The sequence below is a fragment of the Dromaius novaehollandiae genome, chromosome 1 (genome assembly GCF_036370855.1).
Source record: "Dromaius novaehollandiae isolate bDroNov1 chromosome 1, bDroNov1.hap1, whole genome shotgun sequence".
Classification (NCBI taxonomy): domain Eukaryota; kingdom Metazoa; phylum Chordata; class Aves; order Casuariiformes; family Dromaiidae; genus Dromaius; species Dromaius novaehollandiae.
In genome coordinates this window covers 90,821,514-90,882,461 of record NC_088098.1, presented here as the reverse complement: position 1 = coordinate 90,882,461, position 60,948 = coordinate 90,821,514, and the positions used below count along the sequence as shown (strand labels likewise).

At 44.1% G+C, this 60,948-nt stretch overlaps 3 protein-coding genes across 5 annotated transcripts; 2 read left to right on the top strand and 1 right to left on the bottom strand.

The window, feature by feature from the left end:
• The first annotated feature begins 1,863 nt into the window (after positions 1-1,863).
• Positions 1,864-12,341, top strand: TMEM39A (transmembrane protein 39A). The gene is made up of 8 exons (XM_026110571.2): positions 1,864-1,994; positions 3,239-3,461; positions 4,924-5,007; positions 6,474-6,616; positions 7,134-7,482; positions 8,337-8,524; positions 9,061-9,181; positions 10,783-12,341. Exons 1-8 carry the CDS (start codon positions 1,882-1,884, stop codon positions 11,014-11,016), a joined length of 1,455 nt encoding a protein of 484 aa, XP_025966356.1. The 5' UTR covers positions 1,864-1,881; the 3' UTR covers positions 11,017-12,341.
• On the bottom strand, positions 4,190-29,991 carry LOC112989417 (uncharacterized). 2 transcript variants are annotated; one of them, XM_064520018.1, is made up of 20 exons: positions 29,777-29,991; positions 29,641-29,697; positions 27,717-27,754; positions 26,307-26,447; positions 24,331-24,393; positions 23,105-23,225; positions 22,611-22,703; positions 21,336-21,496; positions 20,733-20,818; positions 20,445-20,528; positions 19,159-19,221; positions 18,939-19,016; positions 18,758-18,846; positions 17,977-18,013; positions 16,334-16,482; positions 15,797-15,859; positions 15,396-15,471; positions 14,843-14,927; positions 14,580-14,667; positions 4,190-5,231 (listed from the first exon to the last, which is right to left on the bottom strand). In XM_064520018.1, exons 1-20 carry the CDS (start codon positions 29,936-29,938, stop codon positions 5,178-5,180), a joined length of 1,788 nt encoding a protein of 595 aa, XP_064376088.1. In that variant the 5' UTR covers positions 29,939-29,991; the 3' UTR covers positions 4,190-5,177. The 2 variants fall into 2 exon arrangements, with proteins under 2 accessions (XP_064376088.1, XP_025966355.1); XM_026110570.2 differs by lacking the exon at positions 4,190-5,231 and adding an exon at positions 11,640-14,077 and having other exon boundaries at positions 29,777-29,990.
• A 31-nt stretch (positions 29,992-30,022) lies between these two features.
• Positions 30,023-56,401, top strand: CHD1L (chromodomain helicase DNA binding protein 1 like). Of its 2 annotated transcripts, XM_026110565.2 has the most exons (23): positions 30,024-30,352; positions 32,438-32,550; positions 33,994-34,100; positions 35,402-35,516; positions 37,259-37,290; positions 39,724-39,805; positions 40,645-40,807; positions 41,145-41,300; positions 42,442-42,534; positions 43,010-43,106; positions 44,590-44,663; positions 45,997-46,107; positions 47,734-47,848; positions 48,281-48,434; positions 49,511-49,676; positions 51,045-51,190; positions 51,545-51,708; positions 52,412-52,620; positions 53,709-53,807; positions 54,579-54,649; positions 54,888-55,002; positions 55,256-55,364; positions 56,046-56,401. In XM_026110565.2, the coding sequence occupies exons 1-23, from the start codon at positions 30,256-30,258 to the stop codon at positions 56,122-56,124; spliced, it is 2,667 nt and encodes an 888-aa protein (XP_025966350.2). In that variant the 5' UTR covers positions 30,024-30,255; the 3' UTR covers positions 56,125-56,401. The 2 variants fall into 2 exon arrangements, with proteins under 2 accessions (XP_025966351.2, XP_025966350.2); XM_026110566.2 differs by lacking the exon at positions 45,997-46,107 and having other exon boundaries at positions 30,023-30,352.
• Positions 56,402-60,948: the final 4,547 nt, after the last annotated feature.

Here is a 60,948-nt window from a genome sequence, read left to right as displayed (position 1 = left end):
GATGCCGTAGGTGAATTCTGCATTGTCTTTTGCCCTCTCTGCTTCTCCCATGCATGCAGAGTTGGGAAGAGAATCTTCCTCTGTTTATATTTAATTCCTGAAATATGAGTCTTCGAAGTGTTCGCAAATAAAACTCCAGAACATTCCAGAGAAGGTTTTTGTGTAAGCTTTAAAGTATTGATCAGAAAGATAAGAAAGGATTCAATTCTGTTTTGTCACTGGAGTCATAATGAGAGTTTTAAGAAGTCTGAAAAAATATATTTTTTTCCTCCAAACACAAACTATCCAATGTGTTCTCTCCCTTCATGCAATTTCACAATTCCATTTGTTCTCCAGGATCTCTTTTATACTTTTTTGCAAGTGACCTTCACATGGGTATGTACACAGCATTCATCTTTAGAAATACTGTTTTGATTTTTGTTGAAACTTTGAGAAATGTTTTTTGGAGCAGAGATGCAGCACGAGAAATTTTAATACAAAAGAAAGTTTTCAGAGGGAGTGTTTTAGAATAGTTCTCTTGCAAGCTGTGTTCATGGTGACAGTGATGTGACTCATTCAGCAAACTTCTTGGCACTTCTGCCAGCTATGATTTCTCGGGATTTTAAAGGAGATGATAACTGAATTATAAATAGAAGATGGGCTCTATCTGTAAATTTCAAAGCTAGATCCAGAGTTTCCAAAAAAGCACTCCCACCTTCTGAGACCCTGGGTTGGTTCTGGCTGTGATATTTTGCCAAAAGGGCACCTGATTAGCCTCTCTGGAAATGCACACAGAGATGTCCTTGTAGTGAGATGTTCACCCTCAATGTGTTGTTTCTGTACTGCATGCTCACTTGGAATGACTTCAGGATTAGCACTCCAATTTAAGTTGTCATTCTTTTATGTCTGTTAGCCATCAAAAACTTAACTTGACTATCAAAATCCTTGCGGTGTCATGTGTGAGATTCATGAAATAAAAGAAAAATTATATGGGAAGTGATGAAGTCTGTGCCAGAGAATCCAGCTTTGTTACTGATCTTCTGGGTTGCCCGACCTCCTTCATACTAGTTCACTTTAAGGAACTGATTGAATTAAATGTAACATTTAAAATAATCAAATACTTGCATTTTTTTTTAAGCATAGGCTTTTAAGGCTGGGATACGTGATTGCCTATCCGTATGTTCGAATTACATGCATATATTTTCTGTTGCACTATTCTGTTAGCTAGGACCATTTTAAATGGATCTCCTACCAGTATGTCAGTCAGGTTTTCTTAGCACTAAGGGAGCTGAACCATGCAATTAACTGCTGTGCCAAATCTTCATGCAGACCAATTAGGGCTGTCCATTTTGAGCTCCAACAGAGAGGGTCCATATTATCTATCAGCATCAGACGCTATCAAATGGTGTGCTGGATGGTTAAAAAGACCTGAAAAGCTCTAGCAGTTTCTCACACTGGAACAGGGAGGGGATTCTTCCATATTTGCTCTTAAACTAAGCCACACCGTTGTGCTGTCTTTGGCCCTAGAGATGCTCAGTAGAGCTTTCCAGCCAACAGGAAGTGCCACCAGTCATTGATGGCTAATTTAAGCTGTCACTTCTTAAGGATATAGTGTCAGTGGAGTCCCTCCTGTGTAAGCAGACAGGCACTGATCTGGTGCCATCATGTGGGATGGTGTTTAGGGTGCTGATGGGTTTCCCAGCTTTACTGCAAGGCTCTGCATGTATGAGAATGGCTTCCTGTAGCATGAATTCATTTGGCTTGGGTGTGGACCAGCTCACCAGAGTTTGCAGCTTAACTGATGTTTCTGCCTCTTTGCAGACCTGGGAAGGCTTCAGGATTGTTGTCTGGGTCTCAGGGCACAGCCTGCTGGAGGCACTGGAAGTGGATTGGTTCCTGGTCATGCCCGGTGGAAGGAGGGGACCCAGTCGGCAGCAGCTAAGCCGTTCAGCTTTGCCTTCTCTCCAGACTCTGGTTGGTGGGAGCTGTGGCAACGGTACTGGTTTGAGAAACAGGTGAGGGCAAAGTTATTGCTGTCAAGACGCCTGTGGCTGGGATGATACTAGAAGCTTAGGAGTCTTGATCTGCTCTAAACTGTGGAAGTGGGGCTTAATAGTTAAAGCAAAGAACTGGGAGATGGGAACCTTGAGTCCACTGCTATGGCGTTCGGACAGAACAAACCCTGAAGGGTTCTTTATAATAGAAGTCTTTTCCAGCTTCTCTTCCTGGCTCTGCTGGTGACTCATGCTTCCTTCTGCGGCTCCTCTCTCAACTCATGTTAAAATCTGCCTCAATGGGAAGCTTGTGGAAGTGGTCTCAGACACCATTCAGTGCTCTCTGTGGTCACAATAGCTGTGGGTAGAAATAGCTCAGTGCTCATTTTGTCTTTCCCTGCAGCAATTCCCAGGGTAGTGAATTGTAGCTGATTATGAGTCCCCATCTCTTTTACTGCATTGCCTGCAATGCCCTGGGAAATTACTGTGATGTGTCGGAGCCCAGTTGTGAGTCCCCCTCCTACATGGTAGAAAGGCAGGGCAGGAGGATGTCTATATTCTGTTTTAACCCTGCCAGCTCCACTGAAACAGATTCTCACAATTGGTAAAGTTCATCTCCATTTTTTGGGGAAGTTGGGGGTTGAAAAAGGAACACAGTGACATTTACATCTCCTCATTTGTCACAAAGATTAAGAGAGAGCCCAGTGTTATTTCATTCTATGCAGAAGTGAGTAAACTGGAGAAACTATTTGCTGCATGTTGAGGTCCTGACTTAGTTGGTATAGGTTCATTCTCATAGAGTAGAGAGGGCCAAGTCATTTAGTTTTGGCCTTTAAAAACTTCTCGGGCTGAGACAGGTGGATGGATGGCACAGTCTTAGATTCTTGAGGAAAAAGTGACTGTGTTGGAAACATGGAATCAGCACCCCAAGTTCCTGGGGGAATGTTGTTCATCCTGGTTTGAGTCAAATACAGCAGGGTTTACACCTGTTGAACTTTCTCTCTCAGTATAGTCTGCTGGAGCTTTTGGTTGTTACAGGCTCCTGTGAGGGCTGGGGAAGAAGGAAATTTGAGTACACTGACAGGTCAGCCTCTGGGAAGTAGCTGAACTCGTCTAGGTACCTCCTTATTTAAGAGAGGACTGGTACCATCTCTACTCAGGCAATGCACAGTCCCAAACTTAAAAGCGGAAGTATTACCTTTCCAGGAAAATTGTGCAGTCAATGTAGGATGTTTCCCAAAGTGAGTGATACCTGTCTGTTTCAGGAATGGTAGTGCCATCAGCCTCTCTGCACCTCCGATCACAGCCCTGATTACTCCAGAGCCTGTACGTCACTGCCGGATACCTGACCTGCCTCTGGACGGGAGCCTTCTCTTTGAATTCCTGTTCTTCATCTACCTACTGGTAGCCCTGTTTATTCAGTACATCAACATCTACAAGACCGTCTGGTGGTACCCATACAATCATCCTGCTTCCTGCACCTCACTGGTGAGTTTCCCAGCTTATGCAGTCACCTGCGTTTTGTGATTACACAGCTTCTGTTCATGCTGCCTCAGTGCAGGACTTGCCAAGCATTTGACGTAAGTGGGTTAAGGGGACTTCATATGCCCCCCCATCACTCAGGGCCATGCCACCCCCTATTTTAAAGGGGAGAAAATACATGGAAAATGAAAGAGAGAAAGAGATAAAGAGGTGTTAGTAGGGCTACTTCAGTGCAAATCTCTTCCATGATACTTGTGAGGCCTAGTTAGCCCCAAGGTTTTGAAATGGAGTTGAGACTCTAGAAGCCTGCTGTCTCATGGTGCTGATGCCTCTTCCCAGTGGAAACACCAGAGACTGAGAGAATGGAGATGACAGAAGTTTTCATTAGGATCTCACAGCAGGTCAGCAGCAGAGGAGTTGGGGAGGAGGTCAGATCCTCAGTGCATGTAAACCTTGCAGTCTCCTCAGGTTCAGTCTTAATCTTTCCTGGCCCAGAAAGCTGGGCTTCCTGGCAGTGACCTGTACCTGTGACTTCTAATGCCATCAGACCTCATCTGGATGCAGCTAGCATCTGAGGTGGTCCCCCAAATTAGATGGTTGCCTTCTTGCTTTGAAGCACGAGGTGGCTCCTTAGTTTCTATACTGACAGGTGGTGCTGGTATTCCAGTTATCCAGCAATATGTTTCAAATTCAGCTACATGATGCTGGACACAGCTTTCGTTGAAGAAAAAACATTTTGTATTAGGTTCCCTGCATGAAAAGATTTAATGGTCTTACACTTGTTCCCATCAGAAGTCAAGCATTCTCATTTACTCAGAAAAAATCCTTCAAGTCCCAGACAGCAATATTCAGAGTCTGCTAACCATTATAACCAGAACCCATATAATAGCTTCACTCACAAATTATAAGGAGCCCAAGAGTTCAGTCTAACTTGATGCAGCCAGAGCCAACATTAACTTGTAATATAGAGTTATGACCCTTGAAGATGACAGTTCTCAGATCAACTTGATGATGACATCTTGGAGCACTGGTGGTCACTACAGCCTGTTTCTGAGATAAAGGGGTGAAGTGAGCAGATGTGCAGGACTCTGGATTGCATGTCAGCTCCCCTTACTCTGGTTGGTTAGTGGCTTTTCCCAAAAGAACTTGTGAGCAGTTGTCCACAGTAGGATCCTGGTCCTAGATCTCCCTTCGACCCCCAAAATATTTGCCTGAAAGTTTTTTTGTTGTTGTTGTTTTTGGTTTTGGTTTTTTTTCAGTAGAAATTTCTCTGTGGGAAGGAACCTCCATATGGGGAAGATCTTACTTTTGTAGACATTCCTGTGTTACTGACTTTTCTCCCTTCTCCCTTATTCTTAATAGACAGATTTGGGGCATGTTTATGATGTGAGGTCCCAATGCACTCTCAACAGCCAGCTTTTCCAGTCCCACTGCTCTTGGTAAATACCTTTTCTTTTTCCTCTTTCAGAATTTTCACCTCATCGACTACCACCTAGCGGCATTCATTACAGTGATGCTGGCACGGAGACTGGTGTGGGCCCTCATCTCCGAGGTAATGTTCCCACTGTTCTCTCTTCTGCACCTAATACTGGTCATAGAGCATAATCATTCATGGCTTGAGAGAGTTCTGTGAGTTGGATTGCTAGAGGGTTCCTTCCCCCGGGAAGAGTCTGGATGTGAAGGACTAAGATTTTGGAAGTGCCCTTCTGCCTTGGAGGTCTTCTACTTCAGCCCACTCATGTCCTGTAGTATTTGGGTGCTCTGTTGTCTTTGCACCTAGAAGGAGATGGAATGGTTCCACTTGCTTCTGCAGGCATGATATTGTAGCTCACTATCTCTTGCCAGAAAAGTGGTTGAGATAATTGCTAGTCAGGTAGCAGAGTGGAGAATGGGGAGGTTTGGTATTTTGGAAGAGTGAACAGGACATTACAGAGGACATGGCAGAAGAAGGAGAATGTCTGACCAAAGTGAAAGAGGAATAGCTGGGTAGAACTGTTCTTCCTATACTAGTGCTTCTTCCTAAGCTTACTCAGATTACTTTGAGGCTTTGGTATTGTGACTTTGGATTTTGAGAGCATGTGCATTGTGTATCTGAGAGCAGAACGAGGCCAAATATAAGTCTGAGAAAGGTCATTCTGGGTAAAGTGGAAGTTCTGCCCACTGAAATAGTTAATATGACTCTGGACTAAGCAATAGGTTTAAAACATGCATGTGCGCATGCGTACACACATACCCCTAACAGTTATGTCCTGTTGAATAGGTGAATGGACTAAATGGGATCCCAGAAGTTCTCTTCCACCTCTAATTCCTGCCATTTTCTCTTACTTTCCCATCCTCAGTAAAACCTCCCATAGACTGAAATTTCTGCTTTGAAACCTTTCATGCAGATTTTTCAGCATCCCATCTATTGGCTCTAATCCCTAGGAATGTTTTTATAGTTCAGTTTGGCTTACCCCCTCTGGAAACTGGAACAAGCTTCCTTGCTGTTCTTTTGAAGGTGGCTCCTCCTTGCTAGACTGCAGCCTGTACATCCAATAGAGATGGGTGGTGGAAATCTAGTTTTGGAACTGTCCAAGGTGCACCATCTTTTCTTCCTTCAGCTGAGAGCTGGGACATTCCAGTTCTTTGGGAAAATGAATGCTGAGACCTGATCCCTCCAAATGAAATATCAAGAGGAAGTGTGTTTCAGGCTATCTTGGAGTATCATCAGAACAATAAAGGACTTGAGCAAAAATGTTTCCTACTTTGCAGCTTGGATTTGAAACAGCCCTATTTCAGTCATGCCCTAGAACTTGAGGTTATTCATGAATCTTTTGGATTTTCCCTAACAGTGAATGAAATCAAAGGACTTCACCTTTGTGAGAGTCAGCCCTCTACTTCTTGGAGGAAGAGGGCAGCCACGCCTCTTACTGTGCCTTCTGGCACCCTCCCCCTGCTTCTCTTCCACAGGCACACCCTGTGCTGTGTGTTTTAGCACTAGCCTGAGGGAGTGGCTGAATGTTTCTTCTGGATTTGCAGGCCTCTCAGGTGGGCGCAACATCAGTGATTCACTACATGGTGCGCCTGGTGCTGCTCACCCTCTGTGGATGGGTGCTCTGCTGGACTTTGGTCAATCTCTTCCGCAGCCATTCTGTTCTCAACCTTCTCTTCTTGGGCTACCCGTGAGTAACACAACACCTTGTGCCTTAGCGTAGGGGAAGCATAGCCACCTGGGGTGGCATGAGCCACATAGGGAACACTGGGAGAAGCAGGGCTGTTGGCTGTAATCTGCCCCCAGAAGATACGCAAAGAAATGACCTTTCCTGACATAATAAGTAGCGGGGAATTAGGAATGAGAGAAGTAGGGGGTGGAGCCTTTATCTTAAGAGCACTGAGCTTATGAAGCAAATTGCATGCAGTATGCAAGTTGCATGGGGGATCATTACTGTGACTGAAATCTGAGCCATTAAGATCACTGGTTCCCGTAAACAGGAGATTTAAAGAAGCATTTCTGCACAGTTGTCAAGGTTGTAGGCCCTAGTCTCTCAGGGAGAATAAGAGTTGGCCACTAGCTTCTCAAATGAGGGTTCTCCGTTTTACCCCTCTGCTATGGGCCAGCATCTGGTCAGAAGATGCACTCTTTATGTTGGGATAGCTGTCATTTCAGCCCACGTTCCTTTCTTCCTTCTCTCCCTGTAGGTTTGGTGTGTACGTTCCTCTGTGCTGCTTCCACCAGGACAGCAGAGCACAGCCCCTACCTGCGGACTGTGGTTACTTGGTACAAGATCAGATGGTGGATGATGGGGCGTCAGGTGTCAGCAGCCTGGTCAAACCCAAAGATTTTCTCTCGCTTCTGTGGGAATCCCTGAGAGAACAGTTCAATAATCCTACGTCTATCCCCACCCACAGCTGTCCCCTCTCCCCAGATCTCATCCGTAATGAGGTGGAGTGCCTAAAAGCAGACTTCAACCGCAGGATCAAGGAAGTTCTCTTCAACTCTCTCTTCAGTGCCTACTATGTGGCATTCCTGCCACTGTGTTTTGTGAAGGTAGCTCTCGTCTGGCGCTCTCTGTGCCCCTGCCCGCCGTCTCCTTCTGAATGTTGTGTGAATTGTTGCTGGGGCAGATTCCTGGTTAATTCCCCTTTTCTCTGTCTCCCCTTTGGCAGCCTGGATAGCGGAGCATGGCTGCATCCGGAGTGCACTAGTACTGCTCCTGGTTGGCGGATAGGTATTGCCATAAACGTGATGCACCTCTAGTCCCATCACCCCACTTACTAACTCCCCTTCTCCCACCCCCTGTCCTAGGCAGATGGATAGCTGTGTTGTTGGACCAAGGCACTTGTTACTATCTCAGATCCAATGTCCTGGTTTTCGAGTGCTTGGATCAGAGGCTTTGGTGTTCAGCTTGTTAGAAAACAGAGCCAACTAGGATGTCTGGGAACCTAAATATGAGAACCACTTGTCAGTGTGGGGGTTGTATTTTTTAATCTATGTTTCTCTAACTTGAACCAGCTCAGCATTCATTAACAAGGCTATATGAGACTTACACAGCCAATCCAGTTGGTGTAATGAAATGGGCAGGGCTCTACAATCCATGTAGCCGTCCTGGTGCAATTGGTACTCCTGGGGCAGTTCTGTGCCAAGTGAACCCTCCTGAAATCTGCTGCTGGGGAGGAGATGCACCAGCTGCAGCATCATCCCCCTTCCTTTTCTCCTTCAGGTCAAGGAGAAAGGAGTCTTGGGTGTTTCCTAAGCTGTAACCCTCTGAAATCACTGGCCCAAAAGCGCATGCCTGTAATGTGTGGTGTGGGTCTGCTGGATGCACACACAGTATGTCCTCTTGTCATCCCCTTCTCTGTTCTGTGACAGTGGTGCTAAATTCTTGTCTGGTCTCTTTGCAGAGCACCCAGTACTACGACATGCGCTGGTCCTGTGAGCACCTCATCATGGTGTGGATCAATGCCTTTGTCATGCTCACCACTCAGCTGCTGCCCCCCAAGTACTGCGACCTGCTTCACAGATCAGCTGCCCACCTGGGCAAGTGGCAGAAATTAGAACATGGTTCCTACAGCAATGCTCCACAGCACATGTGAGTGTGGGGATGGCGAGGGGCTGGCATGCCCAGCAAGGGGCTGGTAAAACGATACAGTAGATATGCAAGTATCAGCAATGCTATCTACCAGGGAAGCTTTTCCATTCCCCACGGTGCTGGGGTCACAGGTACAACTCTGCTGATCTTTCTCTTCCCTAGAAACAAATGTTTGCTCTAGAACTGTCTAAGCTCCTCTAGTCAGTGCTTGTTCCCTCCCAGCAATAAATGCTTAGATTCCTCTTGGCTGCTGGAGCAGTAGCTTGTGTAGGTGGAAGTGGTGGCCTGCTCCAGTGCAGTGGGCTAGCTTGTACTGGGAGCCATTTGTTCTCATTGCTGAGTGTCAGAGACCTTCTGATGAGTTCATGATCTCATCTCACTGTGGTTTTCCAATGGGAGCTGGAATGTTTCCTTGTGGCAGAGGCCTTGTTATTTTTCAAGATGCAGTCTGTTCCTGCGAGTCCTTCAGTGAGTTGGGAACATCCTCTCACTTGCTTTCCCTCAGATGCTAACACTACAGTGTTCTTTCCCCACAGCTGGTCAGAAAACACAATATGGCCGCAAGGAGTACTGGTGCGACGTAGCCGATGCCTGTATAAAGCAGTTGGGCCTTACAATGTAGCAGTGCCTTCAGACGTCTCTCATGCCCGCTTTTACGCAAGTATCTCTTCTGTTGACGTGTCATGATTGTGGGACGGAGGAGAGACTGAAACCTAGCTGCAGCAGAACAGATTGTGCTTCAACTGAAGAATTAGACATTTTCTTCAGTAAAAGACCTGTTAGCAGAATAGTTGTACCTTCCTGCTCTTTTCTTCTCACCACCTTTTAGGATCTTACTTTAGGGTCACTCTTGGGGACCCTGTCTTTATACAGTAGAGGTATCCAGATTACTTCCAAATGAACTGAGTAGCAGATTAAACAACAAAAAAAAAACAAAAAAAAACCCCACTAGTGCCATAACTACAATGGTCTTAAAATCTTGTCCTGCAGAGATCACCCCAGCATCCTTTATTGTGGGTTGTGCCTCTTGGTAGTAGACTTGCTGCTCCATCTTGGTTACCTTCCTGCGTTTGTAATGGTATACTTTCTCAGTATACTACTGCAGGTCAGCAAAGAGTAAAAATTAAACAGTCAATAGCTTACAGCTTCTGTCCAAAAGATCACACGTTTCTCCCTGCTACCTATGCAGTCTCCCCTGATCATGTAGTTATTTTTCAGAAAGTATGTATTCTATGCCATCTGGGTTTGCAATGTTTTCATTCCAGCTGTGGTGTGGGGCCTGCAGCTGTGGCACTGGTGGTCAGGTGGGGTTGGTCAAGTAATTGGTACTCAGTTACATGGTTCTTGAGGACTGAGGTGGTTTGGGAGCCTGGAGCTGACCACACAGTTCCAGAGGAGGGGAGGAGCTGATTTAAATCATTGCTGTCAAATATGACACATGAGCTCTATCATTCATCAGGGTCAATTCAGCTCACTTACCTGGCAGAAGACTAATTCAAAAAGAGAACTGGTTAGTTTTTGGCTGGGTTAGTGAGCTGAATCAGCTCTTGGGGTAGTAGAGCCTGTGCAAGAGGGGAAGAGTATAAAACAACTGAGGCTTTCACCTTTCCAGTAGCAGTGGCTTGTTAAGAGTTGTTTTTAGGTCAAGAAGTTGGGGTGTCCCTTTCCCATCATGAATTGGCCACATCACAGCTGCTTATGCTCTCAGCTGAACATTGTTTCCCATGTGCCCATCTCCCACACATGCTTTGGCTGGGCTGGATGGAACAGAGTTCAGTGCTCACAACGTCCTTTTTTACTGCTAAAAAAAAGATTTGTTCTTGGCAGAGGGACTTCCTCCTTGCAGCATTACAGTGACGTCTGGGCAAAACAAAAGTCATTGCTGCCTTGTCAGTGCTTTCTCACCATGGTGATGCCACTCTCCCATCAGATAGTGTATTCTTAAGGGGATCCTAGTTCATAGAACCTCTTCCAGGGGAGCTGGAAAATATGTGAGATGGCCATTATTTCACCAGTCCTCCCCTTCTCAAGGAAAATTACAATTCTGCATGCCTTGTTTCTTAAACTTCAGTCCTCTAAGTAGCAGCTAGTGGTGGGTAAGATACAAGAGCCTTTCTTCTACCCAGCACAGTGATCGCTAGCTCAGTGGAGTCAGAGAGCATTACATACACTCCCGTTCGTACTTTAATGCTGCAGCAAACCGTGGAAATGCTGTTGATGTTCTTCTTTCTCTGTCCTTTTTAACTGTTCCCCTGCAGTTCCTTTTTCACCGTCCATTACGGCTGCTCAACCTGCTGATCCTCATTGAAGGCAGTGTGGTCTGCTACCAGCTCTACTCACTGCTGCGGTCAGAGAAGTGGAACCATACCCTCTCCATGGCCCTCATCCTTTTCTGCAATTATTATGTCTTATTTAAGCTCCTCCGGGACCGGATAGTATTAGGCAGGGCATATTCCTACCCACTTAACAACTATGGACTCAAGGCCCACTAGGCCTGCCAAATGTGTACCCCTTACCTTTCCCTTCCCACAGGCCAGGGAAAGAACCTCAGAAAAAATATTTTCGTACAGTTCTATTTTTTTCTTGCGGCGTTTATAAATATTTAAAATATTTTATATTTTGTATACTATTGTTTTTGTGGGGTGGGAAGGGAACCAGTGGCAATTAAATGTCGCTTTATAAACAAGGTGTTATTTTATATATATATATATATATATAAAAATCAGTGTGTATATACCTTATATCTATACCCATACATATATCTATGTGAAGCAACAGGATTGTGTGTGTGGTCACTGTGTCTGCTTTGCTCACACAACTGCCCTGCCATCGCATGTGGTGGGGGTGGGACTGCTGCTAATAGGAACTGGTCTCTTGGAGAGCTGTAGATGAGTACAGCAAGGGGAAGTAAGGAAACACAGGGGGATTTCAGCAGTGCAAGCAGCTCATCTTAGAAACCTCAGTACCAGGGCAGTTTTGCCCTGAAACTGTGCACTGATGTGATATCAGCTTAGAGAAAGGGAGGAAGCAGTGTGCTGAAAGACAGGCTAACTTACTGTCAGTCAGCAGAAGCTCCCTGTTCCCTTTTCTTCCCAGAGTTAGCAAGATGCAAATATTCTTTTTAAAAAGCAAACCCTTTATTTTAGGTCCTAGCCATCCTTCTAGAAACCTGAGCTCCTTAACTCCACCCAGAGAATGAACTTAGTCTTGAAATTGTAGTTTTACAGTAGTATATCATTTAGGAAAGAGGGGATTTGAAATAGTTTCGTCTTGCAGATGGTGATTGATTGGTTTATACTGCCATTTCTAACCCCTACAAGAGTAGCATTAAATCAGTGAATATTCAGCCATTATTTCCTGCAAGCAGCAGTGTTCCTTGGAGAAATTTATTCTTGTCAAACACTGATCAACTCCTTCTATTTCCATACGGTGTACTTCCCCAGTGTTTCATCTTGCAGGCATACAGCTCCAGGGTGTTTTAGAAATGTTTAATAAGTTATCATTAATATTAGAGGTAATACTTTGCTCTTAAAATCTGCTCTTCATAGAATTTAACTATACTAGAATCTAGTGAAGTAATATTTCTGGTAGTATCACACAGGGGAGTTGAAGATGAAAGACAGTATCAACTGTTTCATTATTTTAACTGTGGATGCTGCTAACAGCCTCTGGTAGCAGTTGATGCTTTGACTCAAGTAATTGTGGGGAAGGTAATGCAATGTGTTTATCATTCAAATGCTGTCTGACTGCTAACTTTACTAAAGTGCTAGCTCTGTTTAAAGAGTGGATTTAAATTAAAAAAAAAAAAAAAAAAAAAGCTATACTGAACTTTGGGAGAAACTGCAACCACTCTCTCTGTTCCTCCTTTCCTTCCAAGCTAAGTAGGAATACAGTGCTCTTTGCTGCTGCTGACTATAGGACAGCTTCTCCAGCAGCCTGATTACAAGGCCAGAAGTTTCCCTTCTCAGATATCTGTGATAAGGTGGGCAACAGGAGGTATCTCTGAGCATTAACCATGAGCTAGTCCAAAATGAAGCAGATGCTTAGCCTTGGTTAATCCTAGGCCTTTTCTTGTCTTTGATGTGGCCACAGTGGTGCAGGCAGGACACAGGCACTTAAGTTTATAGCCAGGGGGCTTTCAATGGAACCTGTAGCACATAGTACTGTGATTTTAGGGCCTACTCCTGTAGGAATGTAATCTCTAGCTTTTCCTGCTGTGGTATTATGATTTAAGTATTACAGCCTGCTCTTTTACTCCATGCCTTAATTCTACCTGATGACTTTAGGAAGTGCACTTGGGATAGAGGAATGGCTGTCTGCTTGTCTAGAGCAGGCTGTGTGCTGCGCACAGCTTCATGCAACACCTCTCCTGCACCCAGGTTCTGCTCATGCAGTACTCTATCACTTCCTGCTTTTTAGTGAGGCACCAGTTTCACCTCCTTATAGTAACTGGATCAGCAACCATCTCCTTAAGAGCTATTTCACAGCATACCGGGTAGCTTATTCCACTCCACTCCACTCCACTCTGGAGATGGAATTACTAAATGCTGGTAGGCTTATGTCTAAGAAACTACTGGGAGAACATAGGCTCTCAGGGTCTTGCCTTAGGAAGTATGCCACCAACAGTGGCACAAAACTCCAGAGCCCCTGTGAACTCCAGTGAACCAGTTTTGGCTCACTGAGTTAATGAGGGTTCCTGCTCTGCTTTTTCCTTCCCTTGCACATAAGGCTGAAGGAGCAGGACTGCTCATGCAGTGAGCATGCCCATATTTTGTGCAACAGTTAGACTGAGCCCTACACTGTTCCCAGCACAAGGGACCAAAAAAAGCATAGAGACACTTCCATAGCTACTGCCCTTCTGTTTTGGTCTGAGGGAATATTCGCGGTAAGGGGCCATGACAGACACTACCTTCTTGCAGGAGTGTTAAGATCCTCTTCATTCCAAGGAAACAAGGCACTAATATCTAAGGGAATCTATCTATATGGGAAGCTGCCTTTCACCCTCAAGAGTACCTTGGTTACATCCTGGGGCAGAAGACATTCTGTGAGAAGGTTTAAGGACTTAGAATTGTGGTTCTCCATGCATAGCCATCTAAACTGCTTGTATGCAGTCCAGCTGTCTTCCACCTTTACATAGGAGCCATACAGGGAAAGGGGTGGCAGAAGATGGTTGCAAAAACTGGCAAAAACAGTGAGGAATGAGCTAACACAGGTGGTTTCCCCAGTACAAACTGGAACATCCCCTACCCAACAGGGAGCAGAACTGATCCCTGCTCACATCAATGCTTGCTTAGATCAGTCTTCCTCCCCATTCCTCAAATGGGCCTGCTAATAAACCTTATTCAGGTAAACACTGAAAACAAGTCCACTCTTACCCTTGGTCAGGTCAGATTAGAGAAGAAAAAGAAATGTTTTGGAGCATTCCCCATCTTGACCACCCCATCATGCAAGTATGTCATAATAAATGGATGGTTTTTTGGTCTGGTGACGAAACTGCTCCAGCTTCAGGCCAATCCTGAGAAGCATAGCTTCATCCCACCATTTTGTCATGACCTGGGAGGAGGAGAGGGAAAAGAGACGGCAGGGGGGAAAGAAAAGTATCATCATCACAGACACTACTGAAAGCCCTGCAGAATGTGGCTAAAATTACTTCCAACAGCACCAGAAGAGCACATGCTTTTCCCTTTTACCCCAGTAAGTGTTGCATTGCTGCATTTGGGATAAAGGCAGCTGTCTGACATAATACAGAGAGCTTTCATTTCAAGAGGGAGAAGAACACGGAAGGGCTTAGAGAAATTACATAACTGAGAAATAAGGAAAAAAGAGGGAAGAGTAGTGACAGATGATAGGGACAGCCAGGTGGTTAATGATGCAGGTAGACAGGAAGATAGAGAAATCCATCTCCCAGATGCCAGAAGAGTCCTTCTGCTCTTCTAGGCAAGTCTTCACTCAGAAGTTAAAACTATATTACCAGTCCCTGTATATTCCTCAACAGTGCTGCATGGAATGGCGGGAACCTGGTTATAGTGGCTTCAGTTCAGAGGGATTGTCTCACCTGGAGGCTGATAGGAAGCCCAGCAGCAGAATATCCAACAGGGACCACCAGTCCTGGAATGCCAGTGAAGTTGCCAAGCTGCATGAACCTGGGGGAGAGGCTGTCATCAGCATTCCTGCCTTGGGACAGCAACAAAATCAGCCTTTCTGGGAGAGGCAGCTAAGATGGCTCTCTCCTCTGCAGCCTGAGCTCCTTTAGTTAGTGCAGCTAGTTCCCAGCTACTCCCGACCTTGGTTCTGTAGTGCAAGTAGCACTGTTCTTACCTCATGGCCCGGACTGTGAGCAAGATATCGCTGCACCCAGCCAGAAGGTCAGAGTCATGGATTCTTGGGGCAGTGGAAGCAGCAGCTGTGGAGGGGAAGAGTCAGGCAGTGGGCAATCTCCAAGATACAGCTCAGTTCCTTAAAGCTACGTTTGATCTACGTTGGTGATGCAAACAACCCCCTTGGAGTACAAAGAAGTCATTGGGATTTATGGTTTGAACAGTTTCTAATTGGAATAAGACCATCTTCATGTCTAAGAAGCAGATGTCCAGTCTCTCCTGTGTAACTGCACCAGCTCTGCACGTCCTATTTCAAAAAGGAATCCTACCAAAAAGGAATTATCTGACTGCCATGGATACAGGCAGCAGGTCTAGAAACGCGCAGCACTCATCCTAACCAGAACCCATTTTCTTCTACAGGCCTGAGGCACTACTAAGTCTCTGCACAAAAGTCATGCTCTTAAAATTAGGTGGGAGGAGTTAATGAAGTAACTGTTCTTAAAATGCACCACGCAACTCTCTGGGAGCAGCTCTGTGGCTAAAACTGCTAATACCTGGTGTAAGGATACAGTTCACAGTGGTGAAAATTTCTCGCAAGAAGCCCATGCTCCGGGTCCTCTGCCGATTTGCCTGCAAACAGAGAGACTACCATCTGACAAGGCCTCTTGGTTCATAAGGCTCACATTTGACAGTGACAGTCTCTGCCCATCAAAGCCTCCACCTCCAGCTTCATTCCTGCAGTTTGGACTCAACGAGCAATACACCAACCAGTCTGAGTGGTATACCCTCTGTGGTGACCCATCATTTAGCATGTCCCCCCAGCAGAGGTCAGTAGTATTGCTGGCTGATGTCTTTCCACAGCCCCTGTCCCATGTATGAGGAGATTAAGGGAACCCTCCACCCCACCTTTGTAATTTCACTGGATGTCTCCCCTTCACCACAGTATGTTCCTCACCGTAATATAGTCCAGAGCTGTGAACTGGCAAGCCAAGGCCAGGCTGATCCGAGTCTCCAAATTCTGTAACAGAAAACCTTGATCATGGTTCTGCTTGCAACAAGCTAGTTAACCACATCTTCTTGCTTTAGACAAGCACTGGGTAAGAAAGAAGCTTCTAAACTCCCTCTTTTCTCCCGTACCTTTCTTATCCTCATTAACTTTCCATCAAGCATAAGCACCTTCCTAGGAACCATAGTTCACATCTTTGTACACTTAAACAATCTTCCATGGTGACAGGAAGAGTTTTACATTGGGCATGACAGTTTGAGAGGACTAAGATGTGGTTAACAGCAAGAGACTGGACTGGATATTTCAGGAGTTTTCTCCTAGGTCTGCATTCCTGTATCAGGAGTCATCCAGCTGTTGCTTTGCCACAGAAAAAGCAGGAGAACCCCAGGTTTCTCACTGATATAGAGCACTTGTTCTGCATATAGAGCACTTGTTCTGCATCAGCCGTGAAAACCGCTGGCACTGATCCTACCTGCTGCCGCTTACCATTTGGTGGAAATGTTTGTTGAAGTCAGGTTGCAGGAAGTCTCTCATCTCACTGAGAATGCAGATTCCGTGGGCCACTCGAACTTCCTCCATCTCTGGAAGAAACACTTCAACCACACTGGCTCCCAGACTCTGCAGGTACTCCACAGCTGAGGACAGAACAGGTCGAGCACAGACAGCATCCTTGAGTTTAGCAAACGTTACAGAGGAGCTGAGAATCCCACTCCCTTGAAAAGTCAGAAATTCCATAGGCTGTTAAAATGCAAGCATCTTCAGTGCATCATGTGGCATGCAGACGGCTGCAGCTGCTTCTCATAGCTAAAAGCCTTAGGCCTAACTAGATCACAGTGCTCCAACAGTGCAGAGCTAGGGGCTCGTAGGCAGGCTCATAACGTACCTACTATATTCTGGGCAAGTTTATCTCCTCCCTCTATCTCCCAGTTAATCTAGACAGTAAAGAGGGGTTGATAATGCCTCCCCGAGCACTTGACATTACCAGTATTGTAAGAGCATGAAGTGGTTATTTAGCACCAGAAGATTCTCATTCAAAGCCTGTTCTGAACAACAATGGTAGGGGAACCCCGGGATGGGCTCAGAGACCAAGTCAACAGTACAGGGTCACCAAATCCTAACACACTTTAGCAAAGCTGAACCCTGCGACTTTGTTAAAAAGCAAATCTTTAGCAGCCTACAAAGAATATCTTTCTCTCTGATTTCAGCTTGTTTATAAGCTCCCAGCCTTGCCTATTTCATTGGCATGTTGTGTGTCCCTCCTAATAAAACTCTAAACATGTGGAAGAAAGGCCACATCTGGTGCAGGTAATCTCTCTGAATTCTTCTTTGTTGGATAACTAGGGTAACTAACCACCCACCTTTGAAGCTGCATGCCATTGGGAGAGAAGTTGTGTTTTCAGGGAGCCTGTCACTTTGACATTTTAAATCCACAGACTATATTTTGGATCTCTGAGTGCAAGGAAGCTGCAGAGTCTACAGCACTCTCTGTGTCTACAGAAATAAGAGCTGGAAATAGGGAGGATGAAGAAAATTTAGGCTAGCAAAGCCCAAGTACTGTGAACCACCTCAGCCCCAATGTGCAGGAGGCCAACTGTTCTGCTAGAGACTGTGGAGTCTCCCTCCTCTCCAAGTATGCACCAAGTTCAATTTTGCTTAGTCTAAAATTCGACAAGGCCACCCTAATGGCACTCTTTGGCTGATTTCAAGGAAACACCACAGGACTGGATGCACTGTAAAGACCTAGCCTTTCCTACTAAACAGCATCTCTCCTACTAAACAGTAGATTGTCCAACAAGTCCCTCTGCTAAGTCTTTCACCATTAAAGCTTGCAGAATGAGTATTACTAAGCACAGACAGAGCTGCCTTTATAGAGAGACAGAGACTTAACACATTAGACTCCTTTCTTCCACTGTAACCAGGCAAGCCTACAACTGCAGGGATTTTTAACCCTCTGCAGTCAGGAGGACTTCCCTAGTACAAGGCTACCGCTGTGTGTCCAGCCAGACATCTTTAAGCATCTTCCTTAAAGGACTTCAGGCCAGACCACTTTAATGGGTACATGAGAGCAGCACCAAGTGATACAATGACCTCAGATAGATGCAGAGATATTACAAGCTTTTGATCTTTACCTTTCTCACAGATGGACAGGACTTCTGCATCACATGCCTAGAGAAAAAGAGGAAAGACCTGACCAGATTTTAATAGCTGCCCTCTCTCTCCACCCAGCACACTCACCAGGACTTCAGTCCACATGGAGCTTTCTTTACTCCTGTCTCTGATGGTAGGGAAACACAGCCCTCCAGAGCTGCCTTTTGGCCACCAACTCCAGGAGAACAGCTTGGAGGTCCTAACTCTATGGAGAAGAAACGGTCTCCCTTTCCAGGGGAGAAGGTGTTCCTCCTCTGCACCAGGGCAGAGCCAGAAACAGCCCCTGTTCTCCTCCAGGGAAGAAATCTTGGGCAATTCTGTGGGGTTGCATTACAATTGCCAAGCAGTACTACCTTGCCAGCTCAGTTTCTACACTGGAATGATGAAATACCATGCAGCAGCTACACTATCGTAATCAAATGGATAAACTAATTTTCCTCATTTGTTTTTAAACAAGTTACCTTTTGGAATCAGTTCAGAAGCATCACTTCCCATGGAAACACTAGTATGAGGAAGTACACTGCCATCAACTGTACAGAGTCACTACCTTTCCTCATACCTCCAACAGACCTTTGCTCAAAGGCCTGTCTCAGGAAAGAAAGTCATCTCACTGGATAACTTCACCTGAACCATATTCCCCTCTAAGTATCAGACTAAATATGAGGAGCTCTCAAGTTGAAAGGCAAGAGAACACTGACTACGCTGAATTCCTTCAAAATCTCATCTTGCAAAGCACCAGGAAGAGAGAAACAGGACAGGCACCTTAAAAAATGTCCAGTCCACTCCCACTTTTAAGCCCTTCAGGTCAGGTGCACACATATCCAACAGGGTTGCTTTGGGCTGTTTTAATCCTGCAGGAAACAAACAAGAGTTCCTCTTTTTATCTAGGATGCCCCTAGAAAGGCAGATCACCCAGGCTGAAGGAGGGAGAGGGCTCACCTACCATATGGATAGAGTGGATCCGGCTCAGCAAGGATACTGTAAACAATGGCTGCATCTGCCACTGAGGTACAGATAGGTCCTGTCAAAGAGAAATCAGTTACGTATGTGACAAGGGGCAAACAGGACCTTCTTCCCCAGGCTTTTTGTGGGCACAGATTGCCTCCCCAAGCAGTGACAACACCACACAGTGAGGTCCCTGAAGTGAAACACAAGCCTCTTACCCACACTGACTGTGGAATAGCTGAGCGGGAGGCTGCCATGAGAACTGATCCGCCCAAACGTACCTTGAGAAAAAGAAATAGGTAGATATGCAAGGTAATATAAAGCAGTTGCTGGTGAGATCTGACCTGGACGCCTCTGGCCCTGCCAGCTGAATTCCTCAGCATTTGTCAGTAAGCAGTATACCCCTGCCAGTCATTTCTCTGTCTGCTGTTTCAGAGCCTGATCACTGATCGTTCAGTACCCAGTTCTGCTGACTGCCAGTCTTATCAAAGAAACAGCTGAGTTCAAATACTGAAACCATTTCCTCCCATAAGAAATGATCTAGTGAAGAGGAAATATGTGCAGGGATTTATGAAATACATGCATATAAATATGCAGAAGCAGCACCTATGGTGCAGAGAATGGAGAGGCAGGAACAGAATTATCAACAGGAGGAGATGCTGGGCTCTGGGAGCAGATCACTACTCCAAAAGATCTCACTGCTTCACCAGTGAGACTTAATGTCTAACACCAGTTGTCTTCTGCGAGTGTTCTTGTTGCCTCTTTCTGACCAGTTACATTTGTCATAATCATCATGGAAAAACAGTAATGGTTTGAGTGTCTGGTCTCAGATGAAGCAGCTGATAAACCTTTCCTAAAACCCAGTATCTCTTCCAAGTGGCAATCCTGCCCATCTCGCCATCCTCCATGCTGCAGATACTGCTATGTGCATTTCCTATGCACATTCCCCCCCCCCCCCCCCGATTATATGAAGTCCTACTGGAAAAATTGCTTTGCAAACTGTTTTCAGGAATGCATACTTGACAGATAAGTCTACATCCTGGTCTGGTACAAGCTTGTCACCAGGTTTAGCTTACCAGATATGAGTTTGAGCAGTCTCAGCCTCCCCATCTAATTGGGGTGATGGGAATCCATGGCTGGTGGAGCTGCTTTTCACTAGCTCACTATGGATATCCAACCAGGTTGGGAACACCTCCCAGCAGAGGGGCAGAGGAGGAAAACAGAAAAGGAAAGGGTGGGTAGAGAGGTAGCATGTGTGCTTTGTTGAGCATTTGGCTCACATACAGAAGTTAATATTTTTTTGAATGTCTGTTCAGTGGTCAGTACTGGGAATGCTTCCATTCTGCCAATCCCACCCATATAACTCACAGGGTGTTACACTCCAGAGTTTCTCTGGTTGAGTTTTTTTTATGGCAGGAATTCATGGACCATGCCTGACTTGTTCCTGGCATCCTATCTGATACAGAAAACAAGAGTCCTCCCACCATGATTGAAGGGGCACTACCTTTCAGCCCTACCACACCACAGAATGAAGCAGGAATCCTCACAGAGCCTCCTCCATCTGTGCCAATAGCCACTGGACAGAGACCTACAAAAAACATATTGGTCTGGGATCAGAGAGGTGTCACGTTGCCCCTTCCGTCCTGCTGCCAGCTGTAGCCAAGACAGCACACACAGATCTCTGTTCAGCTAAGAGTTCCCCCAGCTTCCAAATCCCCTCATAAGAAGCTAATGTCTGAGGCTTAGGCCCTTCCTCTTCCCACCCCCTTAAGCTCAGTTTAGGACCACTTACCTGCTGCTACAGCTGCCGCTGACCCACTGGAGCTCCCACCTGTGTAGTGATTGGGCTTGTAGGGATTCCTTGGGATCTTGTGGTACCTGAGGCAGATAAGCATTATGGAATCTTTTTCTAGGAAGGACCAAGTTCATTATAAGGCAGGAAAGATCCAGAAACACAGCTCAGAGATGCAGTTCTCCCAGTAAAGAGACACCCTTCTATCCCAGATAGTGCTATGACCCTAGAAAATGAGGCCCCAAAAAGATTTACGGCTCAGAGTCCAGTTTTCACCTATCACTCGTCCTGTAAACATTCACACCTCCAAGTGTGTAAGGTCTTGGCAAAGGAACATCATTACTCAGCAGATGCCACTTGGATCCTCTCTTTCCTTTGGCTTCAGGAACCTTCAGGCTTCCACAGTTGTCCTGACTCTCAAATCTGAAATGCTGGGTTTTCATATACCCAGGGTTCCCCCTGCACTGGACATTTTGTCAGTTTTATTTCCACGTGTTTACCCTATTTTTGCACTGTTCCCTGTCAGGTCTGGACAGATCTTTAGGCCTTTCTAGACAGGTGTGGGTGGGAGGGAAGGGAAAGGAAGGGGGAAAGGGTTTTTACCGATTAGGGTTACATCCAGTTGTTCCAGTCCCTAGTTCATGCATGTTTGAGACCCCAATAATGATAGCTCCAGCCTCTCGCAGCTTCTTGGCCACAGTAGCATCTTCTGTTTCAGGCTCTGTCCCAAGATACTCTGTTCCCACTCGGTGATGGTAAGGCACCTTAGCAAGAAGACACCTTGTCATGCATCCTAAAACCCTAGTCAGGCAGGCAAGCACATATACATGCTTCACAGTTTGCCTCCACAACAGATCCCAGACATCAGGAACCACAGAGTTAAGACACAACACAGCCAGGCAGCTTCATTCTTCATCTTGTGCTGTATCGGTTTCTGTTAGGAGGGACACTTAACCCTTCCATATTTGATCCTTCCCACATGCAGAGGAGTCCTTATACTGTCATGATATGGAGAAGCAGAGACACATGGATGATCTAGAGCAATGCAGTTGTTATGCCCAGAGGCTACAGAACAGACACTTTGGCCCCATGGCACACAGCAGTTCCATTTTCCACTTTTCTATGGAAGGAGCTGCAGTGTTTCAAGGTAAGGCACCAAGATTAGATGGATGCTAAAATACCAGATGGGCTCATTTTCAGGGTATGCTAAGTACTTTCCACTCAGATACAGTAGTAGAAGAACACGTACATAAACAGGACTCCCACCCTATGAGTAGGTATCTGCAGAGCCTATGATAGCTTGATGGCACCGACAAGAATACTAAATAGTAACTGCTGCTAGGCCACATGCCAAACCCCCCATGGCTGGGGATTTTCAGAGTAACTTGCATGTTTCTGACAAGTATGTCCTTTAAGGTAAGGGCAGGGAGATGCTTAGCCAGTGCAGCAGTCAGTGCCTGAGAAATCCATGCAGTTACAGCTACTGCTACAAATGGGTTTACTCATTCTCATTTCATCAGACAAGGGACCGTTCCCCACCCTACTCCCACATTCTACTCCCTTTGAGCTAAAGAGATTGGTACCAAATATGAAACGTGTCTGTTACTGCCAAGATCTGTCTTCACCTGGGAACCCTACCAATTACAAACCCATATACTACCCCTTATTACAAACATATTCTCAGGCTTCTGCTGAGGAATTGGTCTTAAAACCTTGCTGCAGTGAGTTGCACAGGTTGACCACTTTATATTTGCAGGAGCAAAAAAGATACTATGAGCTTCCTGAAATAGGTTGCTTTGAACTCCTTCACAAGAGGGAGCAAAACAAGCTCCTAGAATGCCCTACAGCATGAACTGACAACTAGACAAGGAAACCCACCACTTTAAACTCTTCTTTCAGGCACACTGGGATCCCATCCAGATAAGACAGGGTACATTTATTGCTGTAACGAGCAGTGGAGGCCTCAGCCATCTGCACAGAGGAAAAAACATTAGTTGAACTGAAGGTCATTACCAGTATCAGAGCAGAAACTACAAATGGCCTTGTCAGGCTGTTGCTAAGCCAAACTGTAAGTTTTTCTTTTTCTACCATTCTCTGATGGAAAACTACTGCTTAGAGGCCTCTATGCTGCTAACAGATGCCACAAAAACATGTTTCAAACATAGTGACTCAGTAGAAAATAGATTGTCTTAATGCTACCTGTCTTTGAAGGAAAGGAAGCAAACTTGTTTGTATTCATCTGCCCAAGGAGGGAGGAAAAATATACATACTTTTCTGTGCAATACATCTGCAGAAGAGCTGCTCCCCCTTCTAATAGGCGCTACAGTGGTTGGGGCAGCAGAGGCCCCTTTCTTACTGCAGGCAGTCATTACCAGCATTATTTGCTCACGGTCCCATTGCACTATCGCTCGGAGCGGGGGTGTGGATTTGTCGCAGTCCTCCAGCACAGCAATGATGTTCTTTGCTACCTGAGATGGTGTCAGCTTCCCACTCCTACGGGACAGGAGAGGTTGGGACTTCATTGTAAGACCCCACACACACACCACATCTGTGCACAGGGTTTGCCTCTCACGTGTAGCAAGATGGCAGCTGTCACTTCTGTAACAAAGAACTAGATAGGAATCTGTGGGTGGTGATAATTTCAACACAGTCTACACCATCAAGACAGGAGACTCCTTTCCTTAAAGGGGGAACCCAGATATTCCTGAAATACCAGAAGAACAGGGAAACATGGCTGACAACTCTTGAAAGCCTGAGGCTATGAAACTCCCACTATCACAAGCTAGGCCTGATAGGTCAGCCCTCTTTATACACACCTTCCATTACAGAGAAGGGGCCCACAGGAGCACTGTCATAATCCACCTTTAACAAACAGACTTTGCCTCCCTCCTGGCAAGAGGCTATGTTACATCACAAACACACCTGGCCCTGGTTGATACTAAAGCCTCATAGTCAGGATGAGCCCCTAACACCAGACAGCAACGTCACCCTTTTGCACCAAGGCCACAGCTTTCTGGCAGAGATAGCCATTGAGGAACATGTGCCAGATTCCTAGGAAGGTTTATCTGAGCACTCCAGATCTGGGCACATGTGCCAGAGGCATCTAGGACTTACAGAGCAACCAACAGCTTGCAGTGCAACAGAGTCAGGGACATGCTTCCAGCTGCTCCTGACACACTTGCTGGGTGGATGCAGTCAAACTGCTCGCAGAAGCACAAGCAGCAGGGGAATTGAGGGACTTTTCAGAGCCTTGCAGCATGTGCAACTCTCATCATCCAGATGAGCCTTCTTCTCTTTCCCTCTCACTTGTCTGGGCAAACAAGGTAAGTCGAAATCCCTCCCAGGGAGGACTGACAATAAAAGTCAAGGATAATGGCATGTAAATATCCTTGTGGGGCTTGTAAGAGTTTTGCCAGCTTCCCAGGGTGGCTTTTCTTCATTATTCTATTAGAGGGAAAGGACTGCAGAAGGTGGTGTGAAGCAATGGCACCTCAAGGACAATGCTAACAAAGAGATCCCAGAGAGCTTGTGAAACAACACTGGCCTACAGCAGGAGAACATGCAAGACAAATTGTTCCCAGACACTAATTTCACCTACCAGTAGCAGTCCAAGTAGTCTTTGATTCCTTTGAAGCTAAACCCATCACTGGCAGAATCAGGCCTGCAAAGAGAAGATTAAAGGGGCAACTGTACTGTCAAAGTCACCTCTATTTTAGAACTGCAGAGTACCCCTGGGACTGCATATTTCAGTGTCACAGTCCAATGCAGGTTGAGCACTGCTCACTTCCGCTAAACCTGATGGTTATTCTTTGGGCTGCTAGCCCAAACATTTCAGCTCATACTCCATCAGACTCCTTGCAGGCAAGCAAAGACCCCATGTACACTAAGGGTGCCGCAGAAATAAGGGGTCAGTCTTGCCAACATGTTCTCATTGCTTCGCATATCTACTGTTGCTTCATACATCTACTGCAAGAAAGTAGTCACTAAATTGTTTGAAATGTATTGCAGATTTACATTTGCTGCTCATCACTGGAGCAATACAGAACAGCTAGAAGATACCGGCAAGCTTAGTTCCAGGATCTCTGCCCCAAGTTTAAGCCAGTTAGGCAGCAGTGCATATGGTATGTGGCGGCTGGAGAGGGAAGAGGCACTACACAGCACACCCAGGAATTTACATCAGCAAGCTGCTTAAAGATCAAGTCTGTAGCTCTTGCACCTAAGAAATAGAGCATTTCTCATCACAATAAGATGAGCAAAAGAAAACACGGGAAGAGCCAGCTACAATTACTACTCCTGTGATGTCTCCATATCATCACTCAATCCAGAAGCTATATCCTGCAACAGGACAGCATAAGGTCTCATAAGATGCTATGTAGGGAAGAGGCAAGGTGAATATCAAGTAATATTGGGCAATATATCAATATATCACTGGTAGAGCAGAGGATGCAGAAGCTGACCAGCATCTGCAGGAAATATACCCCTTCCTGTAGGGGCAGACAGCGAGGGATCGGACAAGATAGAGTTAAGGAGCCGAAGGCCATGGGCTGAATAGATAGCAGTACAGGAACATAAGGAGTAACTGCACAGAGTAAGGCAGTGGTGATGGGAACATGACCTTCGGGAAGGTATAACGTGGTGCTTGCAAGGAGAATAGAAAGTACCGTAAATCACTGTGGGAAAGTACCTATCCGCGCTAGAGCTTATATATAGGGCTTGCTTGCTTGAATAAAGTTGATTCTGATCCAGCACATCGGAGTCCGTGAATCAGACCGCCGCACCTTCCTGCAAAGTGAAGGAGCTGAAAGTATTTCCTTGCTCTAACTTAAGAGCTCAAGCAGGGAGAAAGTTTAGTCTTGCTACAAGCTGAGCTATAGACAGAGAAATGATTCTGTCACTGATGGAGTGCAACTCACAGACTTCCTCAGTAACCAGTGGATAGGTCCACAGTTGAGAACAAAACCAGATGGAGAGAGCACTCATAGCAGTCCAGCCACTCCCAGATCACATCAGCATCAGATCTCAGTAAGACACATAAACGTGAGCAACTTTTCACTCCTAATTTAGGAGGATTTATTCAAGTACATCAAGAAGCTGAACAAGCTGTTCTCAAAATAACCTAACTAACAAAGCCTAAATTCTTGTGGATTGTTTTCTTTGTACCTTGCATTCCTTCCCTCCTCCCAGCAACCTCCTTCCTCTACGTTCTCTTTAGAATTCCTTGCAGGCAAGAAACAGCATATCTGCAAACTCACTTGAAGGGATGAACGTGCCAACTAGCCAGCCACTAAGCATATCTGCTCTGATAGTGCAACCAGAGCCACGGTGAGGCAAAGACTGGCAGAATTTGGTCTCTTCCCACTACGCAGACTCCATGAAATTTGTAGAAACTTCATGTTGGTTGTCAGTGCTAACTTATGAGTTACAGGAAGGATGACTGATAACACTGCTTCTTTTGAAAATCAGTATGGTGTAGGCAAAGGGATTTTAATACAGATTATTGACAATGAGTTTCCCACTACTATAACAGCATCAACCCGTGGTCTTCCACTCCACACCTACACATCACCTACTGACCTTGAATCTATCAGCTGCTTGATAATATCCGAAGTGCTTTCAGCCTCAGACTTGTCCTTTGTAAGCTCTGCAGCAGCTTCTGGGATAAATGTGGGATCTTCGTGAATATCAAGAGAACGCATGAGAGAGAATTTGTTCAGCCTGAAAGAGAGACGATCACTGCTGGAGCTTGCAAGCTCCACCACGACTTTGATTTTTAAGATTGCTTAAAGGTAACTTAATTCTAGGACATTTGCCCTTAACAGTCTGCTTCTCACAGCATAGAGTTGCAACAGTCACAAGATAATCTCTCACACCTTTCCTAAAGGCAGCACAAACCCTATCGTGCTTGCTTAACAAAGCCTCCTACCTCTTGACATTAGGCCAGCCAGCCTCCATCAACCCAAGCTGGGAAAGAACCAATGGAAGTTTTCCCATTCACTTTACACACATTTCACCCACAGACCAAAAAAAAAAAAAAAAAGACAGGAGTGGGGAGCAAAAGAAAAGGAGAAAGTAGTAAAACTCATCTATACAATCACTAATCCTGTTAAAATAAGTACCTTTTCAGAACTTTCCATGACCTGTCTCAACATAACTTTTTTATAATGAAATATAACTGGGGTCATAGCAAGAGTTCAGGCTTGGAACAGGTAATGAAGCAAGGAAATCAAGACCCCGTCATAGATGTCAAGGAACAAGCCACTGTATAACAGCAGTGACAGTTCTCTGGTTTTGATTCATTCAAAAAAACCAAAAAAACAAAACAAAAAAACCCCTCATAGCATGCCTGGAAGTAAAAATTCAGGTGCACCAGGAGTGCTTAATATACCTCTCAGTGTCTTGAAAACTGCAAAGATGATCCACCACATCACAGGCAACATATACAAGTTCAGTGTGAGGCTGAGGTTCCTGACACCTCTTAACTGAGTTGTTTTCAGTGCAACGTACACTTGAAAAACATAGGTTCTAACTAAAAAGCTCTTAGGAGTGAGAGAGAAGGAGAAAAGGCTAACCTAAAATGGTGAATATCTCTAAAAAGAACATATTAAAAACTCTGAACTTCATGTCTGCCCTCATTTCCCCACTACAGCTGGTGGTAAACAGAGTAGATTTGCACATCCACAAGCTTTGAAAGAAAGACTGCTCTTTTGCAACAACACAGTGAGACTAAGAGGCAATCCAGTGAAGTGTCTATGCACCAGTCTGGCTGTGAAAGAAAGTTAATTTCTTCCAATAGAGGGCCACTCAAACCAGAGTAATTAAACCAAAAATCTAGTAAATAACCACTATGAAATAATCTTTACTCACTCTTCACTCAAGCTATGCAACTTCCCTCTTAGAAAAGGTTATTTCAGATAATGTGTAAGAGGTGTGCAGTGCAAGCACCTTAAAAAGGTAACTTAAAGGGGAAAAAATCCCCACTCTTACCTTAATAAGAATGGCAATAAGCAGATCTGTCCAAAAGCCTAGAAGAAAATGAGCACAAATATTGGTTTGTATCTACTTTGAGCTCAGCACCTTCCTCACTAGACAAGAAATGCTGGATGTGATCACAGCTGCTGCAGCCTTGGCCTCTGAGCATCCTAGAGAGCATGCTGTGCTATGTAGTAAAAAAATAGCTGAAATACAGTTATTTCAGGCCAAAAACTTGGCCTGAAATGCCTTCCCCTCACCTCTCATATTCAGAGAATCAGAAGGATTGTATTCTTCTGGTTCTCCTGTGGAAACATGTATGTGTCCTTCCCTGACTCAGCCCCAGAAAGCCTGCACTTGCAGACTACAGTAATGTTAGATCAACTGCAAGACATACAAAGCTCTCATCTGTTACTTAATGGTCTGCAGATTATAAAAAAACACTGGATAAGGTGCAGAAGCTTATTATTATTTGGCTTATCCCACTATTAGCACCTTTTCTGTTACCATTCATCCTCAGCTGCCCTGTAGAAGACACTCAACCAGCTCCTGCTGTAAATTGAGTCAACTTGGAAAAGCACTAGAAATGCAGAGATCCCATAGTAGCAGGCAGCTGAAAACACCCTTTGAATACCTCAGTACCTGAGGTAACAATACCAGCAGTCCCAGATCAGACTTGTTCTAGCCTGTTTTAATAGTTCAAGAATGGATTTCTAAATCACATGGCTTAGTACAAGTCTGAAGCAAGGCTCACAATCCTAGATCTATAGAGAGATATATCGCACCGCATATTACAGAACCATTACAGTCTTTTGAAAAGACAGTGCTCCTAATCTACATCTGCAGTGATCCAAGACAAGGAGAATCCTATATGAGTTTGAGAATATGGTGTCCCCCCTCCAAGGGGGATGTCAGGGAAGGGGGAACTACAAGCCTCAAGGTCACATACCAAAAGTGGCCACGGAACAAAGGATAAAAAGGCATTCCTGTTATTATGTCCTGAAACAAAACTGCTTGCAAGGTGATCTCACACAGATCTCGACAATAAAGGAATAACCCATTGCCAGCTTCCACCTGAGTCCCAACCACTTGCCAAGATCTCAAACAGGTCACGTTACTGAAACGAGACACTTCTGCATGACTTTGATGCTGGCTCAGAAGGCAAGATGTAGGAAAGGCAGAGCACCACCAACAATAAAATCCAACTGCTCTGGCGTGATCAATGCTACAAGTCACTGCAGAGGGGAAGCAGTCTTTTCACCCCACTGGCACTCTCCCATACAGCAGTCACACCCGTTCCCAAGCTCTCCTCCTCCATAACTGCCACTGCCAGCATAGCAGGGATAAATCCACAGGCTTGAAAACATGCCAAAACCCAGAGAAGCATAAGCCCTGCTTAGGGCAGCTGTCTTCAGCTTCTTCACAAAAACTACACTCAGAAGTGCTCAAGGATCAGAATTCCTCTATGTCTGAGTAAAGCTTGCAATTACTTTATCCCGCATTTGATCACTGGTCCAGGATCTCCCCACAGTCACAACACCAGCACTCCGGAGAACAGCTATCTTTTCCTACCGCATCCTGCCCAGCCAGCCACCGGTACCGCTGAGAGGACCCAGAGAATTCAAAACGCATTGGGAGAGCAAGAGCCTCCCTATAACGCAAAAAGTATTCAGGAAGCACGGATTTATCCTTACTCCAAGACCCGCTCCCTCGGAAACCTTTGACACCGTCGGTCTCGTATGGCTCCCCTGTGTAAACAGGGAGGGGTTTACTGCCTTATTTGCTTATCGACATCCCCGCCGGGGAAGCGCCATCGGGCGACAGGTGCCCTTCTCCGGCGGATCCTCCTCACCCCGCGCAGCCCCCGGCCCCCCCGCCGGGGCTCACCGAAGCGCTCCCGCTGACCGGGGTCCACCGCCGCCCCCGCGCTCCCACTCACCGTGTTGGCCACATGCGCGAAGAGGCGCAGCCAGAGGCCGCTCAGCCGCGGGGCCCACTGCGGAGAGGAGGCGAGAGGTGAGCGCCGGGACCGGCTCCCCGCCGCCCTCACCCCCCCCCGCCCCCCCAGTGCTCACGGCCTCCTGCGGCGGGCGGCGGCCCCGCGTCCCGGCCCGGCCCGGCTCCCGGCGGTGCAGTACGGCGCCCGCGCTGCCCGTGTGCCGCCGCACGCAGCCCAGGTACACGGCGGCAGCCGACAGAAACGACAGCGACGACAGCAGCAGCAGCAGCAACGCCATGATACCAGCTCCAACTGGGCCCGGCGGCAGCGCGGGGGCGGGCAGACCGGGCGGGAGGCGGGGCGGCGGCGGGCCCGCCCGCTCCCTGGGCGGAGCTGCTGCCCGGCGGAGCCCGCGGGTGGGTGCGGGGCACTGAGCGCCTGCACCGGGCGCGCCGCGGACTGCGCGCCCCCGGCGCTGCCTCCCGCCGCGCGCGGGCAGCCGTTAGGGCGCCCCGCGACTGCGCGTGCGCCCTGCGCGGGAGCCGCGCAGACCGTTACGGCGTTGACGACCGGTGTTTGCCGTGACGGGGCGGCCGCGCTGCATTGCTGCCCGGGATGTCCTGCTTCTACCAGGCCCTGCGCCGTGCGTCCGGGGCCCGGGTGGCGGGGCCGGGCGTGGAGGAGAAGGACATATACCAGTGGGGGCTGACAGGTCAGTGCGGTGCGCTCGGCGCTTCCGCCTTGCCGCCGTTGAATGGCGCGGCTGGGCCTGGCTCCGGCGGGAGCGTAGGGCCCGTCTGCCCTGCTGGGCACCAGCCGCCTGCTAGTGCCGGCAGCCCCTGCTCTCTCGCGGAGAGCTGCAGAAGCAGTTACACTAATTTTAATGGGGTTTGTTTCTTCGGTGTAGCGAGCCGGCCATGGCTGTAGAGCCAGGCGCCTCCGGGGCTGTCGCCTGCAGTTCCTGCCCCGCTTCTCAGCGGGGGTAGTTTGTTAGTGTTACTCCGAACCGTACGCTTTAACCATTTAAATAAAGGCTAATGACAATTGAAGTTTTTTTTTTTAATTTGGTAAAGTACTGAAACATAAAGAGTTTTTCTTCTGGTATCTTCCTAATCAGCAGCATCAAAAAATAGGACAGATCTTTAATCACAGATCTTATGAGTCCATTTATCATCAGCGTTGACTCTTGTAATACTGATAGACGGTTCTGGTAATACAGTCATTTTGTTTCTTTAGTATTCCAGTATTTGATATTCGGTTTCTCAGGATACATTTAGCATTCCTATTTTGGGGGGTGGGAAATAAAAAAAAATTTAAAAAGTCAGACACCATGCCTCTTGCTTGTATTTTGGAAATAGAATCTATACAGTCTGATAAGAGCAGTCATTCTTCTGCAGGGAGTGTAGCCTGGGTGGGAGGCTTTACATTTGCTTCCTTAATACATTCTTTGCTGCAAATTAAGGAACACTGACTGGCATCCTGGTGGTCCACCAGCCTAGCAGACTGTCTGGTGCAACCCACTCCTTTCCTCCCTCTCCCTCCCCTAGCTGGAGGTATTGCTTGGATCTGGTAGGTTCAGTATGGCAGATGCTGTGATGCACAAATATGGTTATAGTGGTCGTATCTTGACCATCTGGCTAGAAATAAAATTGTCTCTCAGGCTTATAAAAGTTGGCCATGGCTGTTAGAGAAAATGGTATACGTCCCTGCTTACTGCCTCTTGCAAGCCTTTCCTGGGTGGTTCAGTCACCTTGGCTTTTCAGTTGGAGGACTAGGCTTGAATCTTGGTTTCTTGGGCTGTTTTGACTCTAGAATGTTTCTGTGCAACTTTCGTTCAAGCAACTTCCATTCTATGCTTCCTTATCAAATAAATTAAGACAACTTTTGTTTGCCTCATAGTGGATTATGAAGTTTGATGTAAGTTATAAAGTGCTTTCCGCTGCTTGAATGGTAGGTGTTAAAGGAGTTAAAGAGTTAAAGATGTTAAAGAGTGCCTGGGCTATCCAGCCTGCCTGCTTGCATGCTTTCCTTAGCTGTGGGGAACCGTTGCCTCAACCCATTTGCTAGTTTGGTCTTCTGTTTCCTGTAGGCGGGTGAGTTAGTCCTAACCCTGTTCACTCATTCAGCTTTATGTTTAACAGTAGGGGGATGGGTAGGGTGGCAGGGGCAGCAGTGTCAGTGTTGCCAGTAATCACAGTACTTAAATCCAAGCGCAAGAAAAGACCTTGAAAATTTCTAATTGATTTGTTTTGTGTTTGCTTTGATGTATTTTGCCTGACAATAAGGATTGCTCTGCAGTGGTGGTAGCTATGGTGGTCTACACTTGTGGTGGTATATCCTACCTTAAGCATGGGAAATCTGGAAAACATCTTGCTTAGAAATAATTATTATTTTATAGTAGACTGTTACAGACAAACGTTTCCAGACCTCTAGCTGAAAGCATATCTCTTACATATGTGAAAAAGTGGCCTGAGCTGAAAACCCAGCTGTCTTCTAGGAATGCAGAGTAGCAGCTTAATTATCCTTGTACAGACCTTTATCATGACTTAGGGCATTCTTGTGTATCCAAGTTCTGGAATATGGTTTAATTTAATGGATTCACTGTAATACCGTTGTCTCAGTCCTTTGCAGCAGGGCAAACTAGCTTATGCTGAAAGTGTGTGTGGTTTTCCTGCAAGATAGTCGGTGGGGCAGGTCTGGTCTGTGCAAGACCTGTTTCTGCCTGGCTTCAAGGTGTAACAATATATAGAGTGTATAGGATGACTACCTAAATGTAACAAATTGCTTTTATTCTCAGGCATTAAGCTTCGTCCCTATCAAATAGAAGGTGTAAAGTGGCTGGTGCAGTGCTATGAAGTCCAGCATGGCTGCATCCTGGGTGATGAGATGGGTCTTGGAAAGACTTGTCAGGTGTGTTTTTTCTTTTCCCTGAAAAATCAGCTTTGGCCTGTTTTTTTGTTTGTTTGTTTGTTTTGGCCAATGTTCTTGCAAGATGAGAAAAAAATACCTTAACGATTGATCAGTTAAGCAACTAAATCCTTAAGTCCTTACTCAAAAGAAAACTCTTTGTTTCTTTCATTCCTTATTCACTTAAAACCTGTTAGGTCCTGAGTAATGCTCCAAAAGAGTTTCAGGGTTTTGTAAAAAAGTGAATGATGATTTTAAAGAGACTTCTCAATGTATAATTAATAGTGTGTGGAGTTGAAGGGTGTGGTGTTGCACCAAGGATTCTTTTGAATGTTCATTATCTTAAGGGGGACTGTAAAAGAGCAAGGACTCCAGGTGTAGCACAGCCGCAAGCAATAACCATTTATTATTCATTGATAGATTAATCTCAGCCTAATTTGCTATAGCCAGGCACTACATATTACTCTATGCGCCCTTTGGGTTTGCAGCTAAGTTGCTGTCTTACAAATTCTGATCCTTCAATGCCCCATCAGTCACAGAGGAATCACGGTGCAGGCATCCCATTCTCGCCAAGTGGGGGGTCCTGTGGTCAGTGCAGCTCTCTGGAGCAGGGTCCACACTACGTAGGATGGCATTAATTTTTTATAGCTCCCTCCCATTGTTCCCCCTCCAAAAGCAGCAGTTTAAACCGATCACAAGCCAGATCGTCTTTTTATCCAATCAAGGTCTGTTGTTCCCTTATGATTTTTGTTTCTATTTTTTATCATTATATTCTCACACGGTTCTAACAGAGTTGATCGTTTCTGCAGTGTCATCTCATTTCTTATCACTATATTCCCACATAGCTTTGCAGTGTGGTGCCTCAGGCCATAGACACCCCAGGTGATTTCCTACTGGTGGGATCACACCACCGCATTCTGCTGTAGTCAGGGCTGTGCTCTCCATGAGGCCCACCCTTGCTTACAGGTCTGTGACAAAGTGACAATATACAGCCAGTACAGTGAGAATGATATTATTTTGAATCACTTGCAGCAAGATGGTTTCTGGGTTTGTCAACACATGGGTTAAAGCTGAGTGCAAATGAACATTTATCAAAGAATTATTTTTGTGTTGAATTTTTAGATGGGCTGCAGTTTTGTTGGAGAATGAATGTTGTGCTTTCAATAACAAACTAGTCATTTTAAAAAATGATGTATGGTAGCTCTTCTTTTTTTGTGACTGTGGGAGAACGGGCTTTGGAAAGGGGACTGCAGATGTCAGGGTCACAGTTTTTGGATCTGTCATTTATGCTGGTTCTCATTTAGTATCTTTTTCAGTTCCACTTTGTGCTAGAGAACCTGTAGGAACCAGCTACAAAGCTCAAGAAGGAGAAAATTTATGTAGTTTCAGGCTGTTGGATTGAGCCCTTTTTTGTTGCTAAAAAAGTGTCTTTTATTTGCCTTCTAGACTATTTGTCTACTTGCTTATTTAGCCCAAAAGTTAATGAACAAAGAGATGTTTCTGATACTTTGTCCTCTGTCTGTTCTGAGCAACTGGAAGGAAGAACTGGAGAGGTGAGTTTCAGCAGTTGCCCAGATCATCATATTCTTGCCCAGTGTGTTAAAAAGATTCTCTTCAAATATACTCAGTCCAACAATTTTCTTCCTTTCAAAAGGAAAAAAAAAAGTAAAAAGGGAAGCTACCAAAACAACAAATCAATGCAAACACCACTTGTAGTTAATGCACAGTCTCTATGTTGTGGTATACGTGTATTCATCCAGATTATAGTGTTGGATGATTTTCAGTACAGATGCCCCCACTAGTTCCTTGCTTTTTATTGTTTTGTTTTGTAACTCTTCATGCTCAGTCTCTTGTAGGCAACATCTGCTGAAGACAGCCAGGATTCTATATGAAGGAAAGTAAGACCCAAGTTGAATGATGCATTTCTTTGCATGCTAACAGAGGCATGCAAAATACTGTTACATCCATGCATGCAACCCATCTTCACTGGGGTGCAATGAGTGTGCTGATGGCACATTCACTATGCAGAATTTTTCTAATTTTTTTTTTTTTAAGCTGAAGCCCAAACATTCCTCTTAAGAGGAGGGGCAGGAAGTTAAAGATTAGAACAGGTGACTTTCTATGTGATTGTAGGATGATGCTGTCTCTCAAAACTTGAAATCATCCAGTTTAGACCCTGAAGTGAAAATACCTGATTTGGGTAGAGTTACATTTGGAATACTTGGGGGAAAGTGTATCAATTAGTGCTATAGATCAGCAGTGAATAGCTGTCCAGGAGGGATGTTAGGCAAACATTAGTGATGGGATTAAATGAGGAAGAATTTTATGATCCCAGCTCTTCTTTCACTGAACTGTTTTTATCTGCTTCTTGGCTATGAGGACAGAGTTTTTAGGCCCTGACTTGGAACTGTTTGCTGCAGACATCATTATCCTTTATTTTAACTGGCTTTGGACCAATTTTTTGATATCAGCTGGGGAAAATGTATCTTCAGCATCCTACTTCTCATCAGCTTTTTCAGTTCAGGATAGCAGATGTACCATGAGATTGGTTTGCAGTCACCTGTCTTGGACTATGAGAGCTAAGAGAAAAACGCAAATATGGGACTTGTTTAGACCAGAACCAACAAATAAGGTGCCAACCTGAGACACAAATCAATCAGGAAGGGGTTAGATTCAAGAGCTGACATCCAGCCACATCTTGCAGGGGGGTAAGGTGTTTGAATAGGAGGTTTTAATTCAGCCTTGTCTCTGTGCTGTGCACTAACTAGGTTTGTTAATGGGGTCCAGGATCTTAAACTCATGAAAGGCTTAGCTTGGCATTGGTGGTTTTTCTCTTTATTTCTCATGACAACAGGTTTGCTCCAGGTCTTTCTTTTGTGACGTACGTAGGCAACAAGGAGGAACGAGCGAAACTGCAGGGAAACCTCAAAGAACGATCTCATTTCCATGTGCTCTTAACAACATATGAGGTACATGATGTTTATCACTTGAAAGAAGGGCTCAATTTCCTAGGCTCAGTAAGACGATATGTTTGTAGCAGTGTATTTATTAAAGCAGAGATTTTTACTGATAGAAAAAAGAAAAAACCCTATGGGATTTGGCTAACAAAGCTATTTAACTCAAACTATTTCCTTGTTCAGTCATATTGTTGTGCTATCTTCAGGCAGTTAAGGATTGCAGGAAGAGCGTTCTTTGTAGTTTCTTCTTCTCTCCCCATTTTAAAAATCCAAAGTTTTTCCTCCCCTTTTTCATTCATTTGTGCTGCCCAGCTCATTCCTTGTCCTCTGTACACATCTCTGACCTTCCTCAGTGATTTTCTTCCCTGTAACCCACCTCACCCACTCATCTAACTTTCTGCAATTCTTTTGTCACTAAGTTAATCTCATTTAACCCCAGCTTTATCACATAGCTGTATCACGCTTTGAGAAAAGAAAACAGATACACGTCCACTCTGTTAACAGTATATGCAGTGTTTTAGGTTGTATATGGTAGATTACAGACCTGTAATGTTTAATAGAAATGTGTACGTGTCATTTTTATTAAGATCCTAGCAATCATGCAACACAGGAACACTTAGAAAGGGCTTGCCTATGGTTGTGCTCTTTTCAGCATGCCCTCTTCAGACAAAATTCTCATTCCTGGACTATAAAATGGTACAGCTCCTGCTACAATTGATAGGACTTTGGGATGAATCTGACCAGCACTCTCCTGAAAACTGACCGGAATAGCGTTGCTCCCTTGGTCACTGCTTTGAACTGTGCAAGACCTGATGGTTAATTTATCTGTGAGCAGAAAAAAACCCTCATTTTTCTTTTATGAGTCAGTCCCACTCAGGTGTTACTTTGTATAGCACGCTGATTTTTCTTTGAAGAGTCTCTTAACAAGCATGCCAATTTAAAATTAGATGAAAAGCCTCTCTTACAGCTTCTAGTTCATTTTTTCCTTCTGATTTCCCTGTCTTTTTTGTCCTTTTGCTTTCCCTCTCTTCAAGTGTTTTACTGTCTCCTTCTGGGAGCTGTCTGCGTGACCTGGGCTGACCACTCTGAACCTATGTCTTTTTCCATGTAGCACAAGCAGGAGTGGGTAGCAGTGATAATCCTTGTCCTAAATGTAATAAATGGAGGAGCTCACACTGAAGCAAGCCTGGGAAAATGATTAACTGTGTCAAGCTACTCACTTTGCTAGTATTTTTCTTGTCTCTCTGTTGCTTTTGATAGTAAAAGTCTGTGCTTTTTAAGGATTTCTCCTGAGCAACCTGATTCCTCTTCCTCTTTGAATCTGAAGCTGGGCAAACAATGTGTGCACTTTAGGATATTAGCGAGTCATTGTAATAGCTCAGGTTAATCCGCTGAAGCCTATGTTTGCTTTGGATCAATAAGAGTGTGATGCTGAAGGTGTATGATGTTTCTTACTGAGTGAGAAGAAGGGTGTGGAAAAAGGTGAAGAGACTTTGGTGTCTGTACATTTCCCCTAAATCACTCTAATATTGTTTCTCTGAGCTTTTACTGCTGGTGCTTTGCCAGAGAAACATTCAAATGTAGGATCACAACAGCTTGTGATTACAGTCGCTGTCATGTTACTTTCTTTAGATTGTGCTTCGTTCCACTCTGCTCCATTTCACCATAGCTTGCAGTAGAGAGAAAGATGCTGTGTTTCTTAACTGATGTATTAACTTAAGTCATAAGTAATGATTCATTTTCTTTCATTACAGATTTGCCTGAAAGATGCAGCATTTCTAAAATTGTGAGTCTGGTTTTAGTTTTTTCAAATTAATTCTGTGGGTCTGTCAGCAGTTTCCTAAGTGTATGTTTGTATGTGTGTGAGATCCCATGCTTCATGGATACTCTTTGCTGGTGATTAGAGTTTTGCCTTTTTCATCTTTCAGTGAAGAATCTTTAGTGTCAGTGTCTCTAATGTATGTGAACTTCACCCCAAGGACAGTTTTCAAGCCAGTTAGCTCAGAATAAAGTGATACTTAGTAGATTATAGCAGTACATTAAATATCAATCCAGGAGACAGAGGTGTTCTTCAAAAGCTTCAGATTTTAGAGGTATTAGATGCAAAATTTGCTGAACTTGACCTGCCGTATACTATAGTGATCACATGCTAATGCCATATCCTGCAGTTTATTGCCTCTTGCTATCAGTCAGAAGTCAGGAAGGCTTAGGGAGCATTACGCTTTCTAGCAAGACTGATTATAGTGCTGAAACTCAACATGTAGGAAGTACTGTCATGATCATGCAGGATTTTCCAGAAGCCTTTGCTTGAAATGGGGAGGAATTTTCATGTCTTCTAGTAATACTGCCAGTGCCTTGTAATAGGGGTAATGTGACAAATGCTCAGGGCAGTCACATCTCATGAATGATTCAGGATCCCTGTAGGAACAGAAATCCAGTAGCAGCCACTGACACAATGTTGGATCTCTCAGTTTGCTACTGGTCAGGCCTGCTATCGGGGCCCTGCTGTGTTTCTGCAAAGCACGTGTTCTTGGCCACTGCTGGAAATAGGAGATTTTGCTGGATGAACACGTCGTGGTGGTAGCCAGGCCTTGAGCCTGCAGTATGAAAGCTGGCCACAGGCATGCAGTTCTTACAGCTCCAAACCATGTCTTGTGCTGCTGCATATGATTCTGCTTGTCTTGCAGCTTGGGCCTGGTACATTAAACAGTCAGTACTCAGGGAGAACAAATAACTAGCCCTGGTATCATAGAAACATCAGCTCCAGTCCAGTTTCCTAGTTCTAAGGCTAGCACATAACCTCAGTGATTCCAAGTCATGTCACTCAAGTGTTTTCCCTCTCTGCTATTCCTTCTGAAAAAGGTGGCTGCTAATCATTTGTACCCTGCTCTCTATGGGTCTTAGAGCACTTCAAAGGTGGGTCATAGTTATCAGATGTCCCACCACCCTCTACAAGCAGTGTAACAAAATTGAGCCATGGTAAGGTTTTCACCATTGCTGAATGGACAAGGCATTTAGCACCAGCAGTTTCACAAGTTTTCTGTATCAGCTATCCTCTCTCCTGCTTCTATTTTCCATGCTGGAGCCTGCCCCTTTCTTTCTCTGCTTAGCAGTCTGGAAAGTCTGGGTCATGACCACTGCTATTTGTTTGAGAGCTGTAAAAAAGGTATTCTCCAGTGGTGGGCTCTGTTGCCTTTTCTATGACTGCTGCAAAAGTAGGGTGCAGCTGTCCACCTGGCCCAGCAGAGCAGAAGATGCACTGCTTTCTGCTGACCAAAGAGCTGTAAAATGAGTTGAGCAAGAGCCCTCCTCTCATGCGATGCATGAGAGATCAGACTCTGCTCTGCATCCGAGCTTCTGTCAGTGTCCCTTCTGCAATTCAGTTGCAGAACCTGTAAAATAATAATGACATTTGACTGTCCTGGCAATGGAGAACCACTCTTAAATAGCAAAGACGGGAATCAAGGGAAGAGGAAGAGCTGTGGGGAGAAAGTAGGTCCCTGTGATTCCAGGCTTCTGCTACTCCACTAGGAAGAGAAGTGTGTGCGTAAGAAAACCAGAGTGTCATGCTTTTCCTCCCTGCCTGTGAGCCAGACTTGACTGTGTGGAAATCACTCTGTGATGTGAAAATTGAAACTCTAGCAATAAGTGCACATCCACAATGAGAGATGAAAAGATCTGGGGTTTATATCAAGCCTAGTGGATCTGCCAGGTCAGCAGTGATTCTGTAGCATATACGAGACACCTGTGTATGGCTGTATCAAACCCAGAACAAGTCAAAACTCCTATCTTGGGTGAGTTGCGAAAGACTTGTAGTGGCTCTGCCATTACAACCTCAGGGTTTTGCACAGGTGCAAGGGCCTACTTTCGTGGCTGTTTCTCCAAAAGATAGTCCTTCTTGGATGTTTGACTGACCTGTGCTTACATCGTTTTCCCCATGGCAATGAGGGTAGAGAGAGAAGTAACAAAGTAAAGTGTATTTACTTAGTTTTGATTTCAGAAAAACTCATCCAGGCTACAGTTGAGAAGCAGTATTGTCTGTCATAGGCCAATGCTTCTGAACTTTTCTTTTCCCTCTTGTGATGTTTGCATGCACACCATGGTGTGAGGCCATCTTGAGTTCAGCCAGGCAGAGTCATGGCTTATTTCAGTCTTTGCAAAGTGACAAGAATGAATTATCTGCACCTAACTTAAGATGCTGGTTTGTGTTTGTTCACAGTTTTAACTGGGCTGCCTTGGTTGTAGATGAAGCCCACAGATTGAAAAATCAGAGCTCTCTGCTTCACAGGACACTTTCTGAGGTAAAAGAACTCAGCTATCTTTTAACGTCTAAAGACTTTTCTCTCTTTAGTATAGGGTAAGGATTCACTGTTTGTCCTTCTGTGTGTTTTTTTAAGCTCTGGGCCATAGCCAGTTTCCACTGGATTTGGTGAACAGATTCTCATATTTAGTGGCAGATAGATCAGGGCCTATCTTGTTGGCTTTGTGTGGAGGTGGACAGTGCTTGGGGATTCTCTCTTATTCTGGCTCATGTTTGTGCTTGACAAGTTGGAGCAATTTGAGAGAATGAAAAGTGTAAAGAAGCCAGACATAGCACTGAACCACAGCAGTGTGACCAAAGCGTCAGAAGTCTGACTGACCCAAGACAATAAAAAGTTACAAAATAAAAGAGGACCTACCAATCTGTGCAGGTGAGGGAACCCTGGCCTAGCTCATGTGAGCCTGAGTTGAACTATTTCCATTGTCTTGTTTAATGGAGTCACCTGAGCTTATTGAAGTTAGTAGAATTGTTTCAGCTTCTCTCATGCAGTCCCAGATCAGCAAGAACCCCTGCTGGAGTGCTGTGAATGTCTCAGGATAGAATATGCCTTTTGTCATCCCAGTGAAATGTGAGCATAAGATTTGGGCTGGCATCAGCAGCAATGAACTACGTACCTTTAAAAAATTCCTGGACTGTTTTGCAGACCTTATGTTGGCTGGTTTGGGCAGACATTTGCAGCATTCTGCAGGCATTTATTTCTGTGCCATCTATCAACTTTAAGGTGAACTTAAGAGTGGCATGGGTGGAATTATGTATTAAGTGACTTTTCATTCCAGACACTTTCACCTGATCATTTTATTTTGCTGTTGGGTCTTGCAGTTCTCAGTAAGCTTCAATCTGCTGCTCACAGGCACTCCAATCCAGAACAGCCTTCAGGAACTGTACTCCTTACTCAGCCTTATTGACCCTGGTATCTTTCCTAGGGAGCAAGTAAAAGAGTTTGTTGAGTACTACCAAGGAGTTGAAAAGGAAAGTGAGCCAGGCAAGTAGTAAACAATGTTGTACTTGAATCAGAACCGGCTGTTATCTTGACTAGGAAGCAGGCATGCTGTGTCCTCTTCATTTGTCTTTTTAAATGCTGATTAGCTATAAAATGAAGCCATTAAAAGTAATGATTAATTGTCTTAACATAGCTCTTAAGTACTCTAGGTTTGCAGCTGTGTTTTGTTTTCTCTGTTTGTAAAATCGGGCTTGAATCATTTCACTAAGAGGTATAAGGTTCATTTATACCTCTATTTTGAAAGGATAGTAATGAAGTTGTTGTACAAATTCCTTACATTCAATTCAATAATCTCCTCTTTTTCCCTGCCTCTGCCTAGCCAAAGAATTGCACAATCTTCTGCAGCCATTTTTACTTCGAAGAGTGAAGTCTGAGGTGGCCGCAGAGCTGCCAAAGAAGGTGGAAGTGGTTCTGTATCATGGAATGTCAGCTCTCCAGAGGAAGTACTACAAGGCCATTTTGATGAAAGATCTAGGTAACGAGGGATTTTGAACCCTGTCAGTTGATATTAAAACAAAATGAATTCAATTTGTAAATCCATGCTCAGTTATAGTGGAGGAGAAGATACTTCAGCTTGCAGAATATGCACAGAATGAACATGCCAAATTCTGTGCCCTGGGCTGCTTAATTAGTGGTTTTAGCTTGTGATAAAATTAGAGGCAAGTGGATCTAGAATTGAGCTGTTGCAGAGCTAGGGAAGTGTCAGTTGCAGAATTCTGCTTTGGGCCAGCTTGTCATTGAAAACGCTTGCCACTGGGTTAGCCTGCATCTATCCCATGTTTTTGTGTTCAGACAAAAAGGTTGTACCAGAAGTTTATAAAATGTGGGTCTCTAAAAATTTTCCAACAGCAGTGCAGATGCCATATAGCAAATTTAAACCTGCTGGTGCTGGTTTGAGCTTCCTAGGAAACTGTCAGACCGTGTAGACAGTGTAAGCACAGACTCTTATAAAAGCTCACACCTTGGCACTCATACAAACTAACTATAGCAAAGCACCCTGAGGTGTAAGAGATGAAGTATTTGCTTCTCTTGGAATGCTGCTTCTTCTGTGTATGCATAACATATGGTTTGTGGGTGCTTATCTTTTTGTAGGGGTGATAAAACTGTAGGGGATGGAGACCCTTTGTTCTGCTAGTGCTAATATCTAGTGCATCAAGGAGCCAATATCACTTTTTGTGAATGTCACTCTGCGAGCTGAACTTGATTCTTGTAACATCAGCCTATGTGTGCATTTTTTTTTTCCCCTCACACATTGTATCCCTTGACTTCTTGATTTCCCTGGAGATCCGGACTGTGCTGTGTTACTTTTTTTGTCAGAAAAGCTATATGAGCTGCACCAAAATATTTTTGATGATTTCAAGATCTATAAATCACTCGTAGAAAAACGCTACTGATGCTTTGCAGGTTGTCCAGAAACTAAGTGTTTGACAAGGCAGAGTAATTTTCATCAGGGTCTTATTTCTAAATGCTCGTTGCAAAAAACGTGGGAAAATCTGTTTGGCCCATGAAAACGGATGTGTTAGGACTGAGACTGGAAATCCAAATGCAAGTTATGTGTAGTGTGGTGGAGTGTGGGCTTTCTTCCTCAGTTCTTTTTCCATGCCACTGTGTTCCAGGTGCATTTGAAAGTGAAACAGGAAGCAAAGTTACACTTCAGAATGTCTTAGTTCAGCTTCGGAAATGTGTTGCCCACCCGTATCTTTTCAATGGTAAGAAAACTCTCTTCTCTCTTTTGAAATAGGAATAAATCAATTTCTAGACGCACCCAACGGTTTTCTACAAATGCTTGATACTGTAATGCTTAGAAGAAGCAAGTAAAAAATAATGTTATACTTGAATCAGAACCAGCTCTGAGTTTGTGACCAGTTTCAACATACGACAGTTCACTAATGATGAGGAATAATGTGGAGGGCTACGTGAAGCTGGAGTTTCTTCCTTTAGCCCTCCAACTGCTTTCATGTCAGCACGTTTTCTCACGCCTAAACAACAAGATCATGATGCTTTGTGAAACACTGAAGTGTTCTTTAGAGAGAGGAAAGAAGGATCATCACTTTTCAAGCAAGCATCCTGGGTATATTGGGGGTCTGTTTGGCAATAATTGGCAGTGCAGATATACTGAGGTTGACCATGAAGTTCTTTCTTGTATAATATTAGGGCTGCTTCTGAAAATCCTTTTTGTTCCAGGTGTTGAGCCAGAGCCCTTTGAGATTGGAGACCATATTGTTGAAGCTAGTGGCAAGCTGTACTTGTTGGATAAACTCCTTTCATTCTTGTATGCTGGGTAGGTTATGTTGGGGAGAGGAAGACTGGATGGGGTTGGCATAGGGAGAAAATGTAAATGAGGAAGAGGAGCTACCTTGTTTAACCATAGCTTCTGCAGGTATTCACCACAATACAAACACTGCCCTAATTAATGCATGCTATTGACTATTTTAAAGAAGTCATTTCAGTATAAGGGGCTGCATTAGAGATAGTAGAGGAACCTCAAAGATTTTGGAGCTTCCCTTTAAACATTTCTCGAAACACTTAGCTAATTCTCTCACACGTTCTCATATTTTCTAATTTTATGCTGGGAACCTGGGGGAATAAATATGTAATATGGTGTTCAGTACATCTGGTTTAATCATTGGTTTCCTGTGGGTAGCCTCCAATGCATCAGTTTGGTTCCTTTGCCCTACCATGCCTGTCTGAGCCCAGGAGGAAGAATGCGTAGTGAGTGTGAAAAAGAAATTTGACTGGTGCAAAAAACAAGAATAAGCCAAACTCTGAAACACAAGCAACCTAAACTTTTGAAATGGCATTCAGAACTCTGATCTTGATTTTGAGCTTTGGGCAACTTCAGAACATGGAACCCAAGGACTTGGATATTTCCCTCCAGCTCTGATGCAAGGCAAATCAAACAACAGTTTGCATTCCTGTGCAGTCTGTGCCTCAGTGCCTCCTGCATGATACAAATTCTACCTCCTCTCTAACTGGGCTGCTATTTCCCTCTGTCTACTTCCAAAGGACAGAACTTCTGTAGACCTTGTGACGGTCTGTTGTGGCCAGAGGGTTTTTTCTTCCTGCTGTACAGCACCCTGAATGATTGCCTCTCTCCCTTGGATATTTTTGCCACGTGAACAGCCCTCTGCAGCTTCTAGGCTTCAAAATACCTTTATTCTGCTCAACAGTGAAGCTTTGTTTAAACAGCTCTGTAAAACAGTCTGAGGCCTAGAGCAGAGGCTGGGAAGGGAGGAGAGTTGAATTCTCACTTGAGCTCTGCCTACAATGGTATATGATCTTTGAGGGTCATTTGCTGGAGAAGAAAATGCTCTACTGTCCCAGAGATGCTGAAATTACATTTTCCTAGCAGCTAAGACACTTCGTGCTATGTGATTTGAGGACAGTCTGGTGTGTCAGGTTATGTGCTGAGGGAGGCCTTGTGGTGCTAAGTTGAAGCTGAGGAGTGTGTTTTTTAAATAGGATCTGTTGGATCCTCATTAGGGAGTACCCAGCCAGCAGTAGTGCTGTGCCACAGTCTCGTCAGCTCTCCATGACTCTACACTCCAAATATGACAACTGGCAATGGCAGATGAGGCTGACTGACTGCATCTGGATGTGGGATTCAGTGTGTGGTGAGGGAATGGGCAATGACTGTGTGAGACTCAGTGTGCAGAGGTGGTGAGGTCTTGCTACGTAACACCGCCTTGTTAAGCTATTATAACCCCTCTACCACTCTGTGAAATGCTATCACAGTATGTTGAAATCTCACTTTTTTCTTCCAGTGGCCATCGTGTCTTGCTCTTTTCTCAAATGACTCAACTGCTTGATATCCTGCAAGACTACATGGACTATAGAGGTACATTCTGCACACTTTGGCAGCAGAGTGCTTATCCTAATGATCTCTGCCATAAGCTCTTCCTCTATCTTTCACTGATCTGCTCGGGATGCAGAAGGGACTATGATGAGGATTTATTGCTTCTTAGTAGTTAAAAACTGCATTGTTGCAATCAAGATGTGGGGCTGTGAGTTGGAGGGTCTTGAGTTCAGCTCTTTGCTGTGCTACCATCTGCCTGAAATGGGCTTGCACTTCAGTGTTGTTCTTAAAAGTAGCTTCAGCTTTGGTTCCTTGATAAAATGAGCCTTAACAGATGGCAGGGTAGTGATGTTTCATTATAGACATGTGTTCAATTATGTACCTGAGTCATGAGGTTTTGTGAGTATGGGGTCAGTGGTCATAAGAGTAAATCCAAGTTTGGTGTCCGTGAGCAAAGAGCCCTGTTGGTTTCAGAAAAGTTATATCAGGTTGTCTGGAGCCCCTAAGCTGGTTTCCACTGAGCAGATATGTCAGTACAGTGATATTTGAACACTGGTGCTGGCTGAGAAGAACCCTGTGCTACAGGGACACATTCTCATCTTTTTTCAGTAGGTATTAATTGAAGTAATTTTACTGAAGGCAGTAGGCTTGTTCCAGAATCAGATTGTCCAGCATAGCATGCAAATTGGGCCACATTAATACCGGGAAATGAATTTTGTGATTAAAACAGTTTCTGGCAGTGGGTCCCCAGCATGTCTCCAAGGGCGGATTGGATCAGACCATTTTTGGCAAGGTTACCAAAGTGTTCTTGGGGCACTTTCTTTTGTTTCAATCCACATGGCTTCATACCTACTTAGGATTCCCATGAAAGAGGCTTTTGTTTGGTGTTTATGGTTTTGGACAACTAATGCAGAATAAAGCCAAATGCAAGACCATAGCCCGTGCTGCTTGCTCGCAGGAAAGCACACATTGAAGGCGCTGGGAGTTTGCATGAGGAAGACCCAATGGTTAGCTTGTTTTGTGAGGCCGACAGCCAACACCGCGTAGTCTGAAATAGAACTATGTGCTATCATTCTTTTACTTTGGCTCTGAATTTTCCCATTTTATTTTCAAGCAGTAAATTAAAAGCTAAGAGTCTCTTCTTCAGACTCAGCTAAATTACCCTTTCCCGACAGTAAATCTGGAAGTGTGGGTCACTGCTTCAGGTTATACCAGGTTTAATGGGAAAGAAGGGAGAGTTCAGAGCAATAAAATGAGAATCAAGGCAGAAGGATTTGGTGTAAAAAGAATCAGGAGGGAGTCTGTGGAGAATGAAGTAAGAGGGGTGAGAGCATAGACAGCATTTCAGAAACATACATGTTGCTTTTTCGGAAAGGCTACAGCTACGAGCGTCTGGACGGTTCTGTTAGGGGTGAAGAGAGACACCTTGCCATAAAGAACTTTGGTCAACAGCCTATCTTTATCTTCCTGCTGAGCACCAGAGCAGGTAAGTCAAGAAAGGGAGAGATAAACAACCCCTATCCTGCTTCTACAGCCTGTATTCTTGCAGTTGCTGGCAAGATTTCAGGGCATTCTGAATCCTGCAGACCCTGTTCCCACAGATGTGGGATTTTAGAGGGAACCAAGACACATCCTGAACTTGGGTCTCTCAGCTAGGACATCTGGTTTCTGTGCTTTCCTTTCAGCAGCTGATGCCAAAATAGTCTTCATATTGCAACTGCTTGAGTTACTTTTTTTTCTTCCAAGCCCTGTAATGCCTGTCCCTGTGCCAGGTTGAGCTTAAAAAAATCTCACCAGCATTTCATTTCTGCAAGCACCAGATTATAGGCAGGAACTGTGTCCCTTTAAGTAAGCTTGTGGAATTGCTTCTTGAGTTTGCTGAAAACAGACGTGCTCTCTAGCTGGCAAACACTCAGCTGAGAGCCTTTTACTGTCCTGAGACTGCAGAGAACCCCGTGAGACTGCTGTTTGTGCTTCTCCCCCTCTTAGCTCCTCAGGCAGGATCTGTGTCCTCTACAGCTGCCAACTTCTCCATCTTTTTACTGAAACAAGCACAGGTCCAGGCTTATGCTTTTCTCCAGAGGGAGGACCCAAACTGCTTAATCTCAAGCATCAAACTTGAACTAGTCCTTCCTTTGGGCTTCTGGTCAGCCTTTCCTGGAGGAGATTGGCTCCAGTGACATTGCAGTGCATTAAGGGGAGCATGTTGGGAGACTGAAGAGAAGTGCCTAATGCGAAATGGTAGGAATAAGTGTGTCTCTTGCCACAATGCCTGAACTCTCTGCGCACGCTATCCAGAATCAGAGTTGCTCTCTACTGCATATTGCTAGTCTGGTCAAGATATCTTGTATCTAGTTGGGAATGGGTGTAATAGCAATATTTCTATCCTTATTCTGTTGTGGGTATGGATTTTCAGGTGTATGACTGTCTCCGCTTGCAGGGATGTTCTGATTTTTGTGAGGAGTGCTTGGCATGAGCTGGAAGAAAGGCAATGTAACAGGCTGCCCCCTCTTTAACCACACTATGTAGTCACAATGGTATATATTGAAAAAAAACAATTACTGTATGGTTTTTTTTTCCCTTTCATTCCATGAGAGCCCAGACTCTCTAATGTCAAAAACTTTAAGTAATAAAAATACCTAGGCTCTGGGGCTTGTACGGTTAGGCCTGATGTTTTCCACTGTTCCAGTAGTGTATCTATGAGTTGCTTCCATGCTGCAGCCAGTTCATGACTTGGGCAGTGCTTTGTAGCCTCAGTAAACCAGCCCTTGCTATATTTGTCTACTTGCCAGCTGAACAGTGTGTCTGTGTTCATCAGTTTTGACAAACAGTCCTCTTTGCATTGTTTTTTCCTACATCCTGTCTTTTCTTTACTACAGTGCCAGTACAGCTCAGTTTGGGACTGTTGTAGAAAACTGGAAGCACAGAGGGGTACAGATATGGAAGTTTTACATACCATTTTAGGTCCTCGTGAGACTCAGATTTGGGGTTGAGAAGTGGACTGAATTTGATGTAGTTGATCAGATTGGACAGAACCTTGCATGGCATAAATTCTCTAGCTTCTCCTTTATTTTCTGCTGGCAATATCTTTCGTGATCCTCTTTCTTCTTAGGTGGAGTTGGCATGAACCTGACAGCAGCGGATACAGTTATTTTTACTGATAGTGATTTTAACCCACAAAATGACTTGCAAGCAATAGCAAGAGCTCACCGGATTGGTCAGCACAAGTAAGAAACGTTGGTACTTCTGGTTTAGTTGCTGACCTTCTTGGTCTCAGTATTGCTTTCCCTTTCCACAGGCAATGGAGGGTTTAAGGACAATAGACCGAAGGGCAAAGGAGGAGAACAGAGAGGGTTTTACGTCCTTATTTTTTCTTGCAGCTTCATGCAGTTCTTGTCATGTGTCCAGGGTGGGAGCTTTGTAGATGTGGAGGAGGAAAGGGAATCTGGAGTTTTGTTGCATACTTGCAGTGAGCATTTCTGCTTGTGTCAAGTAACGGTTGTATCAGCATTACATTTCTGCTGATTATCTTTCCTGGTTTTGCTTTTGCCTTTGTCCATACCAAAGGATTGGATGATGGTTTAGTGCCCCATGCAAGGAAACAGTTTTAGTGCACCTCAAAAAAGGAAAATAACAACAACTTTCTTAAACTTTGCAAGGCCTGTAAAAATTATCCGCCTGATTGGGCGAGATACAATTGAAGAAATAATCTACCGAAGAGCTGCTTCCAAGCTCCGGCTGACAAATGCCATTGTAGAAGGAGGTCAGTTTGCTCTGGGAGCACCCAAGCCTCAGGGAGCAGCAGAGTTACAGGTAAAATATAGCTGTGTCCTCAGTTTTACTCCAATAATGTCTTCAGAAATGTCCCACCTGTATGTATATCTGACTTGGACCTATTCAAACACTTGTTTTGGGGGGAGATGTACATTATGGACATTATAGCTTGTTGCATGTGTCTTAAGAACCAAAATGACATCTCAGGTCCAGACAAGGTCTGAAATTTGAAGACAGGTGTTATAATGTTGAGGTTCATCCATTGTTGAAAAAGGGTGTGTTTTCTGGGAGAAGAGGGAAAGGCAGAACTTCACTTTGTTTTATTTGTGTATTTTTAATTATGACAGGTCTAAAATGGAAGCTGACTCATTGTTTTCTAGGAACTTATCTGTCTCTCTTTCTTCTCTATCACAAACAGAGCTGACAATAGGTGCTTTGCCAACTTTTGATTGCCAGTCTGAAACCTGGCCAACTTTATGTTGACCTCTTAGTAAACATAATTTCTCAGGAATCAGGGCATAATACGTAGTTCTGACCTGAAAGCTGAAGTTTGTGTAAAGAGTTTGGGGTTGCAAACCTCAAGCAAAGAGAAATATATAGGAATATATACCCTGTGTGCAGCTAAACCTAGGGAAGGGTTGGAAATTGTATCCCCCCTCTCCCCCCGCCAGCATGCATCTCCACAATTGTGATTTCCATGGGAGAAGTGGAACTGAGCCCATAGGAAATTCCGTGCTGATATTTTTCTCTGCATGGGTTTGTGTGGGATTTAAGCTTATGTTTTAAAGGAGTAGGGGAAGAAAGGAAGCCTGGCATTTCTGGCTATGAAGAAAACTGAGTAAATGCAGTTAATACAATGCTATCATGTCATACAGCCAGTGGAGAAAAATGACCATTTAGGTCTAGATGAGTAGTGCTGAGGGAGATTTGTCATAGGGGTCTATCCCATCAAGTGTCGGGAGAGCTAAGTGTGTGAAACAGTAAGTGTTTTGACAGGTAACATTAAGGATTAGATTGCTTCACTTGCACATCCTTTGCATTTATGCCTGAGAAGCTCAAGAAACTGATTGAATTAGGAGATGTTAATACTGAACTTCCCCTTCTCTTTGTTAAAGCTGAGTGAAATCCTGAAATTTGGCTTGGATAAATTGCTCTCATCTGAGGGGAGTACTATCCAGGATGTGGAGCTAGAAAACATCCTTGGAGAAACAAAAGGAGGGATGTGGGTAATGGATGTGGTGCTGCCAAATGAAGACGAGAGTGAAGAGGAGGATACAGAGAGTAAGTTAAGCATCTAAATATCTAACGAAATGCCTGACACTTGAATGCCAGTAGAGAAGGCTTCCCAGACAGGGATGGCGTTTTTCAGGCAACAAGAAGTAAAGTGAACTTGTAATTAAGCAGGTGACTCAGATTTTGTTTGTGGCCTATTCACAAGTGTAAATTATGAGCCTTTATTGTTGTTGTTCTTGTTTCCTTGTTTGCCTACCTGTAAAATAATGGTAACAATATTTTCCTCATGAGGTGGCTAGGGGAGCAGAATTCCTTAATGTGCATCAAATACTTTGAGACCTCAGATGAAATGCATGAGAAAAAGGGAAAGAGTCATCTGCAATTGCTGTTATTCCCACAGAGAACTCTTAAGATGGAACTACAGTTTTAGAGATATAACAGGAACTTAGAGAAAGACTATGTAGCAGGTGTTCTGTATTTGTCTGCAAACAAAATATTATTGGCCATGAAAATTACCAGTTAGAGGTAATTAAAGGTAAACCAGTTAAAGAATTCCAATATGTGAGATAAGAAATGCAGAGTCATGGAGTCTAAACAACTACAACAGCTCTACTCTATCTTGAATACTCTACCTTCCAATCTAAATGCGCACAATTATGGTAAAGTCTTTGTAGCCTTGTGTTATATGAGAATAAATTCTGAGGATATTTTCCCCTTTCCAGTGTCATGATGAGAAAGGCTGAATTTCTATCTTGAATACATGATGGAACTTAAATAGAGATCTATGACTGAAGCAGAAATATGGCCCTGCAGGATAGGTATTGCATGTCCTGCCAGCAACAAGTATTTTTTTGCTGGCAGTTAGCAGAAGGTGATTTTTTCTGATGATAACTTAAAGAGGAGCAGTGGTACCATGCTGTGTAATAGCTATTGGGAGAATGGTTGACCTGATGAGCAGTAACTCTGTATTTCCAGAGTTCTGTGCCTTTATTTTGTTTGGGAGCTGAAAACAGAAGGTGTGCTATCCATTTACAAGAGTAACTCTGCAAATGAATAGCAAAGCTAAATGGATTGACTGCTGGCAGAGGTGGCGTTACAAAGAGAATGGTGATAGAGCCACAACTTAAAGCAGTTAATTGACTGAAGCAGGCAAAAGGTTCTTTGCCAATATAAATACTTGAAATAACTGAATAAATAACTGAAAAGATTTTGTCTGACAAGACAGATCTTGATTCTGTTGTCTCGACAGGATGCTGACACTGGCCATACAAAAAATTATGAGTGTAAACATGTCCTTTCTTATAGATGGTACAGCAGTGTCAAAAAGAAGCGAATTTTTTTTGTTCAATCTCACTGTGTAATTTAGGTGTTATCAATTTTTAGTTTCTATTTACACTTTTTAATTATTTTTTAAAGATCACATGTATCTGTATGAAGGTAAAGATTACTCAAAAGAACCTAGCAGAGAAGATAAAAAAGCATTTGAACAGCTTTTGGATCTTCAGAAAGCCTTGATTGAAGAGACCCACAAGGAAGGGAGAGCTCTCCGGAAGAAAGCAAATGTAAGACAAAAGACGTGACTAGGTATATGATGCTCTTAATTGCTTGTGGAAAATGAGGCTGATGATTTTCCCTGGTTGCATACAGCTTGCAGAAGATGTTAAAAGATGTGGACACAAATGTAATGAGTTTGGCTCTTGAATCTGAGGGCTGGGGCTTTAATGGCTTTAACGTTCAGGGCAGTAATTTAAACTTAAGTCGCAAAAGCAAGTATTATGTGACAATTGGGATCTGATGGCAAATACCTGGGGCAAGCAGACAAATGGGAAAGATACACGGGGTGTTGGGTAAGATGGGCAACAGACAAGGGTTTGAGATGAGCAGTTTGTTTCTGTGATACTTCCTTCTTTCTCCAGGTCCTTCTCACAGGTCTCCCTGAACAGTCATCCAGGAGGAAGCACTCGCTGAGCACAGAGGAGCTGGAGGCTAGGAGGAAGAAGCGCCAAGAAGCAGCAGCAAAGAGAGCAAGGCTCATGGAAGAAAAGAGGAAGGCAAAAGCAGAAGCAGAACACAAGAAAAGGTAGGGTTTGTACTGCGTCTGCTACTTATAAACTGGTGTCTATTAACACTGTGCTCTAGAAATGTGTGTCTGATGAAAACAAGTCATGCCCTCTGTCCATTTAGGCAGACGGGGCTAGGAAAGAGGGGAAGAGAGGGTGACAAAACAGCTACAGGCCATCTTTCTGGGTGTGTGCTCGAACTGCAGAATGTAGGGATGTGAAGTGGGAAAAATGGCTTAAGCCATTGAGCAAGGGGCCTGCCTTCACATCTAATTTAATTTGTAGAGATTGGCATGAACAAGAACCCTATGTCTGAATGTACACCCAACTTTTAGGGGAAGCTTTACCTGAAACTGTTGGCCCCTGTGTGTTGGTCTGCCATCTGTGACTCTCTTCATTCTCCTTGCTTTGCTTCCTCGTTCTTCTTTGTTACCTCTCTAAATAACTCTTTCCCCTTGTCATATACTCACTCTTTTTGTTCCTTCGGTCAGTTTATCACACTGGCACATGCTGTTAATAGCACAGATAATAACTGTGGTAATCTCAGACCTTGTCTAAAATAGGGGAGGAGAGCAGACAGAATGCAGGTCTGAATCTAGAGTTTGAGATTTGTAACTCAAGACCCCATCGCCTGTGTTTCACTGCAGTGATTTAAAACACAAGGTGTGTGTGTCCCCTGCCTCTCATTTTCATTGAACCTCATCTTTTTTTATATTGTTTCAGGATGGCCTGGTGGGAGGCAAATCATTACACATCTGCTTGTCTCCCTTCAGAGGAGAGTGATTCTGAGGAAGAGCTTGAGGAGGATGATGTTGGGCTAAATGTCAATTTAGATTACAGAGACCCAGACCTGAACTCTATCAAGTACGTCATGGGAGATGTCACCCACCCCACAGCAGAAGAGGAGGATGTCATCATTGTCCACTGCCTAGGTGGGACTCAAAACAACAGGAACATTGTTCAGTAGGGAAAGGGCTGAATTGTTCCTTCTAGCTCAGTACCTTCTAATTCCCATCCAGCCTGAAATACTTTGGGCCTGAGTGCAACATGCCCTTGAGTGGTGCAGAGGCAACACAGGCTCCAGCTCCGTTCTGTATAACCCACATAAGTGCTTTGAAGGGGTACATGGGGATTTTCATGCCCTTTCTGTAGATTTCTAGAGAGCCTCTCAAAAGGTGCATTTGTGCCTTAAAGTTGCATGTGTCTGTGGCCAAATGAGGACAGTGCCTCCTGAGATGAGGGCCTTCTATTCATCTCATGTAAGCTGTAGGCACTGAACTGAGATACTGAAAATCAGCTTCCTTATATAGCCAGCAGAGAGAGACAGGCACTTCCAGAGGCTGAGATCAGAGCTGCCCTCATGTGGTGCCTACCTCTTTACACTGAGCAAGAGGCTCTAGGTTAGTCTCCTAATTTAAGGGCTTCTGTTAAGACACTAAAGCTGAGGGGCATAAATTCAGGCTACAGAGCTTCTCTTGAGTCAGTGTTGGAGCTGCTTCCTGAGCAAGGCTGTAGCAGAACATTGTAATCTGTTTGGCTTAATTTAAGCTCAGCATGAAAACTCCTGTTTGAAGTAGAAATAACAAGTAAAAGTAAAAGTCCTCAGATTACAAATGAAATTAGTTTAGTTACAAATTACAAAACAGAAGTTACAAGTTCTTTGAAGCACATGCCACCAATCTGGGGTCATAATGGATGCATACTTTTCCTGAATACAAGGATACTGACAGGTTTATATGATAACCTCCATGATTAGTGCTCAGTTGTACATCTCCACTGGACATAATAAGGAATTCTTCCTGCAGCCTTTTTCAAAAAACTGTGGCAAGTTTGTTTTTCTCAATGGCTCAGTTTTATACCCTAGGACAGTCCCCTGAGTGCTGTTCAATTTCAGTTCATGTATGGTTCCCACATCTGTTTTCGATGATCATTCATCACATTTGACCAAAGTAGATGCCTTGCCTGCAGTGGTCGTCTTCAACCTCAGTTTGTAGGAATCTAACTTTCCATTTCACTCTAGATGACTCCGGCCGCTGGGGAAGGGGCGGTTTATTTACAGCTCTGGAGGCTCGTTCTGATCAGCCAAGGAAAATATATGAGATGGCAGGAAAGATGAAAGGTAAGAGATTAAAGTGTGACCTTAGGCCAAGATACTTGAAAGAGTTTCAATCCCATTGATGTTGCAGTGGTGAGGTACCTGAATACCTTGATGGTGATGGTTTTTCTTCTTTCTCTAGGTGTTTGCATCCCTAGCTCTGAAAGTAGGCATACAGAGAGTGTGCTTTAACTTAACTTGTTGGGAGTGTGAGAACTGTGCATAGGGGCTGCTCATTCTGATCCATTCTGCAAGTCATTAAAAAAAAACCCTTGTCCATTACTCACAGGATTTTTTTCACTATATAAGACAGAGCCCTGGATCTTCTGTCGAAGTCCTTTTAAGAAGAATGAAAGCCACCTCAGGCAGTATCCAGCTGGACCTTTGGTTCCTGCAGACACTAATTTTCTCCTGAGCATGTTAAGAGATTTGAGCTACATTAAACAGCTGGTTAAGAATGCACATCTTGCTGTAGATCTGTAGATGGGTCTGTTGTTTTCTTAATTTCCTGGTGGAGTTTATTTTTTTTAACTTGTTTCAATATCTCTATTTCCATTTGTGGCCTCAGACTGCTTGTGCGAAGGGTAGCGGAGGGAAGGAGGATGAGGACGAAAGGAGATGGTGATGTCTGTCTTTTTTCCCTCACCAGAGAAAATGACTGGTTGACTCCACTGAAGTCATGAGGGAATAAAGACAGCCAAGGAGTACAGAACATGAGAGTGAAATCACCACTGTGCTGATTCACTATTGACTCTTCAGGGCTGATTTTTTGTTCTGTTCTTGTTTTCTGGACAGATTTGAAGTTAGGAGGAACCTTGTTATTCCCCATTGATGACAAAAAATCCAGGAGAAGGGGACAAGACTTGGTGAGAATGAGAAGGGTTTTTTTGTGTTACTTTGCCCAGATGTTTCTGAAGCTTCATGAAATGAACATTATGTGTTCTTCCCAGTAATAGTGACACTAAATGCTGAATATGGCTAAGTTGCATTTAAACCTTCGAGGAGAGCTTTTCTAGTTTATTAAATACTTGCATAATGCAGTTTTTTAGCAGCTATCATTTTGTCTCTTAGCACTGTAGATAGACTCTTTTTCTCTTTCCTTAGTTGGCCTTGATTGTAGCTCAGCACCGGGATCGGTCCAACAACTTGTCTGGCATTAAGCTGCCTGCTTTGGAAAAGGGCCTGAAGAAGATTTATTTAGCAGCTAAGAAAAGGAATGGTAAGTGGTTGTGCAGCAGAATAGTGAATCCTGTGCCTGCATGTGTGATTCCACCTAAAGAAGATGACCAATTTCCATGTCTGCTGTACTGTTTTTCCTGAAATGAAGTAAGAGCAAGGTCTCCATGGCAGATGGCATGTTGTGTTCCAAAATACTTCTTCCGTTCTTGCTGGGTAGCTTGAACTCCTTATCCAGATTGTTTTCTGTAAGTGTATCATGTCCTAAAGAGTGTGCACTCTCCCTTCCCTTTCAGCAAGTGTGCATCTTCCACGTATTGGATACGCAACAAAAGGTTTCAACTGGTATGGTACTGAGCGGCTCATCCGAAAATATCTGTCAGCACGGGGTATTCCCACTCTTATGTATCCTTTTGAAATATGTTCTGCTTGGTTCAAAATTTAGCTTTGAAATGGTCTTCTGAAGATCTTGGTGGATGCAAAGAAAGGCAAGGAACAGTTGCCACAGTATGACAGTCCAGCTGAAAACTAAATTTATCTGATTCTGCTCTCATCCAAGTATTCCATACACTGTGAGAGCTCAGCATCTTAAGTGATAATGATACTTTAGCGTGATTCAGTATGTCTATCAGAGTTTGTTGGGACTGCACGCTAGTTTTATGTTGACAGCCATCAACTTACCTGTCAGGTCAAGTCGGTGGGGGAGATGACTGAAATTTCAGAATAACAAAAGTGACTTAGAAAGTATCAAAATGGAGCACGTGAAAAAAAATACTCCAATGTTCTAAGCAAGTGATAACCTGCTTCCCTGGCTGAACATGATGGAGTTGGTGTTGGGACAGACTTGCAACAAAATGGCTCACTGCTTTCACCTTCCAGGAAAGGAAATGAACATCTACAAGGGGGCTCTGTTTTGTCACTTCTCCAGGAAGACATGCGTTTGCTAAATAATGCAACTGTCAGCAATGCTCTGAGACTGAAAATCTGAAACAAAGACAGTAGTGTACAGGGCATTCTGTCTCCTTGAATCTGTTAGTAGACACATTGTCTCACATCCTGCAGCATTTCCTTGACATTTGTTATTAGATACTACTTCCCTAGGAATAAAGGCTCTTCCTCTGCTTCACAACTATCTTCATCTACAATGACAGTCTCAAAGTCATGAAGACACAGCAATTTAATTGAGAAGCATGTGCAAAAAGTCAAAGATCTTTTCAGCATCATGCAGGCAGTCTGTATGCATCCACTTCAGAAACATGGCGTACACAGCCATTATTTGTCTCTGTATCTCTCTGCCTTTATTGTTCAAAACATTTATATACTGCCAGTAGCTTTGAAGTGCAATTGGACTTCTTCAGAGTTCAAAGAGTGTTTGGACAAGGATGTTGGCTCAACCCTAAATCTGTTTTAGAAATGGAAAATTAAACTTTCACTGATGGTCAGTTGTTACCCTTACATTCAGTTATTGCCAGGGCTTAGAATACAGTATTGTGTGACCATTTTTTTTCTGCTCTTTAAATTTCATCTTGTGTCACATTATGCCTTTTTTCAGATGGCTTTTTTTAGTGGTTACTTGGGACTCTATGTACATGCACACATAAACATCTCTGTGGAAAGGACTGCATTAATGACACTGCATGACACCCACATAGTATAAACAGTTCGAGCTCCCCAGAAATCCGTTTAAGTTGCATGTGTTCAAATATAAAATTTAGACACATAATCATGTGCTTACAATCCAGCAGTATCCTTCTGACCAGAATTCTTGGCAAAGGCATGCAAGGCTGCCAGTATTTGAGATGACTTTATAAATGACACCTTTGCTCCACCCACAACTGCTTTTTCATTACACAGTTTGTAGCAGCTCTTGGGCAAAAGCAGTTCCTTACTGCTGTCCAAAAAGCTGGATGAAAAGTACCATGAACCATTAATTCAATGCAAAGAAATCCTAATGCAGCATTCTTGCTGTTGGCTTTAGTCTGTGTTGCAACAGAAATTTCCTGTGGGTTATGATGTTGGCAATGTTGTCTTTAGTATATAAGGTACAACCAGGCAGTAATACCTCTCCTAATAAGTGTTTCAACCAAAGGGAGAGAGACTGAGCTGCCAAGCTTAGTTTATTGGTAAGTTCAGCTTCCAAAAGGAAATTATCCCACAAGCAATGGAAAGTATGTCTTTAAATATCTAATTGGCAACACACATCTCATTTGCTGAACTTACACTGTCTCTGTAGCACCATCTGGTTACTTAATAATATCAAGCCTAATTCCGACATGTCATCACACTGACTGGTGTGCTCCACACTAGGAGAAGTCTTCCTGAGTTGGATGCTGTCTTTTCACTCTTTGCCAGAAGACCCTTAGCAATTCTCATCTCCTTTAACCCTGCTGAAACTTACATGAGCTGTTTAGCTGCTTGGCACCTCTCTGGGTGAGACCTTTGTTGCAGCTTCTCACAGGAATAGCCCTTATGTGTGTGGGAAGGGTTTGCGGGATCAAAGCCTGACTGCAGAGACTTCCTGGGGCATAAGGTGGTAGGTACATGCACATTACCTTGTTTTCTGGCAGTTACATGAACTGGCACTCTTCCAGCTGGCCAGCTGATGGCACTGTTAGTCAGCTGCAGCAAGCACATGTTGGTCTTCAGCCTCCCTTCAGAGATCAGGGCTGTGATCTCCAGCATGGAAAAACACTCCGTTTGCTGGAATTAAAATGCTAATATTGGCCTTCTCTGAACACTTAACATGTAATATCAGTCTGAAGGCTCAAGGCTCTGTTTCTCTGCCTCTTCCTTTCCTTTACATTTATTGCCCTCATTTAAAAAATTTCATTCCCAGCTGTTCCCGAGTGTGCAGTCTTGCTCCTCAGCCTCACCCACACCTCTAGCCAAATCCAAGCCCAGCTACAGGTTCTCTGGCTACTGTGTCATGGAAGGATTTGTCTCAAGGCTGAGACCCCCAGAACAGGATGAAGTTGATCTGAGTACTGAGTCTACCACCTCTGTTGTCAGGTATTCATTCCTATGTGAGACCTCATGCTCCTCTCTCCTTCTTTGAGAAAACAGCGCTCTGCCTCTGTCCTGTGCTCCTCCCCCCAAAACTGACTGGGGTTATGGAGGAGAGGGGATCATGATTACCTGCTTGTTGATGTCCTTCATCCTCTAAGTGCAGGTATACAAAGAAAAAGGATCATGGCATGCAGTAGACTCCAGCTCTCCAAGTGGGGGTGAGTCAGACAGGAGGTGTTCCCTTTTCGCCCTCTAGTCCTCTTGGCCTGTACAAATGAAATCTACCTTAACGTCTTCCCTTTACTTTGGAAATGCTTATGGAGTCTTTTTTTCTTTTTTAAATAGTATTATTTAAGTCTGTTTAACCCAAAGAGAAGTCCAACTTCTAACTACATCTGCTTTGAAATGGAAGAGAGATTTCAACTGAATAGTGAAGTGGGTTTTGCAGAATCCCAGCCAAGTGAAGTTTTTTCTAGTGTTTGCTGCCCATCACCATTTCTTTTTATTCGGGCAGAAATCATACATTTTGGATAACTGATTCCATAAAGCTTCTGTGCAAGTTGCTATGCAAAACAAATGCATCATGCTGTTTCTTCAGCTGTGCAGTACTACGCATTTTCCCTTTCTAAATAGCAACCACTCCAAAAGGGAAGGAAGGAGTTCTTTTGTAGTCCTGTCCCTCTGGCTTCCCTCTTCCTCTAAACAAGATTTTCTGCAGAGTAAGAGCTGAAATGTGGCTTCTTGTGTATATCTGTCATTGTACATTTACCTAAAGCTCAGATATATACTGCTAGATCAAGGTCAGTGTCACAGAGAGATCATGCACAGTTCACATCGACTAAACAAGCAGTTCTGACTGATAGGCCTGCAAGGGGGCATCCAGTCTTTCAGGCAAAAAGCTGTCCTCTCCACCCCATGCTGAAGGCTCCAGCTGATGCCATGTAGAAGTGAGCAGTAATTCAGAATAACATTCATAATTCTGCTAGCTCAGCTCATGCTTCTGTTTCTAATTTGAGACAAGGCACTGCCTCTGATTCTCAAGGTGTTGTCTAGACAAATTCTGTTTTAGGTGAGGAAAATCTATGGTCCATAATTTAAGAATAATGATCTCTTTATCCTGCTCAGTAAACAATAAGAAACTGGAGAAACTAATCAAGTTTTATAGACATGTATAGATCTGTGATTTTTGTCACCAAACAACTTATTGTGTGCTGTGTATTGGGTTTTGGGGGAAGAAAGAGGAAGACTAATTTCCAAGGTGGTGGAGATGATCTGCAGTAGCTTAAGCCTCAATATTTTAACAGAAATACTGTATGTGTGTGTCTCCAAACAAGGCAAACTCTGGCCCACAAAAAAGAAAAATTGTAGAAAAATAGAAGGGTGAGTAGTTAGACTTTTAAAAAAAGACATGGATCTAGTGCTCCCAGGGGTACAAAGAAAGCAAACTAAAAGAGAAGCCAATTGAGAACAGATGATCCTGGAAGGGAGGGCATAAAAGTTTACTTAGCTAGTTTGCTTGGAGAGCAGATTGGGCATGAACTATGATCGGCAAATCAAAATGTGAGACACTGATTCAAAATACTATGGGATTTATTAGAAGAAGAGATAATATCCACATTCCTGAAACTACCTCTTCTAATAGAGCCAATATAACTTGTGTTCCACATAAATGTGACCCAAAGTCCATCTCTCCCTGCTCTCTTGTCCAACTCATGCTTTTCACAGTGAAAAATACAAGCCTGTATAATGCAGTAGCAGGACTAGTAAAATTACAGCATGAGCTTTTCCTCTAGAAAAGCAGATTTCTGTATTATCTTGAATTCTCTGCATGAATGGTTCTGTGTGTCTTCCATGCTGGACTCTACCATCTGCCCATCTTGGTGTTGATCAGATGATACTGCCACTGTGGGAAGATGCCTAGAACCATTTGAAAATTTGATAAGGACAAAAATTGTCTCAATCCTTGTGTTTCAACCAGGAAGATAATGTTCTGAGCACAGCCTGCACTTCCTACCATTTTTCTGACTATTTCTTCAAAGTTAAGGAAAGAAACGGTCCTCTCAAGGAGATATATGAAACCAGAATATGTTAGTCATATATCTATTAGAAAAACAAACCAAAGGAGTGTAAAGGAAAGCCAGAAGCTCTTTCTTGTAAGACCTGATGAAGTTTCAGTTTTTGCTACCTTAAGCAGAAAAAAATTACTCATTTATTTACTTGAAGTAAGTGCAGAGCATCTAGCCTTCCTCTGCTGCTTCCAATTAACTCATGGCTATAGCATTGCCATTCTCACAATAAGGATTTTTTTTCAAATAAGGGAAGAGAGAGACAAACTGGGAGCAAATCGAATGTATTTATTCTGTATCTCATGCAAGAGAGCAGCAGAGAGGGATGCAGAATCTGAGATCATATCCCCTTTCTGTATGCTACATTATGAAACAGACCAAGGTTGAGCATGGCTTAACATGGGTGACCTATGTCTTCATCCTTCTCCTTTGTGTGTGCATCCTTGCTGCCTTTTATTCTGGGAAAAAGAGCCTGCCATAATGTAGTGCCAGTCTATGTATTTGATCACACACAGATCCTTCCTAAAACTTCCCCCAGCCTCTATACCAGCAAAAACAGGTAAAGACCAAAACAGAAAGAAACTGAACAGTTAAAGTGTCTCACATTACATGAAGACAGAGTGCAGTCTGGGTCAGACATGATCTCCACTTGTTTGGCTTGCACATACTGGAGCAAGTCAAGGGAAGGGCCACTAAGATGATGAAGGGTTTGGAGCATCTGACATACGACGAGAGGCTGAGGGAACTGGGATTGTTTAGCCTCGAGAAGAGATGTTTCAGAGTGAAATCAATGTGTATAAATGTGTATCAATGTGCACGAATACCTGATGGAAGGGATTAAAGAAGACAGAGCCAGACCATTCTCAGTGGTATTCAGTGAAAGGTCAAGAGGCAATGGGCACAAACTGAAACACAGG

Excerpts from the sequence above, each read along its gene's own strand:
- CHD1L (XM_026110565.2), top strand. The coding sequence starts at position 30,256 with ATGTCCTGCTTCTACCAGGCCCTGCGCCGTGCGTCCGGGGCCCGGGTG. Across the intron at positions 32,551-33,993 it reads GTCTTGGAAAGACTTGTCAG|ACTATTTGTCTACTTGCTTA; the intron begins GTGTGTTTTTTC and ends TTTGCCTTCTAG. Across the intron at positions 55,003-55,255 it reads AGCAGCTAAGAAAAGGAATG|CAAGTGTGCATCTTCCACGT; the intron begins GTAAGTGGTTGT and ends CTTCCCTTTCAG.
- TMEM39A (XM_026110571.2), top strand. The coding sequence starts at position 1,882 with ATGCCCGGTGGAAGGAGGGGACCCAGTCGGCAGCAGCTAAGCCGTTCA. Across the intron at positions 3,462-4,923 it reads CTGCTTCCTGCACCTCACTG|AATTTTCACCTCATCGACTA; the intron begins GTGAGTTTCCCA and ends TTCCTCTTTCAG. Across the intron at positions 9,182-10,782 it reads TCTCTCATGCCCGCTTTTAC|TTCCTTTTTCACCGTCCATT; the intron begins GCAAGTATCTCT and ends GTTCCCCTGCAG.
- LOC112989417 (XM_026110570.2), bottom strand. The coding sequence starts at position 29,938 with ATGGCGTTGCTGCTGCTGCTGCTGTCGTCGCTGTCGTTTCTGTCGGCT. Across the intron at positions 14,928-15,395 it reads GAACTGTATCCTTACACCAG|CTGCTGCTTCCACTGCCCCA; the intron begins GTATTAGCAGTT and ends TCCCCTCCACAG. Across the intron at positions 14,078-14,579 it reads GGCTTCCTATCAGCCTCCAG|GTCATGACAAAATGGTGGGA; the intron begins GTGAGACAATCC and ends TCCTCCTCCCAG.